This window comes from Prionailurus bengalensis, chromosome B2, assembly GCF_016509475.1.
Source record: "Prionailurus bengalensis isolate Pbe53 chromosome B2, Fcat_Pben_1.1_paternal_pri, whole genome shotgun sequence".
Taxonomy (NCBI): Eukaryota; Metazoa; Chordata; class Mammalia; order Carnivora; family Felidae; genus Prionailurus; species Prionailurus bengalensis.
In genome coordinates this window covers 134,819,181-134,880,748 of record NC_057349.1, presented here as the reverse complement: position 1 = coordinate 134,880,748, position 61,568 = coordinate 134,819,181, and the positions used below count along the sequence as shown (strand labels likewise).

The following is a 61,568-nucleotide window of genomic DNA, read 5'->3' as shown; positions in this document are numbered from 1 at the left end:
TAACATCTCAAGTGGAACTCAGAGGAGTGATTCATAGAGATAATTTAATAAACTCGAATTGTCTTATTTATTTATTTAGAGAGAGCACATGCGTGCAAGTGGGGGAGGGGCAGAGAGAGAGAGAGAGAGAGAGGGAGAGAGAGAATCCCAAGCAGGCTCCAAGCCCAGTGCAGAGCCTGACGTGGGGCTTGATCCTTTGACCGTGAGATCATGACCTGAGCAGAAATCAAGAGTCAGATGTTTAACCAACTGAGCCACTGAGGCACACCTTAACTAAAATTATTTTTTTTTTTGTTTTTGCTTTTGTTTTTTGAGAGAGAGAGAAAGAAAGAAAGAAAAAGCCGGGGAGGGGCAGAGAGCTAGGGGGACAGAGGATCCAAAGCGGGCTCCATGCTGTCAGCACAGAGCCTGATGTGGGGCTCAACCTCACGAATCTTGAGATCGTGACCCGAGCCGAAATGGGACGCTTAACTGACTGAGCCACCCAGGTGCCCTAAATTAAAATTGTTTTAAATACACCGTTGTTTTAAATTAGATTATTGGCTAAGCCAGAATGACAATGACAACTTCTTGTCCACTTGCTTCTGTGTGTATTGTGGGTGCACTCATTCCTATTGGGGACCGGAAGGTTGTTTCCCTGGTCTCTGTAGCTCTCTGATGGTAGCTCAGTGTTTCCCGGGTGCTAGACTTTGCCATAATAACTTCTAGTAATCGCATTTTTTTTTTAATTTTTTTTTTCAACATTTATTTATTTTTGGGACAGAGGGAGACAGAGCATGAACAGGGGAGGGGCAGAGAGAGAGGGAGACACAGAATCGGAAACAGGCTCCAGGCTCCGAGCCATCCGCCCAGAGCCCGACGCGGGGCTCCAACTCCCAGACCGCGAGATCGTGACCTGGCTGAAGTCGGACGCTTAACCGACTGCGCCACCCAGGCGCCCCTAGTAATCGCATTTTTATTGGAGTTTGTGCTCAAAATAATAACAGCCATCTGTCAGCAATTAATACCTGCCAAGCGCTGTTCTAAGCATTTTTCATGCATGGACTAATTTAATTCTCGTAATGTTCCGTGAGATAGATATGATAATTATCCCCATTTTACATGGGAAGAAACTGAGGCACAGAGAGATTAAATAATGTGTTCACGTTTATTTATACAGCGGATAAGTGACAGGGCAGTCTGACTCTGAGTTTATGACACCAAACGATGATATAAGCTTAGATATCAGAACAAATTCCAGATCACGATTCAAGACCTGATTAGAAAAAGCAAAATGCTACAACTTTAGAGAAGATATAGGAAAATCTATTTACAGTTTCAGGGTAAGGAAGGATTTCTTTCTTTCTTTTTTTTTTCTTTCCCTTTCTTTTCCCTTTTCTCTTCCTTTTTTCTCTTAGGATAGGGAAGGATTTCTTAAACAAGATTCAGAGAGCGCAAATGATGAAGGAAAAGCCCATAATTTTGACCACCCCCAAATCAAAACATTTTCAGGCCCCAACACGTCATAAACGAAGCTCAAAGACACGTCCTAGACTAGCAGCAATTATGGCATACACAAAAGATGAAAGGTTAACAGGAAGAGCAGGTGAAGGGTAATGGCAATCAGTAAGAAGAGAGGACACCGGGCAGTGGAGGGAAAAAAGCAAACTCGCGTGGCCAGTAAACATGAAGAGATCCCCAAGTTCCCTAGTAATTGGGGAAACGAAAGTCAAAACAACCATGGGAAGTGATATATACCATTTCTCACACATCAGACTGGCAAAGAGCACAATGTCTCGCCCTCCCAAGTGCTGGCGAGGAGACAGAGGAACAGAACTCCCACTGCTGCTGGTGGAGAGTGGCAGCGGCCTGGGCGGGGGCGGGAGCAGGGTGGGGGGTGCGGGGGGGGGGGGCGGGTATCTAACAGGGCTGAGCCCTCGCCTGTCGGTACCCCTGCTGCAACTACCTAGGCGCCGCGTCAGCTCACTGAGAAAACATGCAAAGCAAGATAGTTCTTGGTGCTCACAGATGCCTTAGATAGAGGGGAGGTGGCTGACCCAGGGCTCCAGGGACCACCGAAACAGTGGCACATCTAGCTACACGTTTGTGCACCCCTCCCTGGGGAGGGTCTGTGTCCACACACTTAGGAACCACTGTCTCAACACCTCCAGGCCACTTCCTGAAAGCACAGACCTCTCTCTCATCATCACCAGGGCCAGAGGGGACAGAAATAGCCTTGTGGCAGAGTCCACGCCGATTCTAAGCCGGGGAGAAGAGGGAAGAATGCTGGGCCTGCTACCCAGTTTCTCAATGCTCTAACGGCTTTATTTTATTACAAAAAATTTTTTTAATGTTTATGTATTTTTGAGACAGAGACAGAGAGACAGAGAACGACTGGGGGAGGAACAGAGAGAGAGGGGAAGACACACAGAATCTGAAGCAGGCTCCAGGCTCCGAGCTGTCAGCACAGGGCCTGAAGTGGGCTTGAACCCAACAAACTGTAGATCATGAGCTGAGCTGACGTGGGACGCTCAACCGACTGAGCCCCCCAGGCGCCCCTCTAACGGCTTTAAAGAGATGCAGACACACGCCCGGTCACCCCTGCAAGTGGAAAGCCGCTGCCTTCTCTTACAGCTCTTGTGGGTAGAGTCTAGTTTTGGGTCAGTGATATCGCAGCTAAAATTGTTACCTTTGGCGAGCCTTATTTCTCATTCAGTTGGGAATAAATAGCCTAAATTGTGGCTTAAGTCTTTTGGCTCTTCCAAGTCATGGCAACTAAGCCGTTTTAATAATTTTTTAAGTTTATTTATTTATTTTGAGAGAGCGAGGGAGGGAGGGAGGGAGGGGCAGAGCGAGACGGAGACAGAGAATCCCAAGCAGGCTCTGCACTGACAGTGTGCGGGGCTCGAACCCACGAAACCGTGAGATCATGACCTGAGCAGAAACCAAGAGTCAGACGCTTAACCGACTGAGCCACCCGGGTGCCCCTAAGTCATTTTAGCTGTGGAGGAATCAGCTGGGGTTTCTCTAGATCGGATACTAGAATGGCCCCGTACGGTGGTCCTTGTCTTACAGAGACATCTGAGTCACAATTTTTGTGGCTTCAATAATGTCTCCAAGTCTTCAGACACAGAACTCTGGGGCCTCTGCCAAGTATTCACCTGTCTGATAGGTGAGCACATTCAAGTGTCTTTCCTGCGGAACTGGTTGGTGCTGGTCACTGTGGTCCCTCCTGTGCGCAGAGGTGCCCTTTGCCTGGGGTCGGACACAAACCAGGATTCTTACGTTTCATTGTCCAGGCCCCTGTTGTGTGAAGCAGGGTGGCAGTGGACAATATCCTCAGAGAATTCCCTTCTTGGCTCATTGCTACTCTCCCCCTCCACTGGCCTCTGAGCTTCTATAGCACTTGAATTGAAGATGGTGTCTGATGTATTACTCAGCATAAGGATTTAGATTTCCCCTAACATTTAATGCCAGGAGAATGTTTATTTCGTTCGGAAACCCTTCGTGCATCATTCGGTATTTGGGAGCGGAGAAGCCACGTGTAGAGAGGATACTTTGGAGCTCTGTGGCCCCGAGTTTCAGTCCTGAGCCAACCACTTACTGAGGGAACTCAGGCAGTTGAGTTAACCTGGATCGTATCTCAAAAGTGGGGATAACAATTCTGGGGCCATAGAGCTGTCGTGGGGATAGGACGCTCCGATGGAAGGCACTGAGTACACTTGGAGGCACTACAGAAATCATACTTGTTCTTAGAAAACCCATTGTGCTGGAAAACAAGGCTAGAGTTAGTGCTCGGATGAAGTCACTAGTAAAAAACGTTTTTTTAATGTTTATTTTTGAGAGAGAGACAGACTATAAGCGGGGGAGGGGCAGAGAGAGGGAGACACAGAATTCAAGCAGGCTCCAGGCTCTGAGCTGTCAAGCCCGACACGGGGCTCGAACCCACGAACCACAAGATCATGCCCTGAGCCGAAGTGGAACACTCAGCCGACTGAGCCGCCCAGGCGCCCCAGAAGTGACTATTTTAATCTGGGTTCCAGTACCATGTTCTGGTTTCTGTTGTTCTAATCATTTCTGACCGTGATTTTATGTCAGTGTTCCCATTCTGTGTCTTAATACTCTAGACAGCCTCACACCTTCTGTAGGAGGCAGATGGGGGATAAATCAAGAAGACCAGCCGAGTCCAGTTTCCTAAGCAACAACTCTCAGACTCTAAACCCAGCTCTACCTGCTGGCTCACCGTGTGCTTGGGCAAGTGACTTTAGAGCCCTGTCATTGTTGGGAGATGGGCTTGCCGTGGTTTGTGTTCCCTCCTCCTTCTCTACCCCTGACGGGCATCCAGCGATGCAGGAAACAGACGACAAGAGTTCAGGGTCTGCTGCCCGCACCCTCTGTCGCTGGCAGCTAGGCAGCTGCAGGATGCCGTGGTCAGGAGGCCCTGAGGTCAGGCTCCCCCTGCCAGATGGAGACAAGCAGCCGCCCACCCCATGCAGGGCTACAGTGAGGACAGCTCAGAGTCCTGTTAGAGACAGAGGCCAGGGCCCTCAGCCCGAAGGCCTCTGGGACTTGTTAGGGACTCTGTGCTAGAAGGGACAGGGCCTCTCCACGCCCGAGCCCCTGTGCACCCTTATCTGGTAGGCATTTCTATTCTTCCTCTCGCCTGACACTTTTCACTCCTGCATGCTTTCGTTTTGCTTGTAAGGTTGGGAGCCCCTCGGATCAGATGCTCTTTTCAGCCAAAGGCACAAGTGGAACTTGGAACGGAAGCTTTCACCCTCCGCCTGTGAACACTTTTGTTCTCTGAGCCTCTCCTGGCTTTTTCCTGTGCAGCCAGCCCATGCCCTCAGAGAGTTTGTTTTGCATGTGGTTGTTAAACTTTGATTCGGTGACTCATGCCGGGGCGAAGCCTTCAAGTCTGCCTCCCTCATTTGATTGCTCTCTTCCTTTCCTTTTTTTTTTTTTTTAAAAAAAAAAAAACAAAACTCAGAGCAAAACTACCTTGGCAGCTGAACGTGACCGTGGCACCCAGGAAGGGGAGCTTTGGCATGAAGGGCCTCCTAATGGCCTCGTGGCCCAGCCGGGCAGGGCTCCCTCAGGTTGGATGACACCTGGCCGACTGTGGCGGGCGTGGAGCTGGGGGTGCTGCGTGGAGCACGGGTGTCCACTGTGGGGGCCGAAGCGACGCGCCCTGCTGGTGAGTGTCTGGCTCCGGCCATCATTCAGTAGGACAGGTGCTGTGCAGACTTGGGTCCAGGGCTGGAGGAGAGACACAAGAATATACGGGGCGGGGAGCAAGTTGGGGAGCAGTCCTTGGATTAGCGTTATTCTGAGCAGTCTGATTTCCCGTGCCTCACATGATTTTAAGTGCACAGATAAAAAAAAAAAAAGGTGAAATCCTTGCTCGTTTTAGCACAGTTGAATTTAATTTCAAGAGGGCTTTCGTGGGAGAAAGATTAATCGGAGGAACTCTTAGGTGTAAGGAACAACTCCTGCTGTGGTCTTCGAAGATCTTTTAGTTTTATGAAATCAGAAAGTCGAGAATGCTGAGGCACGTTTTCAGCCTGTCTCCACGCTCCCGAAAACATCTTTTAGGCTAGCTATTGATTTGTGGGTGTCTAGTTTCCCGGCAGATCAGGAATATTTGACCACAGTCCCAAACCCCATCTCTCCTAAAGGACGGCTCTGCGGGCTCCAAGAAGGCCCAGAAGGACATGGAAATAAATCCTAATCGGAGGCAATGGAGACAATTTTGGCTCATTCCCTGTGGTTGTTAGAAACCTTGGCCACGCGTCCAGGATTATGAACTCCTCTGCAAGGCCGGGTGATGCCAGGCCAGGAATGCCAATGCCTGATGAGTGAATAGGTTGGGTGTAGAAGATAAGGAGGGTGGGTTTTTGTTGTTGTTTTTTTTTTAACTCAGAGTTGGCCTGGGGTACGGATCAGGGCTTGTGTGTATATACTTGCGTGTGTATCCGAAGTAACGTATAACAATACGGAAGAGCAAGGGACAAGCTCAAGGAGAAAACCCAAGACCAGGCCGCCTATGCTCACAGCAGCACTATTTACAACAGCCAAAAGGGAGCAGCACCTCAAATGTCCGTCCGCAGGTGGGTGGGCAAACAGAAGGTGGTCCATATACATAATGGACTGTTATTCAGCCTTGAAAATGAAGAAAATTCTGACAAATGCTTGCAACAGGGCGGAACTTGAAAACATTATGCTGCGTGAAATAAGCCAGTCAGAGAAGGACAGGTACTGTGTGATTGCACTTGTAGAAAGTACTTAGAGTAGTCAGATTCATAGGGATGGCAAGAAGGAGTATGGTTACCAGGGGCGGGTGGGGGAAGAGGGTGGGGAGTTAGTGTTTAATGGGGACAAGGTTTCAGTTTTATAAGACGAAAAAGTTCTGGAAATGGATGCTGGTGATGGTTGCTTAGTGCCACCGAACTGCACTCCTAAAGATAGTTAAAATGGCAAATTTTGTGGTATGTATAATTTACCACATTTTTAAAAAAAATTATAATTCCCTTTAAAAAAAAATCCCCCCAAAGCCAGACCCAAAACCCAAATCTCGTGGGCTGAAGTCGTTGCCTCTCTGTGACTTCCCCAAAATCTAACTGACAACCCCACTGATCTGAGCTGAGCCAGAAAACTGGGTGGACCGTGTCTATGAGAACTTTTCTCCTCATCATGCAGGTGACTTGTGGCTATCATGATGGGGTGGATTTCTCTAGAACTGGCAGGGGTGACCAGGAGCAGACTTGAGGGTCAGGGGCAACGTGATGAATGCATTCTTCCTGGGGCTGGTGCTCGGGCTCACCTTGCTCTGTGGCCCCCTGAGCAGCCCTGGGCAGCACCCTCTGGGCCAGGCTGTAGGAGGAATCCCTTGGGAATCTAGTCCCTCCCATTAATTAGCTGTGAGACCCTGGGTAAGTTGGCAAAACCTCTCTTTTCTTCAGTTTTCTTACTTGCAACATGAGTCATGAGTAACGAATCCTTTTCCATCTGCCACAGATGTTGGTATCTCCAAAGGCAATATGCAAGGCTGTCCCTTGTATCTGTAAAATACTGGGCACATGTGAGCTACTGATTCTCTACATGTCTTATCCCTCTAATGTCTCCTCCTTTTCTCCTTCTTCAGTTTCTCTTGTATTCTTTTCCTCAGGAGGTCTTCCAGTCAGAGGTTACAGACCCTAGGTCCAGAGGCCCTCAACCTGGATTGGCTGATTCCAGGAGGAACCGGTCTGATCTAATTCTCATTTTTTTTTTTAATGTTTATTTATTTATTTTTTTCAACGTTTATTTATTTTTGGGACAGAGAGAGACAGAGCATGAACGGGGGAGGGGCAGAGAGAGAGGGAGACACAGAATCGGAAACAGGCTCCAGGCTCTGAGCCATCAGCCCAGAGCCCGACGCGGGGCTCGAACTCACGGACCGCGAGATCGTGACCTGGCTGAAGTCGGACGCTTAACCGACTGCGCCACCCAGGCGCCCCAATGTTTGTTTATTTTTGAGAGAGAGTCGGGGAGGGGCAAAGAGAGAGGGGGACAGAGGATCCAAAGCTGGCTCCGTGATGACAGCAGAGAGCCCAAGGTGGGGCTCAAACTCACGAACTGTGAGATTATGACCTGAGCCAAAGCCAGATGCTTAACTGACTGGGCCACGCAGGCACTCCTAATGCTCCTTGTTAATAAAGTTCTACCTTTCCTCCTTCCCTCTTTCTCCCTTCCTTTCCTGCTGCTTTGTTAGGCCACCTCCAACTTTGGATTCTACCCGAGCCCATCTCCATGGCTCCCTTGACTATTGACCATCGGGAAGTGTTGCAAGGCTGACCGTCCTACGAGCTCCTGAGGAGACCGAGGATTTTTAAAGGGTTACTAATTATCTGTGCTATTTGTGACTTCCAGTCAAGCTTGAGGAAGCAAACTCAAATGAAATCGTTCAGACTTTCAGGGCTTAAAAATAGAAAGCAGTGAGAAACTGCTGGCAGCCTTGCAGCTCAAAGACCATCGCATCTCAAGGGGAGGGTTTTGGCCTGAGGGCCAGCGGAGGCTCCTGAGGACAGGCCCCCACCTCAGGTTTCTCCCTTATTTAGAAGTTTTAAAAGGAAATGAAGTTGATTTTGAAATCTCAAGGGGGCAAAAGAAAGCCTCTGAAGTGGGTGAACTCTTTCAGTTAATGTTGTGTAAAAACAGCTCTCCTGTCCCACGCATGACCTTTCAAAAGTTTCCTCAGAAAGGGAGCTCCGGGGCACCTGGGTGGCTCAGTTGGTGAAGCGTCTGGCTCCTGACTCTGGCTCACGTCGTGAGCTCACGGTTCATGAGACCGAGCCCCGCGTTGGGCTCTGCGCTTGACAATGTGGAGCCTGCTTGGGATTCTCTCTCCCCAACCCCTCTCTCTCTGCCCATCCCCCACTCTCTCAAAATAAATACATAAGCTTAAAACAATTTTTTAAATCATAAAAATAAAAGAAAGGGAGCTCTTTTGGAACTCGTGGGTGCCATGGAGAGCTGCAGAGGACAGGCCTCACGCGACCCCTCTCCCTCCCCTGCCCCAGGTAAAAGGCCCAAGGTTTTTCATTGCGAAGATGTCTATGATTCGGTCTGCAGATTTCAGACTGCAAAGTTACGACACTAGCCCGGACTCTCCTCATAGCTGTTACTTTGTGACCAAAGAGAAGTCCCCCCGGGCGGTTGTATTTCGGGTTTTTTCGATTTCTGCAAAAACAAGACGCTGCCTCCATCTTGAGCACAACTCAGAGCAACACGTTGTTTTGGGTTTCTACTTTTTGTCGGCCTCTGCCGCTCACTAACCGTATAGCCTTTTCTCGGTGCCACCCTGAGCCTCGGCTTCTTCACCTGTGGAAAGGGGCTACTTTTATCCACCATCTACCCAACCGGGGGTAACGGCAAGTTCAAGGGAGAGAGGCTCTCAGTGAAGGTGGTGTGGAAACAGCGAAGAGCTCTGTGAGCACCAACTGTGACGTTCATGCTGTCTGCCACAGTCATTCTTTTTCCTTGTCTCTCACTTTTCCTCCCTCTCCCTTTTCTTTCTCACACCCCTCCTCTCTCTTCCCTTCTCCTCTTTCTTCCAAAATTTGTTTTGTGGATGTAATACATTATAACTTTATTTATTTATTTAATATGCAATTTATTGTCAGATTGGTTTCCATACAACACCCAGGGCTCATCCCCACAGGTGCCCTCCTCAATGCCCATCGCCCACCCTCCCCTCCCTCTCACCCCCCATCAACCCTCAGTTTGTTCTCAGTTTTTAAGAGTCTCTTATGGTTTGCTCCCTCCCTCTCCAACTTTTTTTTTTCCTTCCCCTCCCCCATGGGTTTCTGTTAAGTTTCTCAGGATCCACATAAGAGTGAAAACATATGGTATCTGTCTTTCTCTGTATGGCTTATTTCACTTAGCATCACACTCTCCAGTTCCATCCACATGGCTACAAAAGGCCATATTTCATTCTTTCTCATTGCCATGTAGTATTCCATTGTGTATATAAACCACAATTTCTTTACATCACATTAATAAGAGAAAAGAGAAGAACCGTATGATCCTGTCAATCAATGCAGAAAAAGCATTTGACAAAATTCATCATCCTTTCTTGATAAAAATTCTCGAGAAAGTCGGGATAGAAGGAACATACTTCAACATCATAGAAGCCATTTATGAAAAGCCCACAGCTAACATCATCCTCAATGGGGAAAAACTGAGAGCTTTCCCCCCGAGATCTTTCTTCCAAATTAAAACAAGAGCCACACGTATGTGTAAGAAAGGAAGGGCGGAGGTGGGGGTGTAGCTGCGCTGGCGGGGGCGTGGGAGGGACGGGTGCGACAGGGGAGTCCGGCCTGGGGCAGGAGGGGCAGACCTCCAGGCAGAGGGAAGAGCCCCAGTGAAGCTCTGCAGGCCTGAGAGCCAGCCCAAGGGTCTTTCAGGGACAGTAGGTGACTCCCGGTGTGAGTCGGGACTGCCAGGCTGGGTGAGTGTCCTCCTCCTCCCCGGAGACTGGCCCAAAGCTGGACCCCAGCCCAAGAGAACAACCTTCCCAAGGAGAAGGACTGGTCACCCGTCAAGGAGGAGACTCTGTACAGGATGGAGTAACAGAAATCTTTTGTCAGTGGACTAGTTAGATTAGTGTAGTGGTGGGTGGAGTGTGGTGAGGAGGCCCTCCCAGAACCCCCCGGGGGGAGATGCCATGGCCCTTCCCCCACTGGGAAATGTCAGCGCATCCTCTGTTGCCCAGTTTTGTGGGAAACTTCCTGGCCTTTCCTGTCCCCTCAAAGGAAGATAAGTCACTCCTCACCTGAGTTTTGAGAGCACATTTTTTTTCCTAATTGAAAGTATTGTGCTTATTGCCATGATTGATGGCTTGGTATTTACTTATTTGGTCTGTTTTCCTGAAGAGGTTGTAAACAAATTGAAATTGGACCGTATATTAGTTTTTATGGAACTGGGTCCCAGCACAGTGCCTGGTGCCTAATAGGTGACATGACCTTGAGATGTCTTCTTTAGTCTGGGGCACACCATTCAATGAGATGGGAACCCAAGAAAAAATATTTGAGCAGGGAAGATTATTTTCAGCTTTGGGCATCCACTGAAGAAAAACCTATTAAAGTCCTTAGATATAGTAGCACTGTGCCAGGTGCTGGTGATTCTGAGGGCAAAGAGGTGGGAACATAGTACACAGTGTCTTGAGATACGGATAAGTGACGATCCAATGTGTCATTGCAGAGCTGTGAGCAAAGTCCCTGGTAGATGAGATGACCGAGTCACTCATTCTGTTTGTGGACTTAGGTGTGACCACTTTGAGGGGCATTTCTGCCGAATCTTGAAGTTTGCCAAACCAAAAAGGGCATTCCAAGTAGAAAGGAAAGCATACGCAGAAACACGGTGATGAGAACCTTCTAGAAGGCTTGGGGAGCCAGGAGAGATTCATCATGGCTCAAGAGAAAGGGTCAGGTGGGCCAGGTGGGCCAGGGTGGGTGGTGAGTTGCACAGGGGTCAACACGGCATGGCGATGGCTCAGCAGGCCGCTTAGGCATTTGTGTCTTTCTTGCAGGTCAACACGGGGTCTGAGGATATTTATTTATTTATTTATTTAGAGGGAGAGCATAAGCAGGGGAGGGGAAGAAGGAGAGGGGGAGAGAGAGAATCTCAAGAAGGCTCTGCACTGTCATCACAGAGCCCCCACATCAGTCTCGAACCCCCAAACTGTGGGATCATGACCTGAGCCCAAACCAAGAGTTGGAGGCCCACACGACTGAGCCACCCAGGCGCCCCATCCTGAGGATATTTCTAAGGAAGGGGGTGACATGGTCACACTTGTTCTAGAAGTATCCTGCTGGCTACAAACAGGGACTGAGCCAAATGGTTTGCTGAGGGAGGCCTGTAGGACACTGTAGCATGAGTTAGGTAGGGGATGAAGAAGGTGTGGGTGGGACAGGTGGGTGGATGGTGTGAGAAAGACACTGGGCCTCTGTCCTCGGACCCTGCATAACATGACTATTCGCTCCCTACACGGGACCATCTTCTGGGAAATGCCTATTAGAAAGCTCTGGATTTAAGAAGAAACTTTTGGTTTCAGAACTCCTTTTCGTAACTATTGAGGATGCCGAAGAGCTTCGTTTATGTGAGTTATATCCATCCACTGATAAGCACCTTGTTAGAAACTAAAATGAGGCAATTATAAATATTTGTTTATTTTAAATATTAATAAACCATTACATTAGTATAAATAATGTATTTTTATGCAAAATAACTATATTTTCCCAAAACAAAAAAAGTTGTAAGAAGACTGGCACCGATTTATATTTGCAAGTTTCTAATTAATATCTGGCTTACCAGAGGACCGCCAGGGGTTATCCCACGACACTCAGTCTCTGGAATACTTCATGACATGCTCACGAGGATGAGAGTGGAAAAAAGCGCGTTACGCCTTATTATGTGTCATTATGAAAATAGTTCTTACTTTGAGGACTGCCTGAAAGGGTCTTGGGCCACCCCCGCCCCCCGAGTTTTCCTGAACCACACTTTGAGAAGTAGACTCGGTCTGCTGAAGCAGACGGACTCGGCCAATGTTTGGCGAATGACAGCATTTTCTCAGTTCCCACAGAACTTATTCAAATAGCATGCATGCCATTTACCTCACAGATTTATAGCTGTGCGTGCCTGGTGCTTAGCGAGGTCTGAGCCACGAGTGCGGTTGTGGTCTCTCCAGTATAGGGGCAGGTGGAGGGCACGAGAGGGAGAGCCGATGGCCTGGGCAGGACCCTGTCTTTGAACCCATGAGCAGAGACTAAGGAAAGAACTGGAAAGGCTTAGAAGACTTGGACCAAGTTTTACAACCTAAGGGAGAAGAGTTTCAAGAGGAGGTGGTCCAAGATGTTTTGATTTATTATTACTTCTTTTAAAATTTATTTATTTTTGAGAGAGAGAGAGAGAGAGAGAGACAGAGCATCAGCAGGGGAGGAGCAGAGAGAGAGGGAGACACAGAATCCGAAGCAGGCTCTAGGCTCTGAGCTGTCAGCACAGAACCTGATGTGGGGTTCGAACCACCAACAGTGAGATCATGACCTGAGCCAAAGTCAGATGCTTAACTGACTGAGCCACCCAGGAACCCCTTAAGTGTCTTGATTTAAAATAAGAGGTAAGGGTGTGGTCCGCAGTGTTGAAAGCAGCAGAGAAGTTTGTATAAGGCAAGGTGTGTGGAGCTGCTGTTGGATTTGCCCGTGAGGAGGTCCCTGGTGACCTCGGGGGCGATTTTGGTGTTTCAGCAGTCAGGGGGCCGAGGTGGAGTAGAGGTGACAGCCGGGCCTCTCTGTCCAGGAGACCAGCCGGGAAATCCCTCCTCCTGCCAGAGCCAGACCTAGTCCGTTCGGTGGGGTTCCTGCGCTAAGGGGAGCGGCCCTGCAGGGAGCAGGAAGCCACGCTGAGATCCAGTAGGAAGACATGGGTGCTGCGGGGGATGCCAGCAGGAGAGGAGGAATGGAAGGTAGAGAGCCTGTCATACTGAGAAGAAGATGGGGGACAAGACAGATGTGCACGAGAGAAATGGCAGGCAAACTAAACTTCCATCATCTGGCATATGGTTACACGCCAATCATTTGCTCATTCAGCAAATCGGCAGGAGATTCAGCTGGGCCAGGTGCTGTTCTAAATGCTGGGGATACAGTGGGCAGCAGGACAGATAAACTGGCATAGAAAGATTTCCCAAATGCATTTTTAATAAGAAAAACAAGTTGCTGAACAATGATGTAGCATGATACTATTTATGTCAAAACATCCCTGCTAGGACAGTATATGTTGTACCTGTTAGAGATGCAAGTCAAGACGCAGAAAAAACACTGGAAGGGTATAAACAAATACTTAGCAGGAGAGGCAAGCGGGATTTGGGGTTTGTATGAGAGACAGTGTATCTTTTTAAAAATTTTTTTCTTTTTTAAAAAAAGCTTATTTATTTATTTTGAGAGAGAGAGAGCATGAACAGGGAAGGGGCAGAGAGAAGGAGAGAGAGAGAGGACTAAGCAGGCTCCACGTTGTCAGCACAGAGCCTGATGCGAGGCTTGAACTCATGAACCATGAGATCGCGACCTGAGCGGAAACCAAGAGTCGGACACTTAACCGACTGAGCCACCCAGGCGCCCCTCTCTTGTTATTCTTTACGCTTTGACATTGTTGCATTTTTTTCCACACGAAATATATTTGCATGATGATTTCTGTATTTTCAAATGATTTTTGAAAGCTGTTGGTGTCTGTGAGTAGAAAAGAGAGAGGGACCCGGTCTGTCCAGAGGGTTCGTGTTGATTCAGTCTTCTTTTTGTAAGCGCGGGTCAGACTGAACCCCCACCTCCCCACCACTCCCGCGGTACAGGCCAGGCGGTGATGCTCGCTGGAAAATGTGGGTTAGGACCTTCTACTTTACAGGTTCACTATCATCTGAATTCATTGCTGGGGAAAGCTGTGCCACAGCACAGAGCCGAATTTGGGCCAGAGCATTGCTTTCCTGGGAATGGAATTGACCAGGAAGCCCTTTCCCCTCTTTAAGCTGAGGAGCTATATTAATTTTCGAGGCCTGCTATAACACAATGCCACAGGGGTGGTATGTATTACATATAATATCATATATGTAATATTTTACCTATTCTTGGTGTTATTGCCTCATAGTTCCGTGCCTAGCAGCCCGAGATGAAGGTGTTGGCTGGGTTGATTTCTTCTGAGGCCTCTCTCTCTAGCTTGTAGATGGTCATCTTTTCCCTGTGCCTTCACATGGGCTTTCCTCTGTTCCTATCTGTGTCCAAATGTCCTCTTCTTATAAGGACACTAGTCATATTGGTCAGGAATCACCCTAAGGAGCTCATTTCCACCCAATCAACTCTTTAAAGACCCTTTCTACAAAGGCAGTCACGTTCTGAGGTACCGGGAGTTGGGCCTCAACGAATGAATTGGGGGGGTGGGGGCCCAACCCAGCCCATGCTCGAGCGTCGGAAACGCGTCTTTGGCCTGTGTGCAAATGTTCGAGTGCTGGGTGGTTTGCTCAGCAGCACTTGGCTCCTCTGGCCAGTGGATCCTTGCGGGGGCACCTGGGTGGGGAGAAGGCCTCAGAAAGTGCACGAGTAAAAGCAGCATGATTGCATCTGTGGCTCCCCAACCACACTGAGCAACTGAAAATCCCCAAGGGGACCAGGCAACATGATTTCCTGACAGATAAGGCGGGGAGGGAGCACGCATCATTTGCCCTCAGTAACCTGACAGCCTCCAGGCCCGGGCCGCTCAGAAAACACCTGATGGATGCTTTTTCTCTTTAGCTCATGCCAGCGTGGCTCTGCCAGAAGGAAACTGGGGGCAGGACCCTCAGCAGGGCCCCAGCTGGCACGGCATGGAGCGCTCAAGCAAGATGGAGTTCTTCCAGAAGCTGGGCTACAGCCGGGATGATGTGGTCAGGGTGCTGGGCAAGCTGGGTGAGGACGCCCTGGTCAACGACGTGCTGCAGGAGCTGATCCAGACTGGCAGCCGCCCTGGGGCCCACGAGAGCAGTGCTGTGCCCCTGCTCGTTCCCAGGGGCTCCTGCGGGACCCTGGACTCTGCCCACTGCGGGCTGGCGGCAGAGCTGGAAGAAGAGTGTGGAGACCCAGCCAGTTCCTTGCGACCCATAGTGATCGACGGCAGCAACGTGGCAATGAGGTAGTTTTCTTCGTCCTGGAGCCTCGGGGTGGGAGAACTGTCCCTCTTTTCAGTGGTTTTGTCCAAAGAGTGGTTTGGGGGCTAATGGATGGACCTTTAATCCCCATTCCATCCCATTCATAGCTGTGTGGCCTTAAGTAAGTCGCTTAACCTCTCTGAGCCTCACTTTCTCCATCTGTAGAATTGGTATAAAACCTCCCTAGAAGGCAGTTGTGAGAAATGGAGCTGCACAAAATGCCTAGGACAGTGCCTGACGCAGAGTAAGTGTTCAACAAGTGGTAGCTATTATCATATTGACCCAGAGAGAGGCTCTTTTCTGAGAAAGGCAGTAGATGACTGGGGAGGAGCCTAGCACCGGCCTCGGCAGATGTGGCTTCTTGTCTAGAGCCTGTCCCTAACCAGCTGCGTGACTCAGAAAGCCATAGCATCTCAAGTTTCCTCTTCTGTGACACGGGCTAATAGATAGCTTTGCTACTTCTCTAAAGGTAATGAGAATCAGAGGGGAAATGTGCTTGAACTAGAAACCCTCTTTTGGGGGGGTGGGGTGGAAGGGGAGAGCTGCTGCGGGGTGGCTGGCGGTGGTGTGGCTCCCTAGCCAGGTTGGAGACGTGTGCTCACGGCCCCTGAGCCGTAGACACGATTGTCAGTGTTTGTGTATTGGCATCTTTGTGTGCGTCGGTGATGGGAGGGCCGTGCCCTGGCTTGTTACATTTCCTGTGCGGCTCCATTCAGCTGCAAGCCAATCTTAGCGTCTCATCCGCACTCCGCGATAGGCCAGGAGGAGGCTTTGTGCACACAAGTGCAGTTTTCTACTTCTTGCCTTAGTTACAGGCAGGCAAAGGGCAGATCCATAGGAAACTGGCCACTCGAGGCTGTAAATAGACGCACTTCCCCTTTCAAAAGCTGAGCCATGGGTGGGGACTGAGGAGAGGAGTGTTCTCCGCAGTGCTAAATGTGTCCAGAGGGTGTCCGTCCTTTGGCAGACAGGGCCAGTGGCTTTCCCTGGGGATTTGGACTCACTTTGGACTTGGCAGTGTAGGACGGAGGTTTGGAATGATGCTACCCAGGCTGGCCCAGCCCTGGGCGCTGTGCCTTTGTGCTTTGCGTGGTGTTTGTTCAAGTTTTAGCCAGCTGGGTCACCCTGGGCTGGTCCTCAGGCCTCTGTAACATCCACACACATGCTCCCATGTAGGCACCAGATAGGCCAGACTATGAAATCCTGCTTAATTCGAGATTTCAGGGGGAAGTTGAAAGGATGTTTAAGAATCTGGTAGGTTCTGGGGCACCTGGGTGGCTCAGTCGGCTAAGTGTCTGACTTGAGCTCAGGTCATGATCTCACAGTTCGTGAGTTCAAGCCCCGCATCGGGCTCTGGACTGACAACTCAGAGCCCGGAGCCTGCCTTGGATTCTGTGTCTCCCTCTCTCTCCTCCCTTCCTCTACTCACACGCTCTCTCTCTCAAAAATAAACATTAAAAAAATTAAAAACAACAAAAAAAGGATCTGGTAGGTTCTGAGGGTGTGTGAGGGTTGTGAGGGGGGCCTGGCCTCTGTCTGATCAGGACAAGCCACCTCTCCTTCTGGGCATCCATAGAAAGGAGGCTCTAAAGTTAAAAGGGTATTGCTTAAATTGAAGACCTTTCCAGCCCTAAGATTGTACCAGCTCTGTGGTCCCAGATCAAAAGAGCCGAATGGCTCTGGGCTGGAAGGACTGACTACTTCACCTGCTACAGGGAAGTGTGGGCATGCTCTCTTGGGGACCAGAGAGTTTTTAGGAATTGTTTCGATAGGGTGGTGTTGGAGGGTTTTATTTTGCTGAAAATCTCTGTTGCTGCTTGGAATTCAAACTCAAACCGCACCTTCCACTTGCGTGTGACCATGATGTGTCCCAGGTAAACCCATTTGGTCCCCCCTCCCCCACAACTGTAACCAGTTTAATCCCCTTGTGCTCAATATGTGTGGGGGGACAAGTAGAAGGCATCACTCAGGCTTATTATGAAGAATGTGTCAGAACACCGATGCTTTCTTTCACATACTTGGTGCCCGTAAGTCATCTCAGTTAACAAGAGCACGTGTGCCTGTGTGAAGTCTCAGTGTGCGTACCTGTATGTGCGCGCGCGCACACACACACACATCCCGTCCCTCCCCCCGCCCCTGCATCCCGAGTCAGGGACAAAAGACCCATTGTTCAACCACCACGTGGTGGGTGGGACCTGATTTGCTCAGTGGCCAGTCTGGGAGATGGTTGGGGTGTGAGGCTCTCCCTCATCCCCTGGCTCCTTCTCCCACAGTGACACCGCCTGTGTCCTCCGACCAGAGTGTCAAGAGGACCCATGACCCTCGGGCTCTGCCAGATCTCAGTTGTGCAGGAGAAATTTAAGTGTGGGGCTCGCCCTTTAGACACAATGGGTGGTTGAAACCAACATGGTGTCTAGTTATTATCAGTTGACCTCAAAACTCAGTTAACCTCAGAAACGTGGTTTCTGAAAATTTTCCTTTCTGAGGTTTTGTAGTATCGCGGACTTTGGTACGCTCTGTTTTGGAAGAAGATATTGCTTCATATGCTGTCTGATGCTGCATGAGGTAGGGAAGGACTTAGAAGGCAGATTGGAGCTCATGTCCGTGCTGCCCTGAGGAGCCACCGGGAGAGTCCAAAGATCTGAGTCCTGACCTCTAGCTGGGAGCTGCCCACTAAAACCTCCCTTCGATGATGGAAAGTTCTAGACCTGTCTGCCCATTAGCGATGGCCACTTGACACATGGGGCTACTGAGCACTTGAAGTGTGGCTATTGTGACCAAGGAACTGAATTTTACATTTTGTGTCTTTTGAATTAATTTGAAGTTAAATGTAAACAGCCACATGGGATGAGCGCCTAGGTATTGGACTGCACCCTAGCTGTGTGACCTCAGAGTGAGTCACGTGATGTTTTTGAGCCCTTGTTTATACGATGAAGAGGTTGGACTAAACAACAATGATCTTAAGTGGCTTTCCATCTGTAACATTCTAGGATTCGAGGTGATTATTTTATGCATGCATGAAAGAAATAAATGCATTTTTCTGAGAAAGGAATCTCTCTTCTTCTGCAGAGGTTCAGAGAGAGTAAGTAACTTGCCTCAGGTCACAGAGCGATGGATGCCAGGCTCTGCTTTCAGAGCTCTTTCCAAAGCCCTGTACTTCCTCTAGCACCGTGCATCTTTGGTTTTCCCACTGCCCAGTCTTCCAAAGTGTCTCGGGGTGGGAGCCCCTGACCCCATGGATTTTATTCTGGGGCCAGAGCCTGCCTGTGCTGACCAGAGCCCTTCCCAAGTGGGATGGGCCCCGACTTGCCCACTGCACACAGGATGTGCTGGACCCCCTCACCAGGTGATCTCTGTAGGACTGGTCCCCAGGATGCCTTTTCTGCTGCTGCCAGCCTTCTGGAAACCCCCCCCCCCCCACCGCCGCCCCCACTGGGCATCACATGTGCATGGAAAGGTGGCTCTGGTGGGCTGGCCGCCCACAGAGTGATTTCCAAGCACAAGCCCTGCACCTTCAAAGGGTGTGGGCGTGCCTGTGCGTGTGCTCCCGTGTGTGTACATGAGAGAGGAGGGTGTGAGCTCAAGAAAGAGCTAAAAGCATCTGGCAGGTTTGACAAAGAAGGTGGCTTTCACGGCACATGTGCCCGTATTTGTCTGCCCGACAAACTCTCAGGAGCCCGCTGCGTGGTGTGTTCTGTAGGCAAATTTAGGAAAAGAATGGTTTGGAAGGACTTCAGCTTGGGGGAAAACCACCTGATAATTTCACATCCTCTTGTTGCCCAGACAAGGGTTTTACTTAAACGAGTCCCCAAGTTGGCGTGCGAGGGCCTTTTGTCTGGGTCGTCATTTACATTTCTAAGCTCTCAGAAACTTCAACGGAATCTGGCTTATTCTGGAGTAACCAACCTTCAGTGACAGGAGCTCAGGCCTGCAATGGGGTGGGGGGGGCGCTCATCAGCCCCCTTCAGTGGGCTGTTCGTGGAGGAGGCACTCCTGGGCTGGGGGTCAAACCTCCTCCTGAGTCCCTGAGTGGACTCTGGCCGATGCTGGCTTTGGGCTCCTACCTCGGTCTGCACCTGTTTCTCCCTCTCTGCGATGAGGGCACACCCTCTCTTTCTCCCCCCTGCCCTGAGCTGGGGAGAGATCTCTTGGTGAAAGAAAGGGATAAAACTCCGAGTATTTGCAATGTAACCCCCCAAAAGAAACAGAGTGGAGAGAGGGGTGTACTTTGCACCTCCTGCCCTGAAGGAAGCATCTTTTCCTTTCCTCCCTCCCCACAAGCACCACCTTGCTCGCCCGGGCACCGTTCTGCAGGTCGCTAACTTCTGCAGACATCTCCTGGGCAGTAGTCAACGATACAGTGATGGTCCACTCAATGTACTTGGTCCACTTGCTGCAAATGGCCATTCTGACTGTGGGCGCCCCAGGCGTAATTGTCCCGCAGGCCAAGTTTGCCTCGGGCACCAACCCACTTCCCCTTACCACCCTCCCTTTATCCAAAACCTACCGCTTCTGTCTCCTTTTCCCAGGGCCTGGCTCTCAGCTCTCGGTGATGAGCTGGTTCACAGTGACTGTTAAGAAGCCCTAAGGGCCCTCCCCAAACTCCAGCATTTTAACAGCAGACGACTTAACCTGTCTGGGTGTCAGGGGAGAGACCGGGGAGGGGCAGGAATAAATGGAATAAGAGATGGGGGAGGAGGAGTTTGCAACCCAACAGATCAGGCTCTGAGATCTGCCCCTGGACCAGCCAGGTGGGCACCTGTCTTCACTTTAGTTTCCTCAAGGGTGCAGTCAGAAGAAAGTCACTTCCTCGGGGGCTCGTTGCAATGATTGAAGCGCAAAGTGCAAAGTGGCCTGGGACACGGGACTCTACAAATATTAAAAATGAGCTCCAAGAAGCAGGAACAAGGTATGTCTCTGAGGACCTAGCACAGAGCTTCACTGAAGATGTTCGTAAATTGACATTGAGTAAGTGGAGGGATGCACAGATAAATAAATGCTTTGGGCTTATGCATTTACCTCTGTGTGCCGAGGGGTATGGACCCAGGGTGACCGCGAGTGCTTTCTTGCCTGACTGGGAGCTCTGCGGACAACTAGGGACAGACCCCTCCGTGGTGAGAAGGTGATCCCTGAGTGTGGCTTCAATCCTGCCATGGCCCAGGGCTCTCTGTGGTCAGAAATATGGCAGCCATAATGGGGTTATGCGGTTTTTACCAACCTCAAAATTTGGTAAAAAAAAAAAAAAAATGTGGCAAGGATCGAACGGTAACAATCCTCACATCTCAAAAGAGACCAGAAGGCTCAGAAGAGAGGTTGGGGTGGAGCGTGTGGGAATCCGGTCCTGCAAAACAATGGACCTGAATGAAAACCCTCCATTCCAGAGACATCAGTTTAGTGATTCTAGGGGTCAGCCCCTGACTTCCCTTGCCTGGAGTCAAAGCTGGAGAGGAGAGCACTGCTTAGGGAGGGAAGGAGGGCTATGGGCCGATGTATGTTTGTTCCAGCTTCTTCTGGTCTTAATCGTGTTTACTGCCCTTTGGAAACTCTTGGCTGAGGGGCTGCCATCTTGGAGTCTGGGGTCAGAGAGTCCACGGGACTGGATTTTGCTGCATGAAGCTCATGGTAGCACCATTCCTCAGTTTTTCTCTTCCTGAACTGCTGAACCGCCAACCCCTTCCCCTCTACAAGCCCCCAGCCAGGGCCACTTCAGGCTGTGGTCCTGACCATCGTCGCCAGAACCTGTGGCCCTGCTCGCCTTTGCCTCCTCGGAGGAATCGGGTTCAGCCTCATCACCGAACATGCTCCCTCCACCCACACACCCAGCAAAGGTGTGTAGTCACAGAAACAGATGTGTGGTCACAGGAAAGAGAGCACTCAAGAAACCATTTTTTTGAAGTTTGTTTGTTTGTTGGGAGCAGAGAGAGAATCCCAAGCAGGCTTTGAGCTGTCAACGTAGAGCCCAACACGGGGCTCAAGCCCATGAACTGTGAGATCATGACCTGAGCCGAAATCAAGAATCAGAGGCTTAACCAGGCTCCCCAAGAAGCCATTTTTAAAAGAAGGGTGGTGGTGAGATGTTTGCTTGAGAACAGAGGACAGACTTGTCACCGCTGACAGAGGCATGTTTGGGAGTGGGGGTGGGGTGGGGTATCATCAGTTGTTCATATTCCTGCTCCAGTGTGCGCAGAAAATAGACCTTATTTTCTAAGACAGATACAGTCTCTTCCCTACTTGTTCAGGTCGCGGCGAGCGGCAAACCTAAATTACCAGTGTGTGATATCTTGGTGTCTCCTGCCTTCTGGATGACTTGGGGTTCATGTTTCCTCTCTCTCCCCCGCTCCTCTCCCAAACGGCATCTGGGGGCTTTGAGACCTGATGTTGGCTGGGAGAGGGGGGTCTGGGACCCTCACGGGGCTCTGCTATGGAGCAGCTGGTCTGACCTGGCTTAGCTTCCAGAATGGTCAACGTAGGAGGGTCATTGGTCTTTTTGGGATCCGTGCTGGCTTACGGCCCTGCCCCCTTCACAGGGGCCTCTTTGTCCCTCCCTAGGCCTCTGACAGTCTCCTGGGCCTGGGGACATGCGAGGGATCCAGGGTGATGCTTCCAGCTCACCTATCTGCCCCCTTCCTCGGAGGCAGCCGTGCAGCTCTGTGGACCCTGTGCCCTGCTGAACCCAGGATCTCCAAGAGCCTTGTGACCTGCCAACACTGTGCTGGGAGACCGACCTTTGGCCTCCTCTTCACACCCATCCTGATGTCTCTATACTTTCTCCTCCCCTTCTGGCTGGTGGGTGAAGCAGGGGTGGGGGATGCAGGGGCAAGGACCCTGTGAACACCCTCCTCTTTCTCCCTCCCTCTCCTTTCTTTCTTCATCTTCCTCTGGGGCAGAGGGACCGGTTCCACTTCCTTTCTTTGCACCACAGACATTGATATTTTCTCCTTACCGTTTGTATAACCCTCACAGCTTGGCCTCAGGGGCCCAAGGACTATTTTCTCTAAACTGGAAGACACTACGGGTGTAGGACTCAAGGCTTGGTTCCCGATACGTTACTGGAGTCAGAGCAATTTAGAGTTCTCGTGTATGTCCACAAAGCCTGACTTTCAAGACTGTTGACTGGTGTTTCCAAAGCCTGCCTTCTTCTCTTGGGCCTATCCTGATCCCCTCTGAGAAAATAGCAGGAGAGGCCACACACACAAGAGAAAGCACAGCATGGAAATTTAGTGTCGTCCTTGTCTGGACGTGGGCGGTGGGCCGGCTGCTGCGGGCCAGGCTTCTCAACAGAGGTTGTCATGGTGCCCTGGGCTCTCTGTGAACTCTCAACTCTCCCCTTTGCTCCCTCTCCCTGCCCCAGTCACTCTGCTGTCTCTTTGGTCCCTAGACACAGTGAGCCTTTCGCGTTGTCTTTCCACCCGGTTCTTCCCCCTTGCCTGGGCTATTCCCCCTCCGGTGGCTCACAGGACCTGTGTCTTCTCAGCCCTTCATGCATTCGACACATTTTCACTGTCCCCTTACCGATCATTAGGTGCCATGTGGGTGCTGGGAATTCAATGGAGAGCAAAAGGAGCTTGTGAGTTAAAGAGGGGGAGACCTGTTCATCCTATAGGTGTGTGTAATCATTTGGCTGAGATTAGGGCCAGGCAGAAGCAGCATGTGCCGTGAGGACTCGTAATAGGGGAATCGGAGGGGGACCAGAGGGCAGGGATGCTTTCCTGAGGAAGTAGAGATGAAGCTGAGATCCGCAGGAGAAGGAGGCGTGGACCGGGCTGAGAGGAGAAGAAACAGCTGGTTCAAAGGTCCTGTGGTGGGAGTGGGGAAGGTGGCTGGCCAGGACAAAGTGCTGCAGGCCGGGCGTGTGGCTGGGCTGGAAGCAGAGGCTGGGCTGTATCGCACCCGGGGCGAAGTCTGACTGATTCTGGGATCTCATGATCTCGTCTATCCACTCGTCTCCTTCACCGGCCAAACACCACTGACCTGCACAGACTCGTCCTCAGGGATGTTTTCAGCCTTCATGGGTTCCTCGAGCAGCACCCGGATGCCTCCTTCCCATGGCTTCCACAGCGTGGCACTCCTGGTTTGCTTCCTATTGGCCTGAGAGATCCTTTCCGTCTCTCCTGTGAGATTGCCCCACCCCTGCCGAAACCAGCTCTGAGTTCCAGAGCTCCCCCAGGCCCGTCTCCCAGGCCCCTCACTCCCTCCCAGCAATCAGGCAATTCTCTGGCTTCCAGTGCTGTGTAAGCACAGATGCCCTACACGTTTCATCACCCAGAACTCTCTTCTGGAACTCAGCATGTCCACCTACAGGGGCTTCTCCAGCTCAGGATGTGTCCATGACAAAACCTGCGGTCTTTCCCTCTACACCCTGTCCTCCCCCAGGACTCCCCGTCTCAAGGAGGAGCCCACCAGCCACACAAGAGCCAGAGATCTGGAAGCCTCCTCAATGCCTTCTTCTCTATCGCCCTGAATCCAACCAATCACCACATTCTGGAGATTCTCCCTTCCAGACATCTCTCAGGTTCACCTACCCTTCTCCCTTATCCACCACCACCCACTCGGTCCCAGTCACCATCCAGTTTTGCTTTGATGACAGTGACAGCTTCTTAACTGGGTATCTCACCCCCACCTTGCTCCCTTCCAATTTACTGTCCTCTGCGTTGCCAGATTGAGCTTTTAGAAACATACATTGGATCGTATCACAGCACAGCACATATGCCCCCCATCTTCAAATCCTGCTATGGATTTGAAGCTATGGCTTCTCATTCCTTTTAGGAGAAGAGTTTGGGCCACCTGGGTGGCTCAGTTGGTTAAGCCTCAGACCCTTGGTTTTGGCTCAGGTCATGATCTCACAGTTTGTGGGTTCGAGCCCCACACTGGGTTCCACACTGACAGTGCAGAGCCGGCTTGGGATTCTCTCTCTCTGCCTTTCTCTCTGCCCCTCCCCTGCTTGCACTCTCTCTCTCTCTCAAAATAAATTAAATTAAATTAAAAAGAAAAAAAAAAAAGAGTCTTCAGTAAGGCACGCCAGGCCCTGCCTGGTCTTGGGCCTTCTCTCCCACTGCTCTCTACTTCCTGATGCTTCAGTGGAATTTCTGGGTCACCTTGGCCTCCTTCCTTGGGAAGCCCTAACACATACACAGCCCTCTCTTAGGGTAAGAGTATTCTGCAGATGGCTACTCTCCTCCGTCTTATGTTGATCCTTATAGCTGCAGGGAAAAAGGAGATCGTGTCTACTAATCCTTGGGGTGCACTTCCCCAGGAGCCCAGGACCCTCTATACACATACTATCGCAAGCCGCATGGTGCCAGTTAAAGGATCCATTTTTTGCCGAGAATGAACTATTTTTCAAACGCAGATTTGCCTGATTCCCTTTGATTATGAGCCTGTGATTCAGGATATTCCCAGGGGAAATCACTCTTCAGAAACCTTTTCCGTGACTCTACAGATTTCTTTGTTTTCCCATCGTAGCCATGGAAATAAAGAAGCCTTCTCTTGCCGGGGAATCCAGCTGGCTGTGGACTGGTTCAGGGACAGAGGACACGCCTACATCAAAGTTTTTGTTCCATCCTGGAGGAAAGACCCACCAAGATCTGATACCCCTATTAGAGGTATGCTGGAGCAGATATATGCTCAAGAGGTACTCTACACCTTTCCTCGGTAGTTCTCATGGCAATTACAGCCAATTAGCTATTTGTTTGATAATGTCTGTGTTTGTCACCATACTATAAGCTCCATGGGAACACTAACTATGAATATTCACTGCCATAGCCCTAGCACCTAGCATAGGTGCTCAATATATAGTTGGCATATAGTAGGTGCTCAATAAATAGTTGTTGAATAGATGAATAAACTACTTATTTTGTCTTCTAGTGTGAATGATTAAGTCCCCCAAATGATTGTTGTCATACAAATTTTAACATTCTGCAGAGATTGGATCTGCATCCCGCCCCTAACAGAATATAGGATCTGAAAGAGACATTCATTTGGCTCAATGATATTTATTTACTTTATACCTTGTCCAATCTCTTCATTAAAAAAAAAAAAAAAAAAAGGAAGGGTACTTGGGTGGCTCGGTCGGTTATGCATCTGACTTTGGCTCAGGTCATGATCTTGAGGTTCATGGGTTTGAGCCCCACGTCAGGCTCTGTGCTGACAGCTCAGATCCTGGAGCCTGCTTCAGGTTATGTCTCTCCCTCTCTCTGCCCCTCCCAGTGCTCGGTCTTTCTCTGTCTCCTAACAATAAATAAATGTTAAACTCATTGACCATAAAACAAACTGATTTAAAAAATAATAATATAATTAAAAAAAAGAAAACTAAGGCCCAGGGAATTCTTTATTTTTAATTCTTATATCAGCTACGAATATTTTAAGGTACAAATAATAGAGCAGGTGGTTTAAATAAACAGGGTGTTGTTTGTTTGTTTTTGTTTGGCTTTCTCATTACTAGAAGTCAGACACTAGGCCACTGTCGGCATTGTTTCTTCAGTGATGGTGGGGCTGACCTCCTGGCGATTCTGGGAGATTTCTTTGATTTTTAAAAAAATCATTTTGACATTTATTTATTGTCAAGAGGCAGAGACAGAGCATGAGAGGAGCAGAGACAGGGGGAGACACAGAATCTGAAGCAGGCCCCAGGATCCAGTTGTCAACACAGAGCCTGACGTGGGGCTTGAACTCATGAACTGAGAGATGATGACCTGAGCCAAAGTCAGACGCTTAACTGACTGAGCCACTCGGGCTCTCCATCTTTGATTTTTTCTTTCAGCCTTTTAACCAAAAGTTTTTGGTGTTGTTTTTAATTCTACCAATGGTTTCTAATTGCTGCTGCTTCTCTTTCAGATTCTCTGTCTTTATTATTTTTTTTTTTCAACGTTTATTTATTTTGGGGACAGAGAGAGACAGAGCATGAACGGGGGAGGGGCAGAGAGAGAGGGAGACACAGAATCGGAAACAGGCTCCAGGCTCTGAGCCATCAGCCCAGAGCCCGACGTGGGGCTCGAACTCACAGACCGCAAGATCGTGACCTGGCTGAAGTCGGACGCTTAACCGACTGCACCACCCAGGCGCCCCTCTGTTTTTCTTTTTTAAATAAAATGATATTCTTGTTGGGGCACTGGCGTGGCTCAGTCAGTTGAGCCTCCGACTCTTGATTTCAGCTCAGGTCACGATCCCAGGGTTGTGGGACCGAGCCCTGCATCGGGCTCCATGCTGAGCATGGAACCTGCTTAAGATTCTCTCTCTCTGTCCCTCTGCCACTCCCACCAATCGCATATGCATGCTCTCTCTCTCTCAAATTAAAAAAAAAAGATATTCTTGGGGTGCCTGGGTGGCTCAGTCAGTTAACCGTCCAACTTTGGCTCACGTCATGATTTTGCAGTGTGTAAGTTTGAGCCCCGCATCAGGCTCTGTGCTGACAGCTCGGAGCCTGGAGCCTGCTTCGGATTCTGTGTCCCCCTCTCTCTCTGCCCCTCCCCTACTCACGCTCTGTCTCTGTCTCTCTCTTTCTCAAAAATAAATAAACCATTAAAAAATATATATCCTTGTCTTAGGGATGAAATATCTTTAATTATTTCTATAGTAATATAGACTTTAAAAAGTTCTCTTTAAGTTCTGTGAATCCTATTTATTTTTTCTTGGGTCAGTTCCCTTTGTTCATTTCTGTGGTGTGTGTGTGTGTGTGTGTGTGTAGGTGTGTGTGGGGTGTGTATGTGTAGGTGTGTGTAGGTGTGGGAGTTTGGGGGTGTGTTTGCGTGCGTGTGTGTATGAGTGTGTGGGTGTGGGTGTGGGAGGGTGCTGTTAAGTCTTCTCAAAGGTCTAGAACTTGTTTGGTCGTCAGTTTTGATTTGCAAACAAAGAGCCAGATGGGTTAGATACACCTCTATGTGATTTCCTTGCGTCTTCTCTCCTAGTACGTGGATCTCTCCCGGGGTGGCAGGGCTGACTGACCGTCAGTGTAGACCGGCAGATTTCACTTGGGCAGACCCTGCGTGGGGCAGGCCAGGTGCACAGTGCAAAGTGCCCCATGATGGCTTCACTCCAGGAGGTCAAAGGCCACATGGGAACCTCCTCCTTCCTAGTGATATCTCACTTTCCTTATAGCAGTAAGGGTAGGGAAAGGGTAGATGCACCTGCCCCAGGAGTAGCCCTTCAGGTAGTTAACCCTGACTTCCGCAGACTTCCCACTTCCTCTCCACAGGCCCGCTGGACACTCTGGGCCTTTGCAGAAAGGATGGCCTCATATCCACTTCAGCCTTCTACCCACGTTCTGGGCTATGGCTCCCTACGTGGCGGGGGATCAGTATGGTTTCCTGGGTTTGCTGCTGTTCCCTGGCCCATGTGGTCTAATGTGATTATGGATCCCCTCCCCGTTTCGTACTTCTTTACTGCCATTTCAATAGGATTATGAGAGGGAGGCAGGGATAAATACTTGTGTTCAGTTCTCCACCATGAACTGCTTACCCTAAATTATTCTTTACAGTCTGAACATGGAGAGTGGCGGCTCTCAACAGTTGTGTAATATTTAAATATAGTATGGGTAAAGGGTAGGGAAATCACTTTGGGGTAGGGAAGGAATTAAAAAAAATTTTTTTAACGTTTATTTATTTTTGAGACAGAGAGAGACAGAGCATGAACGGGGGAGGGTCAGAGAGGGAGGGAGACTCAGGATCTGAAACAGGTTCAAGGCTCTGAGCGGTCAGCACAGAGCCCGACGCGGGGCTCGAACTCACGGACCGCGAGATCATGACCTGAGCCGAAGTCGGACGCTTAACCGACTGAGCCACCCAGGCGCCCCGGGAAGGAATTTTAAAACAAGTCACGACAAGTGCAAAGCTCCAGAGGAAAGATTCATAAATTTGACTGCATTAAAATAAAAGCTTCTGTTCATTAGTAGATACCACAAAAACCAAAAAATGAAAAGACAAGCCTTAAACTGGGAGAGGCGATCACACATTCCTGATGAAGGATTACTGTCCAGAATCTATAGAGAGCTTCTCCAAATTAATAAGACAAAGACAAAGGGCCAACAGAAAGATGAACTAAAGCATGAATGGGCCTTTCACAGAAGAGAAGACATAAATGGCCAATAAACGTATGAAAAGACGCTCAATCTCATTAGTGCCCAAAGAAATGCAAAAGAAAACCACAATAAGAGGGCACTGTACACCCACCAGATTGGCAAAAATTCAGAAACCTGAAAAGCCAAGCCCTGACATGGTCTTCTTGAATGCTGTGTTGGGTAGTCAGCCGATAGAACTGCTTTGGAGAACAATCCAGCACTGTCTTGGAAAGTGCCTTTCCCTACCACTCAGCAATATCACTCTTAGAGTTACTCCCGAGAGAAGTCCTTGTACTCCTGTCCCCGGAGACCGACGCGCAGAACTGACAGTGGGGAACACAGGGACGTGGCTGAACCTCTCCAACACGATGTTACAGGAAGAAAGTAAGCGCGCAAGAATATGCACAGCACGATTCCATGTGTGTAAAGTCTAGAGGTTCCTAATCGCGTGAGAAATAGTCCTTTTGGGACGATGCATACATACGTATTTTTAAAAATGAAAGGAGGGGCGCCTGGGTGGCTCAGTTGGTTAAGTGTCCGACTTCAGCTCAGGTCATAACCTCGCAGTCAGTGGGTTCGAGCCCCGCATCGGGCTCTGTGCTGACAGCTCGGAGCCTGGAGCCTGCTTCGGATTCTGTGTCTCCCTCTCTCTCTGTCTCTCCCCCAACTTGTGCTCTGTCCCTCTCCTGCTCATGCTCTGTCTCTCTCTTTCTCTCTCAAAACTAAATAAAACATTAAATTAAAAAAATAAAAAACGAAAGGAAGGGAACTGTAAACACGAAGCCTAAAAATTGGGCTACGTCAAAGGGGCAGCAGGACATACAAAGTGGGAGGGGCGCAGGGGACCTCAAAAGCATGGCCACGTCGTAGTTCTCTATGGGAGTGCTGCGTAGGTGGCTTTAAAAGTTATCCTTGGTGCCCTTATGTGCATTGTGGACTTTCAAAAAGTCATATAGGAAAGGATGTAGATTTGAGGGAAGAGACAGTTAGTGAAGAATATGCTAAAGTTCTTCCAAGTTCTGAGTAACTGTTACGGTAGAAGGGATTTTCTTTCGCCTGCCTCCAAAGGCAAAACTAGGATCAAAGAGCAGACTTCCCGGGAATGTGGGTTTTAGCTCCTGTAAGAGACCTTGTGGCGTATCAGGTGTTCACCTCCTCACCAGTCCTCATACTAAGCTGTCGCCCACGCGAGCTTATCCAGTCTACTCACAGACACTGAGACAGAAGGAGGAATTGCTAACCTCATTTTATACTAGTTGCAAAATCTGGTGTTCAGAGAGGGAGGAGCCACAGCTGAGACCAGAACCCAGGCGTAGGGTCTGAATCCCAGACTCTCCCTAGTACATCCTTGTGTCCCTCAGAGCTGTGTTACGGTGTGCTCTGTCCTAAGGGTGTCCCAAGCAGATTCCTGTACCATGGGGGAAGATGGACAGTGGCTCTGAGCTACGGGTCCAGGCAGGAGCCTTCCAGGTGGATGCAAGTCTCCTAGTAACTTCTAAGGCTTTGCCAGGATTCCAGTTAAACTATGAATGTCTTTCTCCAGAAGGCCTCTCGTGTCTGCTGTGGTAGGGGTATTATGGCATGTGACCATCAAAAGGACAAGAGCTATGGCTTTGCTCTCCTTTCTAAAGTGACTCCCCCTCGTAGGGTATCATTCTCGGGACCGAAGCCAAGAGCCCTGTTGACCCCAAGCTGCTGGCAAATTTCTCTTGACCTCCCTGCTCATGTGCCAGGCTGGGCCATGGGGTGGGGGAGGAGGAGTTGGCTCAGAGAGGATCCCTGAGCTGCCGCACATCCTGGGCGATCTGAGAATGGTTTTAGGGGTGGGGGTGCCACCCAGAAAGCCGCCACATCCTGTCTCCCGCCCGCCCTGTGGCCCCCAGAGCAGCACGTGCTGGAGGAGCTGGAGAGGCAGGCAGTGCTCGTGTATACCCCGTCCCGCAAGGTGAACGGCAAGCGGGTGGTCTGCTACGATGACCGCTACATTGTGAAGGTGGCCTACGAGCAGGATGGTGTCATCGTCTCCAACGACAACTACCGCGACCTCCAGAGCGAGAACCCCGAGTGGAAGTGGTTCATCGAGCAGAGGCTGCTCATGTTCTCCTTTGTCAACGATCGGTACGTGGTGGCACAGGGGGTCCTGGCATGGCGGGGGGCTGGGGTGACTGGCAGAAAGCCAGTCCAAATAGCCTAAGCCCAGCGGGGCTTGCCGTCATGGGCACACCGTACCAAAGCAAAGGACACCCAGTCCTGGAGACAGAGCCCACTGGAAGTCACCTGCTCTCTCCCCCGGGGTCCGTAGAGGCTCTCTCAGTCCCTCTGGGTCTCCTCTCCATCGCGATCACGATTCCTCAGCAGGGCTGTTTTGTCCCAGTTGTCCATGACCTTTCTGTTCCCATGCCCACATGTGGTTGACCTGGCAAAGAATTGCCTCACAGGTGGGCCAAGCTCGAGCTTGGGGAACCATCAACTTGTTGCTTTTATTTATTTATTTATTTATTTATTTATTTATTATTTTAAATGTTTGCTTATTTTTGAGAGAGTGCACATGGGGGAAGGGCAGAGAGAGAGAGAGAGAGAGAGAGAGAGAGAGATACAGAGAATCCCAAGCAGGCTCTGCACTGTCAGCACAGAGCCCGATGAGAGGCTCCAACTCATGAACCGTGAGATCGTGACCTGAGCTAGAATCAAGAGCCACCCAGGTGCCCCTTGTTGCTTTTCTTTTTAAAGCATTTACTACAGGTTAGAGCATTGAAACAGCCATCCTGGGGAAAATCGGAACTTTGTTGCACTTCCCTTCACTTGTTTTATGTTTACGTCCTTTTTTTTTAAGTTTTGAATTACATACGGGAGTCATCTTTTTTGGGGGGTTGAGAAGAACTTGGAACTGAGTCCATCGCAATACCTGTTGTTGGTTGCAATTTTCAAGAACGTCAAGTTGATTCTTCCGTCCCCTAGGTTGGTTCCCCTGGGTCGGGTCCACCCTGAACCAACCAGCTCTAGCTGGGGGAGGGCAATGTCATGGACACAAGGCACAAACCTGTTAGCAGGTGCTGGGCAAGGGCCCCTGGACAGAGCTAAGGTGGGGAGGGAGCAGTGCGGATGTCGTCAGGCACGCTGAGGGCAAAGGCTAGGGGTCTGGCAAGGTGGCCATGGGTCTGAGACTAGCGGCGGCGGGGTGGGGAGGCAGGGTGCAGAAGGTACAGCATGCTGGGATATCACTCTCACTTTGCTTTCTGTTCCAGGCAGTGATAGCTTGACCCTCATTCTGGGCTCTTGGACTGGCCTTTAGAAATATGGTTTAAGAGAAACTCCCAACTCTGTGACGACAGGGGCTGTATGTGTCTTGTCTGCCGTGGCCCATCACAGGCACTCAAGAACTAGTTGTAGGTGGCAAGTGAGTGAGTGAGTGAATCGGTAACGCGAATGGCTGCGGTCCTGGGGAAGGGAGAGAGGTGACAGGTCGGCTGGGTCAGGCCACTTGCGCGCGGCAGGCCCGTTCCTGACCTTGAAGCCCAGGAGGCAGTGTGGTGTTCTGGAAAGAGCTAGAGCTTTGGAGGCAGCAGATGAGGTTTCCAGAGGAGGCTCCGTCATTTACGGGCTGTGTGTCATGGGGGAAATCCCTGTCACTGAACTAAATGTCCCTCACCTTGAATTAACCATACCTGGATTAATCATATTTATGTTTGAGATGGTTTTGAGGACTAGGGAGAACTGTACCCCGAAGAGTACCTAACTGTACCGAAGAGTAGCACTTACTTTCAGGCCAGGCCAGGACGTGGTGCCTCTAGAGGGCACTGTGCTCCTACTACCCTCCTAAGCCCCAGAGCAGAGGCTTGCAAGCAGCTAGCTACCTGCTCCCCGGCCCCAGGAGCCCCCATGGCCATTTCCATATACTCAAGGCCAGCAGCTCCCTCTATCCAGCTCAGGCCTGGAGAAATCTGGAAAGTCTGGCGACTGTTGGTTCCAGAAAATCCTCACTGAAGTCTGATGGATCATGGCTGCCTTTGGCCTGGCCACAGCCCGGGGCCAAGGCCAAGTCCTTTTGACGCACCGGCCTCTGCTAAGGGCCTGCCAGAAGGTCCCCCAGCTGCCAGAAGGCAGAGCCTCCCTGCCTGCCTGTGGGTGAGGACGCCAGCCCCAGTGCCCTGGGCACGTCCATAGGGCCCTCTTGGCCCAGCTCACCGCGGCCAAGGCCTAGCAGAGAGCAGGAGGTAAAGCCTTTGGGAACCTCTAATAACCGCAGTGGGCGGCTCCCCAGATTCTTGGTCAGGGCCCAATTCTGAGAAGCCGGCTGTGTAGCTGGGATCTGAGCCACGGAGGCTGCCTGGGACCAGCGACTGCCCAGTTCTGGGCTGGCCTAGGGTATGTGGTCTGCATGGTGGGACTCAGTATGACCCTTGACTCTCAGAGGGACACCAACCCCAGAAAACAGCCCCCCACTTAGGAACCACAACCCCTCTAGCGGAACCTTTGTATGACCTGGAAATGCCTCCTGGGAACGAAAGTATTCACATAAAAAAGTGGATGGCCCTAAATGAAGGGCGTTTTCCTCGTAAGGAATGTGTTCCCCTCTGAGCTGTGGGCACACTGAGGATGCATTCCCTTCCTTGTGAGGCTTAATTCCAGGGAGAATGGGAAGGGGCAGACGGGGGGGCAGGAGGGTATCAGAGAACGGGGCCGGGGTCAGGCAGCCCCGGAAGCTGAGACCAAACCCAGAGCTCCCCGGGGTTCCAAAAGGACCTGCACTGAGGCTCTGTGTGCCGGCTACACCTGCTTCTTCACCGGCTCACTGGCTGGCATTTCAAACCATATTAATATTTATCCCCCACCTGTATATGTCCAGAGCTGTGGGGCAACACAGGAGATCCAAGTAAGGGAGCCCGCAGGACTAGGGCTGTTTGCAGCCCTGGGGAGGTCTGGACAGTGAGAAAGCAGCACAGGGTCACTTTCGGACCCGGGGCCCAGGGGAACCCTAGAGGGATTACGCTTCAATTTCAGTGCATAAAAATCACCTGGGAAGTTGTTAAAAAGCAGATTCCTGAACCACCTGAGAGTCTGATGAAGCAGGTCTGGTGGGAAGCCAGGAGCCTGCAGTTTTAAAGGCGTTGCCGGGTGACTGCGGCCCTTGCTGGACACACTCTTGGGAGAGGCCGGAGGCTGCTCTCCCGAGAGCCGTGCTCTCCGCTCATGGGTTCAGTGAGAAGGGAGGACTGTGCTGCTTTCAAATGCTACACGGCCCCGGGTCGGGGGGAGAGCCCTGGATGGTGAGCCCCGCCCGAGGCCAGCCGTGCCTGCTGTGCCCATTCTCTCGCCCGGCTGGCTGGGGCCTGCTCCCCATGCAGGTGCCGGTGGTGAGTTTCTGTGGGTCTATCAGTTGCCCCCCTGTGCTTGTTTTACAGGTTCATGCCTCCTGATGACCCCTTGGGCCGCCGGGGACCCACCCTGAGCAACTTCCTGAGCAGGAAGCCCAAGCCCCCAGAGCCATCCTGGCAGCACTGTCCGTACGGTGGGTGGCACCCCCATGCCTCGCGATCCCGGTTCAGGTCTCGTGTGAGGGCGGCACAGGGCGCAGTCAGAAGTGCTGGCCTGCTCGTCAGCAGCCTGGGTTCTCGCCTGGGTTCTCGCCTGGGTTCTGCTCCTAACTGGCTGTGTGACATCGGAGAGATCGTTTAACCTCTCTGGATGGCACTTGCTGACAGGGTTGTTATAAGGATGAACTGACATCCTGGGTGACTGTTGCATGGGAGTGTCTGTGAGGGCCGGATGCGGGGGTCCCACACAGGGCAAAGCTGTATCGTGTGTACCCCCAAGCTCCTCCTTCTCAGTCCCTCCCCCTTGCACTCTGCCACGTCTGTCTGCATCCCTCCACCCCTCCCTCCAGCCTCCACCAGCCCTCCACCCCTGGACCTTCATGGCCTTCGTCAATGCTATCCATTAAGAATTAAGGCTTTTTATCCCAGAGCACTTCTAGCCAGCTCTTTCGCTAACTTGCTTTGGCAAGTTCATTTGTTCCTTTAATGCCGCCAGGGCTTGTTTTTCGTGTCCAAAGAAGTTCAAAGTCATATTCAAAGTCATTTCTTGTTGGAGTTAAGGTGACCACACACACATTCACGTTGGTTCACCTTGCTCCCATGCCCTCTCAGAAGTGTCCAGGTCTGGGCGATAAACTGCTTGATCACTTCTGTTAGAACAGCCCGTTGGGGAGGGCAATGATCAGCACAGGCGATGAGGCCAACGGTGGAAACTGAGGCAGACTGGACGTGCAATCCTGTGCGGGGCGCACCCGCTCCGCACCCTCTCCACAAGGGTGGCCCCATCCACAGGGTTCCCTGGGGAAGTGGAGGCCGAAGGTCATTGGATCTAGAGGTTTGCTTTCAGTCCCTGGTCGAAAGGAGTTCCCATACGGACAACCTCCCGGCCTGGCACTGAGATTACTGGGTCCAGCGCCCTACACCAAGGGCGTGGGTACTGCACCCTCACCCATCTAATCCGGCCCCAGGACACTTTCTCCCCTCCTCCCCTCCTCGTCCAGCCCCAATCGTGAGACTCCTGAAGGGGGCCCGAGGAGTCTCCGAGGAGAAGGGCCAGGTGCCGACCACAACCCCCACACAGCCTCTCCTACCCGAGGTCTCACCCGCCCTCTCCCCCTTGCCCCTTCCCTCCCAGGCAAGAAATGCACCTACGGCGTCAAGTGCAAGTTCTACCACCCCGAGAGACCGCACTTGGCGCAGCTGGCGGTGGCCGACGAGCTTCGGGCGCAAACGCGGGCCTGGCGGGGCGCGGGCGCCGAGGCGGAGCGGCGGAGGAGCGCGCGGGCGGCCCGGGAGGAGCAGGGCGGCCCCGGGGGCGCTCCCGCCGCGGCCTGGCCGGGGCCCCCGGAGGCCGGCGTGCGCAGCCTGCACCCCGCGCGGCGGGCGGCCGACGTGGCCGCGCTCGAAGGCGGCTTCTCGCGCCTCGCCTTCAGCGACGACCCTGGGCCCCTCGGGGCGCCCCCTCGGGACGCCGGCCTCGCGCCCCGGCCGCGCCGTCCGGACTGGGGGGCGCCGGGGGCCTCGGCGTCCCCGGGAGCCCTGCCCGGCCTGCTGAGCCCCCAGGTCGGGCCGAGGGGGGGCCACGGCCCCGGGGCCCCGCACAGTGATCTCCCCCAGCGCAGGAGGCCCGCCGAGCCGCGGGCCCTCCAACAAGGGACCGGCCGGTTCCCGGGCCGCTCGGCCTGGGCGGAACGCAGCTGGGGCGACGGCGCCTTCGGGGGACCTTCGGGGTCCCCGCCTCCCTCCGCTCCCGGCGAGGTGGACGCGCGTGCCCGGGCGCGCATCGCGCTTTGCAGCATCTTCCCGCCCCACCAGGTGGACAGCGTCATGGCCCTGTTCCCGGCGCTCTCCGACGTCACCCGGCTCATCCTTCTCATCCAGAGATTCCAGACGTCTGGGGCTCCCCTGGGGAAATCCTAAAGAAGTCGTCCAAGCCACCGGAAGTCCCAATCTTGCCTTGCCGCTTGGTCAGGGCGGGTGGTCGGCCTGCCCCTGGGGCGAGCCACCCTGCAGCCCTCTTTTCTTTCAAGAAGGTCAGGGAAGCCGGCTTCCTCACCCTCAGCAGCACCCATGGTGGCACTTGATGACCCTCACTGACACTGCAGGGCTTGCTGCTGGAGGTCCGTGTCCTGCAGAATAAGGCTGGCCACATCCATGGAGGGAGTGGCCTCCTATGTCTGGAAGACTAGAAGGTCCCATGACGGCTCCAGGGGTTTGTCCAGAACACTGCATGGCTGTTTTGTCAAGCTGCATTTGGGATCCACGAGTGGGTCACAACGTCAATTTAGTGGGTCACACCAGAAGGAGTGGTGTCGGAAATCTCAGAGCACAGGCCACATGACCAAGCTAAGTATGAAACTCTTGTATGTTAGCTACACGTGTGTGCACCTGTGTGCCCTTGGTAGCCGTGCAAACTTAACGTGGGTCATGGGCAAAAGTTTGAAAAATCCTGGTAAATGGCTTTGGCTTTTATTGCATCACGTGACATCTGAAATACGTAGTCAGTTGACTCGTGGAGGTCTTGGCATCTGATAGGTTTCATATCAGCTGTTTCTTACCTCATGAGAGGAACGTAGAATTCTAGCCTTGATGGGTGGGTCCGCTTGTCACTCTGTGTGGTTGGAGGTGGGGCAGGGGCACATGGTCTTGAGGGCAGAGCACAGATCCTCAACTGGTTGAGCCTTCTAAGTCACACCTCACTCCTGAGTCAAGGCCCAGTGAGTCAGGACTTGTGCTCAGAAACCTCCAGGTGGGTCAGTGAAGAGCTGGGATGAGCCTCAGTCATGGGGGTTTATTGCCGCCTTCCACCAGTGCTGTTTCTTCCAGCCAGCTACTGCTTTGAGTTTTGGGGAGGAGGGACCCACCTGCTTGCAGTGGACAGGACATGAGACTGCTTGCGGGGTGTGAACCCTGCGTCCTCAGGGGCCCTGGCATCTCTAGTGGGCATCCACCCGTTCACTCTGGGTTACAAGTCCAGATGTGCAGGTCTTAGCTCATTTGTTCGTGAGGACCCTTGGTGGCTTGGCCATCAGGGAGAATGTGAGGCACCTCCCAGTGGAAAATCAGCTCCCATCCCCCAAAAGCTTCCTGCAGACTGGCGAATGCAAAGGGAAACTCTTCTCAGAGCATCGTTCAGCTGTGTGCGTTGTGGACACAGAGCAGGGTGCACCCCTGAGAGAGTCTGCTTCTAGCCCTCTAGTTCATGGTAAATGCTGCCAGTGGAGGTACAGTGACGCTGTGTCTCCCTGTGACCCCTTTGACTTTTTTTTTTTTTTTTTTAAGTAGGCTTCATGCCCCATGCAGAGCCCAACTTGGGGTTTGAATTCACAACCCTGAGATCAAGACCTGAGCTGAGATTGAGAGTTAGATGCTTAACCGACTGAGCCACCCAGGCGCCCCCTTTTCGTCTTTTTAAACCAGATTCTTAGAGTGGCTCCAGCCTGATCTGTTCTTCACCTCTTTTTGCCAAAGAGGACAACTGCACCCACAGTTATATCTTAGTATTTTGGGAACTTAGTCCTGAAGAGGCCCCACCCTTCCTGGATAAAGTGGATTTCCCTCGTGGTGTTTTGTTTTGTTTTTTCCTTTCTTTTGACAAGACAACTTTATGTGTTTGTCTCTTGGGTCTGTCTCTTGACGTAGAGCCGTCTCCTTGCTGACTTACAGTTGGAGATGTTTAAACTGCTTCCTTTGAGGACAAGTTTGAGTTTTAGTAAGCTGTAAAGCTATTTTATTTGGTTCACTGTGATGAAGACAAGCACAAAAACAGGTGAAGAGACAGCGCTTTTCAGTGTAATCCCCTTTGGAATTTTTTCCAAAGTCTTGGTACGTCTTTTTGACACAAAACATGGATGGATGGGTGACTGAAATGTTCCTAGTTGCATAACTGTCACCGTGATCCAAAAATAAATCACTTTTATCCACACCTGGGCTCTCTGTTACCAAATTGTATATCATTTTCTCCCATGGCGGCTTCTCCCCTTAGGCCAAGTTTTCACGTCAAATATTGTGGGTGTGAAAACTGATGTTGTGGCTGCCTTATTTAGTGTTATTCCTCCCTTGGGGGTGAGGAGGCTGGGATCCGCCTTTTCCAGGGGAGGCCCAAGGTGAGAACATGCCTTTGCTGGATGTTCAGCCGGCGGTTACCAAGGACACAGGTTGCTTATCTGTTTGCTAGACTTTTAAAGTCCTCGTTACAGAACCACAAAGCAGTCTCATAAAAGCCGTTCTTCCTGTGTAAACCTGCAGCAGAATCCTTGATTGCTCAGATCTGAGGAGCCTGCTGCTATACCGTGCTTTTGCTGGGGCTGCTTTCCCAGAGGCCTCTGGGCGGCGGTTTGCGGCAGAAACTGCAGAATATCAGGGGTTAAGGGGATAGAGGCAGGAGAAGCCACTCACGTCAGCCTTCCTCCAGGTAAAATGAATCCCAGCCCTCCGGAGTTTACACAGAATTCACGTGGGGGACAATGAGCCAACTGCCCGCTGGCACGGGTACAGCTTCCGTTCTCTAGGAGAACAGTCCCTGTGGGGAGAAGAGCGGGGTGGGGGGAGGGGAAGAGGCATTAAGGAATGGGTGATGGGGGAGGGGGCTCTGGGAGATGGAACAACTACTTGGAATCACAAATCCCACCGTGAGGGAATGCACGGAGCCAGGCCCAGCTACTTGTGGGGCCCTGTATGGATTTAAAATGCAGGGCCCCCCAGGGGCGCCCGGGTGGCTCCAGCTAAGTATCTGACTGGGGCTCAGGTCGTGATCTCATGGTTCGTGAGTTCGAGCCCCACGTCGGGCTCTGTGCTGACAGCTCGGAGCCTGGAGCCTGCCTCGGATTCTGTGTCTGCCTCTCTCTCTGCCCCTCCCTTGCTCGCACTCTGTGTCTCTCTCTCTCCCAAAAATAAATACACGTTAAGAAACAAATTTAAAAAAATGCAGATACCTGTTCAAACGTGGTCAAGAATGTCAAGACAGCACAGCATTCAACCAAGCATGGGGTCCTTCTAAGTGGGGGTGCCCCGTGTGCCTGCCTACTGCCCACGAAGCTGCCCGGTGTGGAATTACCAAGTGTGCAAGGGAACATTTTGCACGCCCAGAGTGTCAGAGCCCAAGATATGATGTGCACACTTCATAGCTGGGAAAGGCCACATGTGTCCAGGGAGGGTCCTGGTCCCCCCGGGTCTCCCCCTCAGGGACTGTCTACTGCACCCCCTGAGAACTGACTGAGCAGACCTTCCTTGGCTTTCTCTGCCCGCCTCTGACAACAAGGGGCAGAAGAGGAGAAGTTAAGGGTCCTGGGAAACCAGACGCCGGACCAGCTCTGTCCGTATGAGTACGAGAAGGCAGTGGGGGTGGGCCCAGCTGGGCAGCGAGTATACTGGTTTGTATTGGGCAAGGCTCTTTGGGTGCGGGCATGGCTTACAAACCAAAGGTCAGGAGGCCAGGGGCGGAGGCGGCTTCGGGGTCGGCTGCAGTGAGGGGCTTGAACCCTGTCAGAATTCTCTCCTTGGTTTCTTCTGCATGTGGATTATTCTCTCCTTCTGAGGTTTTCTCTGCACAGCGAGGGCCACTGTGTTGGCAGACCCAGGCACGTGTCCTTCCAGCTGAAGGACTTTCAGCCTCAGAAAAATCCTGGGAAGAATTGAGTGACCTGACTTGGGTCATGTGCCCAGCACTGAACCAGTCACTGTGAGGTGTTGCCCTAGATGCGGCTGGGTCTCACGGCCCCGTCTGGCTCAGATGAGGGCACGAACTGTGATTGTCAGCTCCCGCCAGACCCCACACGGTTGGTGGGGGGGGGGGGGGCGGGAGGTTTAAGGGGATGCTGGGCTCTTCCCTCAGATCTGAGAAGCGGGCACGGTGTCCAGGCAGACAGAATGAACGCCAGGCAAAACAACAGCGCTCAAATCTGGACTCTGGGCCAGGGTTTAGGTTGGCCGCACCGTCCTCCACCGCCGGCTCCGGTGGCACCGAAGAAGGGAGCCGCTGTGTGTCTTCTCTTTCTCGCTTAATCGGGAAAAACCTTCCATCCACAGTCAGCACAGCTCTCTGCGGGAGCAAGTTGGAGGGCCTGCTGCTACAGGGCCTGAGCGATCGTCGTGCGCGTCTCGACACTCCCGGACTGCAGCCAGATGAGCACTTAGGTGGGAGACTGCCAAAATGCCCCGCAGAGGAGGAAGTGGCTCTTCAGAGTCAAAAGGTGACCTTGTTCCCTTTGACTCACTTCTGAACCGACGCCCTCTAGAACTCAGGAAGCTCTCGGGATCGGAGCGCTCAGCCCAGCCGCTGGCAGCTTCGCTGAAAAGGGGGGGCGGGGGCGGGCCCTGGCCCAGCTTGGTAATTACTTAGCTCCGAGTTCCTGGGGGAACAATGTCACCTCTCTGTCCTTATGGAGGAATGACATACTTAACCCCAATGCCCAGGAACAGGAAAGGTGTGGTAAATAAACAGAAAGGCAAGTGGGCCACAGGGCTCAAAAGCCAGTTGAATGCCGTATATATATCGACTGGCTGGCTGGCTGACGCTGAGTGACACTGAGTGACACTGACTGGGTGGCTGACAAGGTCTGAGTAATCACTCAGATAGGGTTAGTAAACCACAATAGTTGCGAGTTTGCCTGAAGTCCAACTTACTCTTGAAAATGGCATCTGTGTGACTAAAACAAGCCACACCAAGCCTTACCGATGCCGTTCTTTTTGGGGTAGTGGGTGGAGGCTTCTTCCCCCCAAAGGAAGGATGGGAAGCACAGGATGGAAATGAGGTCTCCCTCTTTGCGCCGGTGATTTTTTTTCCAGTCCGGCCCCCTTTTCCTTTCTCTGAGACTGTCTCTAGCCCTCGTTTTCTCAAAGCCCCTTCTTCCTACAGAGCCACCTTCTCAGTGGTCTTTTGGGGGCCATGTTTCACTTGATTGTATGTAACTCCTCTGCTCTGTCCTCTTTGGTCTCCTGCTCCCACCGCTGCCCTCAAAGCTCTCCAGCCCTCAAAGCCCTTCTCTCTCCCCTTCCTCCATGAAGTCTACCGGGGCCATTCCAGCCCTTGTGACCCGGTCCTCTTCTCGGATTCTTCACCGCTGTCCTTTCCGGGGCTGGACATTTCCCACTGCCCCAGGGCACCCTTGGAAAGATTTTGCTCTGAGTAGTTATTTGCTGTTCACCATTGAACTCTTTCCTTGTATTTGGGCGTGTAGACCATGCACATTTGAGAGGGTTGGGGCTCTTGTCTTTAGCCTTGTCTTTCCATCAGCTCTGAGGCCAGTCAGGACCAGTGAGGTTATGTCACTGAACCCAAACAGTCCCAGATCCCAATGGCTAGGACCACAGGGTTGTGGTATATTGTGCTCCAGGTCTGCCGTAGGTTAGCCAGGGCTGTGCATGCAGAGACCCAGGCTGAGGGAGGATCTGTCTCCAGCTTCCAAGTGGCCAGAAGAAGAGAACGTTCTCAAACGTGCACCGATTCTTAAAGCTTCCAAGTAGATGGCAACACCTGTCTGCACGGGGCAGGAGAACACGATCCTCCCGTGCGTCTGCTTAGGGTAGGCAGAATGGCACCATGATAGTTTGCCTGTGGTGGCCAACAGTGAATTATTTATTGATTGAAAGCCTTGAAGGAAGAAATGAGTTAAATAAAACATGGAACATTCATTTAATGGAATCGTATAAGCCACGAAAATGCTATTGCTGGAGGATGTTAATGACATAGAAAACGTTGAGCATAGATTATGAAGTATAAAAGCAGATTATAAAAAAAGAATGTGCCATATTTCTCTTTTATTAAAAACGCATATTATATGGGGCACCTGGGTGACTCAGTCAGTTAAATGTGTGAGTCTTGATTTTGGCTCAGGTCATGATCTCACTGTTTGTGGGATCGAGCCCCACATGGGGCTCTGTGATGACAGTGCCTGGGATTCTCTCTCTCTCCCTCTCTCTCTGCCCCTCCCCTGCTCACATGCTCTCTCTCACTCTCTCTCAAAATAAAATATTTAGTAAATGCATATTATACTTATAGAAAAGAAATTCTCGAAAAGGTCCACAGGTCCAGATGGTGAGATTATGAAGACAGGCAACCTCTCCTCCTTTTGGTCTTTATCTATTTTCTAAATCTTCTCCAGTTGATCGCTTTCATTACAAGAAAAAAATTTCTTGCTAAACAACCTGGCCTTTTAAAAAGTGGTATACGGGGCGCCTGGGTGGCGCAGTCGGTTAAGCGTCCGACTTCAGCCAGGTCACGATCTCGCGGTCCGGGAGTTCGAGCCCCGCGTCAGGCTCTGGGCTGATGGCTCGGAGCCTGGAGCCTGTTTCCGATTCTGTGTCTCCCTCTCTCTCTGCCCCTCCCCCGTTCATGCTCTGTCTCTCTCTGTCCCAAAAATAAATAAACGTTGAAAAAAAAAAAAAAAGTGGTATACATTCATCATAAGAGATGCGGAAAATTCAGGCCCCTTGAATTGACACGTGAAAACACCAAAGTTTAGACCTTTCCAGACCTCTTTCCATGTATGCGTGCATATTTCGTTGAAAGCGAATCCTCACCCGCCAGAGCCTGGAGCGCATGGGCTGAATGTCAGTGACGTGATGGTGCACGTGAGCATTGTGCTGGTTCCATGGCCAGAAAATCCTGTGCAGGCCCTGGCTTCTGGGAGGTACCCCCCCCCCCCCCCCCGCCAAAGCTCTATGTCTGCCAGCTTCTGTGGCTGCTCTGTGGAAGGCCCACCATGCGTGGCACCCTGGGTCCCAAACACGTACATTCGGGCTCGTGATATCGCAGGCAAGGAGGTGGCACTCGCTGTGGAGAATTTGGCCCTGGGGCCTCACGGCCTCGTTGCTTGGGAAAGGAGGAAGATGGACGTTTCCCCATTCTCCGTTTGTGTTCTTTGAGTTGGTTCTGCTCCAGGGAATTTTTTTGGCCAAGGCAAGTTCAAAATAACTCTTCATGATCTGTTTGGTGCCAATGCAAGTTGATTTATGGCTTTGCTGACCTTTGATTCACTGGCAAAGCACTGCCTGGGGCCCTGGGGAGATTTTCCTTTGCTTGTTTACCCGGGGTGATTTAGGAGCTATAGTGCCAAGAAGGTTTTCCTATTTCTTCCACCCCAGGACTTGACCTCGCGGCCCCTGCCCTCAGGGCTCACACCCTGGGGGACTCAGCCTCAGATCGTGTACAGACGGACAGTTAACCTTCAGATGCCCTGGACCATGTTATTCATTCATAGTCTCTGGCTTTTAACCCCTTTCAAGAGGTCCCCAGAGAGGGGTGCCTGGGTGGCTCAGTCGGTTAAGCGTCCAACTCTTGATTTTGGCTCAGGTCATGATCTCACGGTTCGTGAGTTCCAGCCCTGTGTCTGGCTCTGTGCTGACAGTGGGGAGAGCCCCACTGTCCTTCCCCCACTTACTCTATCTCTCAAAATAAATAAAAAAACTTAAGAAAAGAAAATAAAAGTTAAAAAAACCAAAAAGACAAAACAGGAGCGCCTGGGGGGCTCAGTCGGCTAAGTGTCCGCCTTCGGCTCAGGTCATGGGTTCGAGCCCCGGTTCAGGTTCTGTGCTGACAGCTCAGAGCCTGGAGCCTGCTTTGAATTCTGTGTCTCCCTCTCTCTCTGCCCTTCCTTTCCCTGCTCACACTGTCTCTCTCTCAAAAATAAATAAACATTAAAAACATATATATGTATGAAGTGCATTTATAGGATGTCTCTTTATTTTTTTAAAGTGTGTTTATTTTGAGGGAGAGAGGTGGGGGGCAGAGAGAGAGAACCCCAAGCAGGCTCTGCAGTGCCAGCACAGAGCCCGACGGGGGGCTCGAACCCACGAACCATGAGACCATGACCCGAGCCAAAATCAAGAGTCAGACGCCCAACTGGCTGAGCCACCCAGGTGACCCAGTAAAGCTCTTTAAAAGCAAAAGAAACCTGTAAAGAAAATGTGTTCCCAGAAGAACTGACCCTGGAGGGTTCGAGGTGGACTGGCTCTCACCATGGGCTGGTCCCAGCTTCTCCTTGTCACCTTTCTGTCTTGTAACAAGCCCAGCAGGAGGCGACCCTGCCCTGTCTGTGCCCCCTGGAATGTGCTGTTCCAATGTGCCCACCTCAGCCTGAGGGGCAGCTGGGGAGGGGGGCGGTCTGTGGAGAGACCACAGGGCTGCTGGGCCCCCCTGTGGAGGGCAGTGGCCTGTCCTGGCTGTTCCACCCTCACTCAAGGAGGGTCCTCTGCCTGCTTCAGAGGTGGGCTGGCGCTGGGCCCCATCCAGGCTCTGGTCTTCTTCCGTCCCCTTCATGGACACCCCGGAGCAGAAATCCCAGACCGTGGCAGCCCCTCCTGTTTGAGTCCCAGCCACCAAAGCCCCAGAGGAGGTCGGCGGGGGGAGACAAGGAGAGGAAAGCCTTAAGTAGATGCTTCCGGAACAACTGGAAAACGGGAGATGGTGGTGGGAGGTGGGCATGGGAAGCGGAGAGGGGAGACAGCGGCAACAGAAAAAAGAGAAGGCACGAGAAAGTACCACCTTCCAGTTCTGGCCCTGAGGCAGACCACCACTGATTTGATACCTACTTGTTTTTACCTAGCATTTTCCAAACAGCGTCAGTATCCGTGAAGTCCTGGGGCGATACGTTAGCTACAGTTTCCCCAGGAGACATTGAAATCAATAGGTAACAGAAGCCATTTCTACAGAGACAGAAAGATGAGCGGTTTCCTGGGGCCGGGGGCTTGCTGGGAGAAGAAGGGGATGAGAACTAAAGGCATGGGTTTCGTTGCGGGGTGGTGGAAATGTTCTAAATTTGTGGCGTCGGTTGTACAAGTCTGTACTAAAAAGCATCGAATTGTTCACTTGAAAGGAGTGAATTGTATGGTATGTGAATCATACCTCAATAAAGCCATTACAAAAGCGAAACGAAAAAGAAAGAAAACAAAGCGCGTCTTTGTGAAGCCGGGATCTCCCTGCCCCTCTCGGCGGGGCCAGGACCGCTTTGGAAATACTTGGCAACGAGAAGTCCACGGCCCTTTCCAGTTCTGACATCTCGGGGGTCTTGCTGAAGCTGTACCGTGAGCGGGGTGAGTAGGGAGCCGGCGTGTGGCAGTGGGAGGGACCCGACTGCCGCCTGGCTTTTCGAGCTAAGCAAGCAGTGGCCAGCCGTCCAGGAACCGGAGAGAGCTGTGACCCACAACCGTGTTCCTACCACATCGAGGGCTCAAAAGCAGTGACCCAAGGCAGCTGCCAAACATCCGTCAGTATTGCACCACCGAGAAAACATCTGGGATCCAAAGTTGCAGCTGCCCTCGGCCTCAGAGACAGTCAGCCACGAGACTGCTGGACACTTCTGTGGGTCCAGGGCTGGCTTGGTATCAACATCGAGGCAGGAAAAGAAACTGGAGCCTCTCAAAGCCCCTCAGATGGGGCGGGGCTCCTGGGGTGACTCTTATCCAGGTTGCCCGAGACTGGCCCGGTTTTAGCATCGAAAACCCCACACACCCAGGAAACCCTTTGTTTCGTCCGGACAAACCGGACAGCTGGTCACCCAGATTCCTCACAGACCCCTGAAAGCAAAGGGCCAGGCTGAAAGACTCCCGGAAAGGCCACAAGAACGGCTTTCACTCTCCCTCTGCTCCGATAGCCACAGTGACTGAAAGGAGTCCTGGAGAAGGGAGAGAAGAGGGTCTTACTGTAAGCCTGGCAACCCACTTCCCAGAAACAGAAAACAACAAGAAGCCAGACTTGAGAATCAGGCCCTTGGCCAGGGCAGCGTGGCCACTCCTGGCCTTTGGGGAGGGGTCTCCATCACAGAGCCACCCGTGGGGCCCAGCGGGCACTTGCTTCCTTCAGCTCCCATGCTCACCCTTGAGGGGGTAAACTGTCACTGATTGTGATGTTTAATTTCATATGTCAACCTGACTGGGCGACAGGGCACCCAGATATTTGATCAAATATTTTTCTGAGTGTGCCTGTGAGGGTGTTTCTGGATGAGAATTGGTAGACTGAGTAAAGGGAATCGCTGTCTTGAATGCGGGTGAGCTTCATTTAATCAGGTGAGGGGCCTGAATAGTCCAAAAGGGCTGACCATCCCCTGACTTACAGAGAGTTCTTCCTGCCTGACAGCCTCTGAAAACATCAGGTCTTCCTGGGTTTCAAGCCTGCCAGTCTTTGGACTATACTTCGGTGCTTCATTTTAGGCTTTTGGACTCAGACTGGAATTAAGCCATCGGTGCTCCTGGGCTTGTCAACTCAGCTGCAGATCTTGGGGCTGCTGGTCTCCATTATCATGCAAGCAAATTCTGTATAATCTCTGTCTCTCCTATTGGTTCTTTTTTAAAAAATATTTAATGTTTATTATCATTTATTATTTTAATTGTTTTAATGTTTATTTATTTTTGAAAGAGAGAGAGAAGGAGAGAGAATGCGAGCAAGGGGAGGGGGGCAGTGAGAGAGGGAGACACAGAATCTAAAGCAGGCTCCAGGCTCTGAGCTGTCAGCACAGAGCCCCACTGGGGCTCAATCTCACGAACCAAGAGATCATGATCCAGCGCAAGTCAGACCATTAACCGACTGAGCCACCCAGGCGCCCCTATTGGTTCTTTTTTTTGAAAAGCCCTAATACACTGATGAGTCCAGCTCTCTCCCTGCCCTACTCAGTCAACGACCTTCAAATGAAGATGTTGATTTTTGGTAATTTTGAAAGACTCAGGCTGGTGATGATGTCAACGTCAAGGCAAGGAAGCAGTTTCACTAGGGGCTAGTTCTTGTGCCGACTTCACGAATTTATGAATGGCTGTGGCAAGAAAGGCCCGCTCCTCCCTGGTCTTGCCTGTTTGGGGAGTGGGTACTCAGTATACTCACTGTCCTGTGTGGATGTGTCAGAAATAGAGACATCGTTGAGTCCGTTTTGTTCTCAGTCTCAAAGCCTCTGGAGAGCTGGTAACATAAACCCTAAGGTCTTGTGGGGCCTGACATACTGTGAGCTTTAGACACTGACCCCACACAGCTAGCATCACTCACCAACTTGCTCTGAAACAGGAAAGAATACGTGTTCCGACCCCATGCAGTCTTTCTTTTTTTTTTTTTAATTTTTATTCATTTTTTTGATAGAGACAAGTGTGAGTGGGGAAGGGGCAGACACCGACTCCGAAGGGAGCTCCAGGCTCTGAGCGGTCAGCACAGACCCGGACGGGGGGCTCGAACTCAGGAACCGCGAGATTGCCCAACCGACTGAGCCACCCAGGCGCCCCTCCCATGCAGTCTTTCTTACCGACTGCAGAAATAGTTCTTGGCCTGAAATCTCACTTCAAATGTGGGTCTAAGGTGCTCTTTTTAGAGGACTTCAGACACTGCCAGGACGCCGGGAGCAACCTTTTTCAGGACGCAAAGCTCGGTGCCCTTAACTCCCGGAAGAGGAGGAAAAGCAAAATCTCTGAACTAGGTTAGGTCTTCTGGGGGAGTGTTCATCGGCTTCAGCTCACTGAGAAGGGAGTTGGCCAGATATAAAATTCCCCAGTCTGAATCCTTTTTCTTGTAAGAGCAGCTGGAAGACAAGCCACCCAGCTTAGTGTCCCCCCACGTCCCCACCTCGGCTCCCCAGACTTTCAGACCCAGGAGCGCACGCAAGTACCGATCCTGACCATTAGGTGTCACTGTTGTACACGACATGGACTGACCTGGGCTCCGGACGATTGACCGCGCTCCAACTTGATCCGCCTTTCGATTTCTGCATGACCGCGGGGTTCCCCAAAGTCTAGCGGTGCCCAGCCTGAGGCCAGTAACCAGTCAACAGTTGACACAAAATACAGGTAAAGCCCACCTGGGCTTTGCACTCTGGCAGTTACAGCTCTTTGTGATGGAGGATGGAAAAGCAGTCGGTATGGTGAGCAGCCGGAAGGGCAAATAAAAATATTTTTTACCGTTGCGTTTTAAAATTCATAATAAACTATGTCCAATGTACAGGAAAATTACAGAGAACATTACAAGAAACCCTTGAATTGAATTGCCATGTCTGCTTCAGTGTTTTGCTTTGTTTTATATATGTATTCACAAACATTGTATAGCATCGTTCTGTGTGTTTTCAAATTTTATGTAAATATTTCCATTTCTATTACATCATTTTGCAAGTTGCTTTTACCACCTCAACCATTATTTTTCGTTTTGGGGTTTTATTACTGTCGCTGTAAGTAGCTCTGATTTATTTGAGCCACTGTATTGTATTCCATTGAATCTCTACAACAATCAGTTTATAAAATCATCGGCTGTTTCTAATTTTGTTATTACTGCAGGTAAGGCTGAAATGACAATTTAAAAACAACTTTATTTAGGTATACCTTACATACCATAGAGTTTACCCACTTTATTAAAGTATACAATTCAATGGCTTTCAGCGAATTTACTAAGTTGTGCAACCATGACCACAGTCAAGTTTCAAACGTTTCTATCACTCCGGTGAGACCCTAGAGCCCATTTACAGGTACTAACCCATTTTCTGTGCAATGACTGTTCTCACACAGGTCTCTGTGCTCATGTGCGAGAGAATCTTTCTCTTTCCACCTAAGGGTGGAATTGAAAAGGCCATGGACATACACATTTCAGTTCTCAAATTCTGCCTCATTTCACGTTGTGTGGTTGAAACAATTTCCACTTTTAAAGCAGTGATGTGTATGGGGCGCCTCAGTGGCTCAGCCGGTTAACCGGCGACTTCGGCTCAGGTCATGATCTTATGGTTCGTGGATTCGGGTTATGATCTCACGGTTCGTGGGTTGGAGCCCCACGTCGGGCTCTGTGCTGACAGCTCAGAGCCTGGAGCCTGCTTCGGATTCTGGGTCTCCCTCTTTGTTCCTTCCCCGCTCGTGCTCTCTTTCTCTCTCTCTCAAAAATAAATAAACATTAAAAAAAGAAAATAAAATAAATTCTCTCTTCTTTAAAAAAAGAATAAAGCAGCGATGTGTAGACTTCTTCTTTGGCCACATTATTAACATACTTCTTTTGTCCTTTTCTTTAGTTTTGTTCTTTTCCTTGCCAATCTGATTTTAACCACATTGTTGCTTCAATTTGCACTTTCCTAATTTCTTTTTTTTTTAAAGTTATTTATTTATTTTGAGAGGAGGGGAAGAGGCAGAGGGAGAGAGAGAATCAATCCCAAGCAGGTTCCGTGCCATCAGGGCAGAGCCCGACATGGGGCTCAATCTCACCAACCCATGAGATCATGACCTGAGCCGAAATCGAGAGTTGGACACTTAACCGACCTAGCCACCCAGGCACCCTTTCCTAACTTCTATCTGTTGATGTTTGTTGGCTATTTGGGTTTCCTCTTCTGTGACTTGCCTATTAATGCCCTTTGTTCATCTTCTAATGTATTACCTTTTTCCTATCGATTTGTAGCAGTCTCTTATGTATACTGGGTAATAATTTCTGTTTTCAGTTACACACTTTGGAAATATCATCTCCCAGTCTGTGGTTTATTTAAACTCTAGGGACTCCTGCTGAACAGAAGTTATACATTTTTATGCAGCCAAGTAATCAACAATTTCTTAGTGGTTTGTGCTTTTTATGTCTTAGGAGAAGTATTCCCCTATCACAAGGTTACAAAAATATTCTTTTGTATTTTCTTCTGAAAGTTTTAAAGTTTTATATTTCACTTTAGGTCTTTAATCTACCTATAGCTTGTTGTTATGTGTGGTGAGGAATTGTTTTCTCCAAGTAGACGTGCTATTCCTCTACCAAGCCCCATCCTGTGTCACCTGTTCATCTGAGCCTGTTGCTAACACCACAGCATCTCGGTTACTATAGCTTTAGAGCGAGTCTTGATATTTGGAGTGTGACCAAGCTCGATGAGGGCAGGAATTGCTGACTGTTCTGTTAACTGCTCTGTTCCCATCACTTCAAGCTAGGGTACACAGTGTGTGCTTCCCATTTGTTGAATAAAGAAATGAGTGGATATATAGTAGGGCACGTCTCTTCTCTCCTTTTTTTTCTTTTTCTTTAGGAGAGTCTTGGCTGTACTTGGTCCTTACTTATTCTGGATAAGGTTAGGATCAGCTGGGCAAGTTCTACAAAACACGTTACTGGACATTTTAGAATTGTCTTGAGCTTAGAGACTAATTTGTGGGAAATTGACATCTTTATAATCCTGAATCTTCCCAGCTAGGAACATGGCATATCTCTAGACTTATTTAGGTTGTCTTTATTTTCTTTAGTAGTGATTTGAGATTTTTCTCTACAAAGGTATGCATGCATATGTTATTGAAATCATTCCTTGGTGCCTTGTAGTTTTTGTTGTTATTATGAACTGGTTCTTTTTTCTTTACACTTTCCTACAGTTTTTCATTGGTGTTATTTATTTTTGTATGAACAAATCTTGAATTTCCTGAATGTTTTATCTACATCTACGAAGATGATTACATTTTCCCTTTTTATCTATTAATATACATTTCTAATTTTTTAATGTTGAGCCATCTTTGCATATGGGAAAAACCAGTTGATTTTCTCCATTAGTGCTTACCAACAGAAGTTTCTGTGATGATGGTAATGTTCTGGTCCGTCCAAGAGAGTAGTCATTACACATAGGTGGCTATTGAGCATTTGAAATGTGGCTACTGTGACTGAGGAATTGAACTTTAAATGCTTATTTATTTTGAAAGAGAAAGAGAGTGCAAGTGGGGGAAGGGTGGGAGAGAGAGGGGGAGAGAGAATCCCAGGCAGGCTGTGCACAGTCAGCACGGAATTTGACACGAACTGTGAGATCATGACCTCAGCCAATGTCAAGAGTTGGATGCTTAAACCGGCTGAGCCACTCGAGTGCCCCAGCACGGAACTTCAATTTTTACTTAATTTAATTATAAATTTAAGTAGCCACCCGTGGCTCTGCTGTACAATGTCCAGCTGTGTGTGGTGCTGGCCTGGCATGTAGCTTTGGGTTTATCTTCTCTGTCCTCCTCGCTCGAATGGGTTCTTCCGGAAATGGGATAAACAATGCAAGGCTATGGCTTTCCTTAGGGAAATGATAAAAAAGCAACTGAAGCTGAACCCAAATCATGATGAAAAAGTCACAGTGAAAAAGTCGCAGTGAAAAAGTCACATGATGGCTGGAAAAGCCACCACCCCAGGCTTTCCCGCTCTGTGCTCCTTCTCGTGAGCAGGGGACTCGTGCCCAACCTCACGATAACCGCACGATGCGCACATCCACTGAAGATGCCTAACATTGATTTTCCTCTGGAAAATAATGTGCGTGTACACTGCATTATGAAAGAAATACATACTCATTATAGAAAACACAGGAGACACTAGAAAATCAAGGAAAAGATCAACTGTTTAACATTTTGGTGTATTTCCTTCTGATACGCTTTCAACATACAAATTTTTGTTACTGTTGGTTTGCAGATGTATAGTTGAGATCATTCTCCAGATATGATTTAAAATTCTGGATTTTTCTCCTTATAAAATTATAACATGAGCCTTTCCTCAGCTTACTATGACCTTTGTAAACGTCATTGGTTAGAACGATATCATAACTTCCATATACAATTTACTGAACATTATTTATTTCTTTTTTGCCAGAAGTATATATAAGTGTCTTTGGCTTAAAGCTCTTTCACCATTTCAAAAAAAATGTTTTTTAACATTTATTTAGTTTTGAGAGGCTGAGACAGAGCGTGAGTGGGGGAGGGGCAGAGAGAGAGGGAGACACAGAATCCCAAGCAGGCTCCAGGCTCTGAGCTGTCAACACAGAGCCCGATGCGGGGCTCGAACCCACAAACCGTGAGATCACAACCTGAGCTGAAGTCGGATGCTCAGCCGACTGAGCCACCCAGGCACCCCACTTTTTCACCTTTTCAGAATTTACCCCTAGTGGAATTACTGGAGGCAAGCAAAGTAATTGATATTGGAAGCCCTGCTATGCCTATTGTCAAATTGGTTTCCAAAAAGGCAGGTGAATTTATACCCTCCCTGGAATGTGCGAGGGCCTGACTTAATCACCTCCACCAGCAAGAACTGATTAGAAACAAAACTGCCCCCCCCCCCCCCCAGCAGCACCAGCACACCAACAACTTGATAGGAGAACAGTTTAAACTCCCCATCTTTGATCAACATGTGTTTCCTCTTTGGTGAACTATTCAAGCATTTTACCTACTCAGTCGTCAAGGTCTTCGTGCTTTTTATTTATCATTGTAAAAATGCTATACGTGTTGAATATGGTAATCTTTTGTCTGCCTTGTTTGTTGTAGACATTTCCCTCTGTTTGCTTTCTAGAATTTGGCTGTTTTGATACACTGACATTTCACATTCTTTTCCAGCCCCTTTCCCCTGTTCTTCTTGACCACGATGTGCAGGGGTGCTAGTCAGGCCCTTCTTTTCTCACCCTTTCTGCTGGTGACCCCACTATGTGCTTGAATCGTCATTGACAGGGAGCTGCCTATCCAGCCTGGAACACACTCAGGATTCAGCAACCCGCCTCCCCTCCCCCCCCCCCCCCCCCCCCCCCCGCTCTGTCCCCAGGACAGCTCTATTCAGATGACCCACTGGTGCATGCTCTAAACCTGATGTCATGACTTTCCCCTCACACCTCTTCCATCTGTGTCCTGTCTTCACTGCCTACCTGGCTGCCAGAAATGGGAGGATATCCTTGACCTTCCCTTCTCCATTTCCTTGTTTTTTTTAAAAAAAAAATATATATATATTTTAGTGTTTATTTTTGAGAGACAAGAGAGAGACAGAGTGCGAGTGGAGGAGGGTCAGAGAAAGAGAGGGAGACACAGAATCCGAAGCAGGCTCCAGGCTCTGAGCTGTCAGCACAGAGCCTGACACGGGGCTCAGACTCACTGTGAGATCACGACCTGAGCAGAAGTTGGATGTTTAATCTCCTGAGCCACCCAGGCACCTGAAACACTTTCCACTTTCTAACGTCAACTATCCCATCCATTCTGCTTCCTACCTGCCCTTTCTTTGCTTCTGCTGTGATTACACCTATGGAATTCTCTCCTGGACTCCCTGGATCACCACTCCAAAACTTTCTTTTTTTTTTTTTCAGCGTTTATTCATTTTTGAGAGAGAGAGAGAGAGAGAGCTCGAGACAGGGGAGGGGCAGAGAGAGAGAGGGAGACACAGAATCTGAGGCAGGTTCCAGGCTCTGAGCTGTCAGCACAGAACCCAACGTGGGGCTCGAACCCACGAACCATGAGATCATGACCTGAGCCGAAGTTGGATGCTAAAGCAACTGAGCCACCCAGACGCCCCTATTTTTTTTTATTTTAATTCCAGTGTAGTGTTATATTAGCTTTGGGTGTACCACACAGTGATTCAACAGTCCATTTATTAATGTTCATCAAGTTAATTGTATTCTTAATCTCCTTCCCTTATTTCACCCATCCCTCTGCCCACCTCCTCTCTGGTTACCATTTGTTCTCTATAGTTAAGAGTCTTTTTTTTTTTTTTAATTTCTGTCTTTTTTCCTTTGTTCATTTGTTTTGTTTCTTAAATTCCACATATGAGTGATGTGGTATGGTATTTCTTTTTCTCTTACTGGCTTATTTCATTTAGCATTATACTCTCTAGCTCCATCCATGTTATTTCAAATGGCAAGGTTTCCTTCTTTGGTATGGCTGGATAATATTCCATCACACACACACACACACATACACACAGACACCCCACATCCTCTTTATCCATTCATCTATCGAAGGACACTTGGGCTGCTTCACAGTTTGGCTATTATAAACAATGCTGCTATAAACACAGCAGTGCATGTATCCCTTTGAATTAGTGACTTTGTATTCCTTGGGTAAATACCCAGTAGTGCAATTACTGGATCTAAGTGTAGTTTCTATTTTAAACCTTTTGAGGAATCTCCAGACTGTTTTCCAAAGTGGCTGCACCAGTTTGCATTCCCATCAACAGTGCACCAGGGTTCCTTTATCTCTGCATCCTCACCAACACTTGTTTCTTGCGTTTTTTTATTTTAACTAGTCTAATAGGTGTGTGGTGGTATCTCATTGTGGTTTTATTTTTGCATTTCCCTGATGATGAGTGATGTTGAGATTGTTTCATGTGTCTGTTGGCCATCTGCTCATCTTCTTTGAAGAAATGTCTGTTCATGTCTTCTGCCCATTTTTAAAATTGAATTACTTATATTTTGGGTGTTGAGTTGCATACATTCTTTGTATATTCTAGATACTCTTTGTTGGTTGTGTCATTTGAAAATATCTTCTTCCATTCTGTAGGCTGTCATTTAGTTTTGTGGGTTGTTCCCCTCACTGTGCAGAAGCTTTTTATTTTGATGTAGTCCCAAGAGTTTGCTTTTGCTTTTATTTGCCTTGCTTCAGGAGACACATCTAGAAAGATGTTACTATGGCCGGTGTCGGAGAAACTACTGCCCCTCCTCTCTTCTAGGATTTTTATGGTTTCAGGTCTTAATCCATTTTGAGTTTATTTATGTGTGTGATATAAGAAAGTGGTCCGGTGTCATTCTTTTGCATGTAGCTGTCCAGTTTTCCCAACACCATTTGGTGAAGAGGACTGTCTTTTTTCCATTGGATATTCTTTCCTCCTTTGTCAAAGATTAATTGACCATATAATTGTGGGTTTATTCCTGGGCTTTCTATTCTGCTCCATTGATCAATGAGTCTATTTTTGTGCCAGTACCATACTGTTTTGATTACTACAGCTTTGTAATACAGCTTGAAGTCCGGGATTGTGATGCCTCCACTTTTGTTTTTCTTTTTCAGGATTGCTTTGGCTATTCTGGATTTTCTGTGGCTCCATACAAGTTTTAGGATTGTTTGTTCTACTTAATCTGAAAAATGCTGTTGGCATTTTGATAGGGATTGCATTAAATCTGTAGATTGCTTTCAGTAGTCTAGACATTTTAAAGATATTTGTTCTTGCAATCCATGAGCGTGGAATGTTTTCCCGTTTTTTGTGTGTCATCTTCAGTTTCTTTCACCAGGGTTTTATAGTTTTTAGGATATAGGTCTTTCACCTCTTTGGCTAAATTTATTCCCAAGTATTTGATGATATTTGGCACAACTCTAAATAGCGTTGTATTCTTAATTTTTCTTTCCGATGCTTCATTATTAGTGCATAGAAATGCAACAGGTTTCTGCACACTGATTTTGTATTCTTGCAACTTTCCTGAATTCATTTATCAGTTCTAGTAGTTTTTTGGTGGAGTCTTTTGGGTTTTCTACAGATAGTATCATGTCATTTGCAAAGAGTGAAAGTTTTACTTCTTCCTTACCCATTTGCATGGCTTTTATTTCTTTTTGTTGTCTGATTGCTGTGGCTAGGACTTCCAGAACCGTGTTGAATACAAGTAGTGGGAGTGGACATCCTTGTCTGTTTACTGACTTTAGAGGAAAAGCTGTCAGTTTTTCCCCATTGACTTATGAGTTAGCTGTGGGTTTTTCATATGAGGCCTTTATTATGTTGAGGTATGTTCCCTCTAAACCACCTTTGTTGAGGTTTGTTTTTTTTATCATGAATGGATGCTGTCCTTTGTCAAATGCTTTTTCTGCATCTATTGAAATGATTATATGGTTTTTATCCTTTCTCTCGTTGATGTCACTGTGGTTTTAATTTGCACTTTCCTGTTTACAGTGAGGCTTAGCTCTTCTCCCTGGAGCCTTGGCTGTTGTGTTTTCCATGTCTGAGAAGTGCCTGTTTGTGGCCTTTGCTCATCCAAGAGCCTCTTGCCCCCCTAATTCATTCTTTATACTTGCTGCCAGAGCAGGCTTCTAGAAAAGGACCACTCTGTTTAGCACCCCCCTGGGCCTCTCAAAGCCCCAAACTCATGATGTGGCCGCAGACCTGCACATCCAGCCAGTACCTCCCGCTGTGACCTTTGTGCAGGCCCCACTCCCTTCCTCTCTCTGGACCCCAGGCTGCCTGGACTTCTGTCAGTTCTTCAGATATGCCACATCTTTCCTGCCACAGGGCCTTTGCATCAATTTTCTCTGCTCCTGCCCACCTCCCCTCCAAACTCCTGAAATTCTCCAAGCCCAGAACAGCATGGAGTCCCAGGGTCCCTTCACCGGTCAGCGGGCTCCTGGCAGCCTCCCTCCTCCGGGGTCCTTCCATCCCACCCGCGAATCTGAATCCTGGAAGCCCGCTTGTCTTGTTTATGACAGAACAAGTGACTGGGCACACAGGTCCTGGATCTCTCCCCAGCCTGTTCCCCTCACTCAACTGGTGCCACAGCCACCCCATCTCTTCAGGCCCTTGCTGGATAAGAGTGGTAAGAGTTGGGAAGGTAAGACAGCGTCTCAATATATCACGAGATTTAAAAATGGCATATAATGACGGGCACTGTCACCCAAGCCGTCTGAGGTCCCTTACTGCTGTCCGTTGGTAGAGATTCTCTTTCATGGCTGATGAAGACCTTTCTGAGAAGGTGATTAAGTCTCATACACACTGTGCTTCCCAACAGAAAACAAAACGAAGCAAATCAGGGTGCTTGATTCCCCCTCCCCTGGCTTTATTGCTATATTAGAACATTGTGTGAGCGTAGGACACACGATGTGATGATTCCATTCTCGTCTATATCGTGAGATGAATACCCCAGTAGGGCTAGGTAACACCACCACCGCCTCACATATTTACCCCCCCTTCGTTTGTGGTAAAAACATTTAAGATTTACTCTTTGAGCGACTGTTAAGTAGACAGTACGGTCTTGTAAACTGTCATCGCCGGGCTGGGCAGGAGATGCCCAGAACGGATTTCGTCTCAGAGCCGGAAGTCGGTGGCCCTTGACCGACCCGCCCCTGGCTCCGTGTCAGAGTCTGGCTTTTTACGATTCCACCTGTCAGTGAGATCATATGGCGTGTGCCTTCCTCTGACTCATCTCACCTAGGCCGGCTCCGTGTTGAGTCCCCTTGCTCCCCACTGGCCAGGAAGAGCACCCTGTCCGACTGTCGGGGAGCACCCCCCGTGGGAGCTATCTAAATCTGCCTTTCTTTGAGAGCCGGCCGTCCTTGGAGCTAATGGTGGAGGTTGGAGGGGGATTTTGCTGCGACAGCCGGAGCCATGCACCCCTCGGATCTCTCCCTGCGGGAAGCACAGACGACAGGCCCAACTGCTCCCCTCTGGGTCCACCGCTGTGTTTGCCCGAAGGCCACTTTTCCAACGAGCTGCTTCCAGCCAAGGACAGCTTGGCGGGAGCACTCATTCAGCCCCTTTCCTGAGAGACAGATCTCCTCCGTCAGAGGACTCAGCCCTCTTTCCTGCTCTCTCTCCTCCTGCATCGCCCTCCAAGGTTCTCCTGTCGTCTCCCGAGTCTTCCTTCTTTATCCTTCAGGGCTCTGCCCCCAGGATGTGTCTCACACAACTCACCAGTCTTTGTAGCTCCTTCTCAGAGGACCTGAACCAGCACAGGGGACACGAGAGGGGCTTAAGGACCGGACGGCTCACTCCCCAGAGGGCGAAGAGGGCACCGTCCTGAGGGGTGTGTGAGGCAGAGAGTCCCTGGTACGTCGTGGCAGCCCCGTTATGAAGATCCCGCGGTGGTGACCCGAGGTTGTGGGACCCATCCTTCGGAGGGGGAGACGGGGGACCGTGTCTCCAGGGGGCGCCGTGTTAGCTGGTGACCGCTGCACGTATTGAGGCCTTGCAGAAAGATAGTAAAGACGGAGGGCTCTTAACGAGCACAGAGAGGGTGGGTGTGAGAGCCAGAGGGCCTCCTTGCAAAGACGCCTCTGTCTCCTGCGGGGGAAGAACGGACACAGCTGCACAGTGAATGGAGGACCCGAACGTCACAGAACTTGAGAGACGTTTCAGAACTTGGTCAAGGCAGATCCGTCATGTCGCTAGACTCATTGCCCGCACTGGAAAACCTGGCCCGCAAGCATGGGAGGGGGACGTGGCATCCCCATGGGTGCCTCCAAGAATGTGGGTTCTGCAGAACACCCCCCACCCCGAACCCTCAGGGCTTGCAGAGGTGGCCAGCCCGTCCCTAGTAAGAGAGCACGTCCCCTGTGCTGAAAGACGCTGCAGAGGCCTCTGTCCTACAGAGCTGACTCTTCTCCAGCCTGCAGACTGATAACTAGGGTTCGATCCCAGCATAATTTGGTTGTATACAGACTGCAATTTGCCAGGGAGGAGAATGATTATGTTCCAGAAGAAGAGCAAGAATTAGCTAGTATGCACAGGATGTAGGGAGTATCTCTGGCATTAGATGTTGAAGGGCTTGATTAAGGGGGCTAGAATTTAAAGTTGGAGAAGCGAGAATTTATTGATTGGGGGGCGCTTTACTGGACACAGGATTTAACACTGTAACAAGGCCTCCAGGGGAGAGGGCAAAATCCTGCTGAGGTGGCTGCTAGAAGCCTGGGAGTGTGGTGGCCAACACTGAGCGAAGTGAAAATGTCCGAGTTGCCCCAGACGGGAAAGGAAGGAATAAAGAGACAGAGGGGAGTGGTCATACTAGAAAGCATATCTTATCTGAGGCAGGAAGACTGGGAGGACAGAGAAAATGTTCCAGAGAGGACTCCAGGCCATTAGGAAATGCACTGATACAGGGACCCAGCATCACTAGGAAGTTCAATGGTAGCTTTCCTCTGCAGTCCAGGGTTGACGGCAAAAGGGATGGCCACCCACCCCCATGAAGTCATAGAGGCCATGGAAGCACTAACCACCAGAAGCTGGGAGGTTGCAAGCACTATAATGACCAGCAAGAGGGAAGGGGTGGCCATGGGGACTTGGCTGGCAAGAATCACAGAGGTGGTTACTAGATCATGGGGACCCTAGAGCCAACTTTTTCTGTAACAGAAAAAGTCAAGAATGGAAGAGCAGAAAGCTAAGGGAAGTTGCCTAAATAGAGTCGTGATGTACTTTAAGTGGAAGGACAAGTGGCCCAAGAGACTAATACTGATCTCTGGGCAGTAGCCAATGGCCTGGCTGTCTGATCAGGTGCCTGGAAAGAAAATGACTGGACGATGGGAAAGGAGGAGGCACGTGAAGGGTACATGGAAGTCGGCATGAAATAAGATTTTTGTACCACCCGTTATGTCCACTGGAAGAGGCATTGAACAACGAAGTAGACAAGTACTTAGCCGGTTGACATCGGTCAGATTTTGTTCTTGACCCCCTGGAACTGGCACGATGGGCACATGAATGGAGTGGCTATGGTTGCCATGATGGAGGTTATATATATGCCCAGCACGAAAACTGTCACTTACCAAGGCCAATTGAGTTACTTAACTGCCTCTGACTTTCTAACATGTCAGCACTGGAGGCCGAAGTTGAGCCCCTGATGTGGCCTGGTCCTCTTCCTCAAGGACAACCACCAGCCCCATCTGGCCCATTGTGTTGGGAGGGCTGTCAAGGTAGATACACATTCTTGGTGTGTGTTTGCCTTCCCTGCCCCCAGAGCTTCAGCCAGCTTCATCATCGGGGGCTTCCTGGATGCCTCACCCATGGGCACAGAGTCCCACACAGCCAACCTAAGACAAGGGGATGCTCCTCACAGAGTAAGAGCTGTGGGAGCGGTCCCTGATCCTCAGAGCCATTGGTCCCGTCACGCACTGCACCAGTGCAGAAGCAGGTGGCTCCCGAGAAAGGACCCCCCCCCCCCCCCCGACTGCTCAGCTGCGCACTGGCTCGGGAGTAGCATTGGGAAAAGACGGAGCCATCTTTTCAGGCATTAAGCAGTTCAGGCATTAAGTCAGAAACCTGTCCAGGGTAGTGCCCCCAGCTAGGGTACACAGGGCTGGGAAACGAAGGTGGGGGGAACAGAAGTGGCTCCACTCACCACGAGTACCAGTGACCCATCCGAGATTGTGCCCTTCTCGTCCCCCAACTTTGGGGTCTCCAGGTTTGCAGGTCCCAGCAGGTCCCAGCAGGTCCCACGGAACTACAAGGTACTGCCGTGGCAGGGCGCTGCGACCCTGGTCTCCAGCGACCAGCAGGTGAGGCGTCGCCGTCCCGATGCGCGGGAGGAGGCGGGGCTGCGTTTTACAGATGGCACCAGGGAGGTAATGTGTGTGGCGCCCCGACGATCCCTGCGGCCACCTCCTGGCACCCTCCTGCCGCACAGACGTTTGCAGCCCACGGGCAGGGCCGCCAAGGAGAGGGGGGAGGTGCGGATCGCACCGCCGCGGCCACCGTGCAGACCTGCCGAGGTGACAGCCTTGGTGAGGGAAACTTAGAACGGACGGCGGAGGAGAAAGGGGCAGCCGTGGTTGTGGCCCCGGGACCTCCGCAGTGACAGGAGCCAACCTGGTCCTCGGGAAGGGCGGGTGGGAAGCGCGCGGAGTGAGGACACTGAGGTCCGCGACGCACAAGGCCGGGCGGTGACAGCGGCAGGCGCACCGGCCCCTCCGCGCCCAGCCTTCCGGCGCTTCCCGCCGGTCTCCGACCCCTGACCGGGCACCGGGGCTCCTTCAGGCCCCTCCGCCGGGACGCGGGACTCCTCCGACGCGCGGCGGCTGCGGCGGCCCCGCCTGCAACCTGCCCCGGGCTCCTCCCGCCCCCGCATCCCCCGCCCCCCGCAGCTCCACCCTTCCCGGGCCCCGCAGCTTCGCCTCCCTCCCGCGCCCCGCCCGCCCTTCCCCTCCCCCTCGGCCCCGCCCCCGCAGCAGCTCCGCCCCCCTCTCCCCCGGTTCCTCCGCAGCTCCGCCTGCCCTTCCCCTAGGCCCCGCCCCCTGCCCGCCCGCCGCAGCCCGGCCCATTCCCCCTCTTTCCCCCCAAGCCCCGTTCCCCTCCCTTTAGGCTCCCCTCGACCCCGCAGCTCGCAGCTCCTCTCCCTGACCCCCACCCCCCCGCACTTGGTCCCCCGCAGCTCCTCTCCCCTCCGCGGGGCCGCGGGCCCCCACCCCCACCCAGCAGCTCCGCCCGGCCTCTCCGCAGCTGGGGCGGCTCTGCTTGGGAAGCTCTACCCTTCGGCCCCTTCTGTGGGGCTGAGGGTCTATAGGGAAGTTTACAAACGTGGAAACAAAAAACAGACTTCAAGCCGAAGTCCATTTTGCTTTCTGCGAATTCAGCGCATTGTTCTCGTTTTTCTCACGTGCCCTGGATCGCCGAAAGAACCGGTGATGGCTGGGTGGGGAGGGAGCTGGGAGCTCGGCATGGGGGGGCCACAGGCATACAGGGCACCCCAGCGGGCTACCCTGGGGGCCGCGCGCCGTGGGGGGCACCGAGCCGGTTACTTCGCCGCGGCTGCTTTGGTTCCCGTTAGCGCCTGGCGAGGGCGGTGGGGACGGGCGGTGGGGACGGGTCTCACTCCAGTTAATGCCCCTCCCTCCACAGCTAACAGGTGGCGTGTGAACGCCTGTATGCTCACGCAGGGGAGGTGATGGCTTCACGTGGGTTTTCAAACCGCCCCTCCTGAGATGGAGTTGAGAGGGGCCGGTGGGGGGGGGGTGCTGATGGCTCCCCTCGAACCCAGAGACCCCCCCCCCCCCCCCGACGAACCGTGGCTTCCTCTGCTTGGCATTCGTTGCAGCGTCAGGTGCTCGGGAGCCCGCCACACGGTGTTTGTGCCGTCTTTTGGAATTAATCAAAACTTTAATCCTCTGCTCTAGCAGCTTCTTTTGAACTGTGGAAATACCAACCTTGTAAGAAAACAGTTCTCCTGAAGGGAAAACTGAAAACAGCTTAAACTCCTCTCGGTCAAGTTTTTTCCGGGTGAGCAATGTTTTCAACTTAAAAAGTTCCCTTGTAATTATGCCTCTGCGTGTACTGGTGCTTTTCTTCTTGCTTGCCTTCCATTCTGTTTATTCAGCAGTTAGGAACGGTGCCACATTGGACTCAGCTGGTGAAAGACGCCCTCATGATGTGCTTAGAAAGCAAGAACGTGGAGCCCAAGGAAAGAAACCAACCACACGTGTGGTTTCCCCAACGCAGCATTAGGTA

At 50.8% G+C, this 61,568-nt stretch overlaps 1 protein-coding gene across 1 annotated transcript; it reads left to right on the top strand.

Annotated features, from left to right (window-relative positions):
* The first annotated feature begins 4,534 nt into the window (after positions 1-4,534).
* On the top strand, positions 4,535-37,697 carry ZC3H12D (zinc finger CCCH-type containing 12D). The gene is made up of 6 exons (XM_043592581.1): positions 4,535-5,176; positions 14,796-15,171; positions 24,650-24,789; positions 30,122-30,356; positions 33,641-33,747; positions 34,908-37,697. Exons 2-6 carry the CDS (start codon positions 14,867-14,869, stop codon positions 35,690-35,692), a joined length of 1,572 nt encoding a protein of 523 aa, XP_043448516.1. The 5' UTR covers positions 4,535-5,176; positions 14,796-14,866; the 3' UTR covers positions 35,693-37,697.
* Positions 37,698-61,568: the final 23,871 nt, after the last annotated feature.

Coding starts and splice junctions, on each gene's coding strand:
- ZC3H12D (XM_043592581.1), top strand. CDS start 14,867: ATGGAGCGCTCAAGCAAGATGGAGTTCTTCCAGAAGCTGGGCTACAGC. Junction 15,172..24,649: donor GGCAGCAACGTGGCAATGAG/GTAGTTTTCTTC, acceptor TTCCCATCGTAG/CCATGGAAATAAAGAAGCCT. Junction 30,357..33,640: donor TTCTCCTTTGTCAACGATCG/GTACGTGGTGGC, acceptor CTTGTTTTACAG/GTTCATGCCTCCTGATGACC.